At 36.4% G+C, this 59423-nt stretch overlaps 8 protein-coding genes and 1 pseudogene across 8 annotated transcripts; 2 read left to right on the forward strand and 7 right to left on the reverse strand.

Moving 5' to 3' along the window:
- Window positions 1-3106: 3106 nt before the first annotated feature.
- LOC110718750 (polyadenylate-binding protein 2-like) lies at window positions 3107-9773 on the reverse strand. Its single transcript, XM_021897650.1, has 9 exons — window positions 9077-9773; window positions 7229-7347; window positions 6464-7120; window positions 6237-6314; window positions 6073-6162; window positions 5189-5326; window positions 4105-4275; window positions 3738-3944; window positions 3107-3590 (listed from the first exon to the last, which is right to left on the reverse strand). Exons 1-9 carry the CDS (start codon window positions 9360-9362, stop codon window positions 3351-3353), a joined length of 1986 nt encoding a protein of 661 aa, XP_021753342.1. The 5' UTR covers window positions 9363-9773; the 3' UTR covers window positions 3107-3350.
- Window positions 9774-13074: 3301 nt separating this feature from the next.
- On the forward strand, window positions 13075-19177 carry LOC110718752 (phenylalanine--tRNA ligase, chloroplastic/mitochondrial-like). The gene is made up of 10 exons (XM_021897652.1): window positions 13075-13403; window positions 13858-14048; window positions 14625-14831; window positions 14936-15053; window positions 15443-15519; window positions 16432-16611; window positions 16730-16774; window positions 17249-17353; window positions 18252-18365; window positions 18829-19177. The coding sequence occupies exons 1-10, from the start codon at window positions 13142-13144 to the stop codon at window positions 18877-18879; spliced, it is 1350 nt and encodes a 449-aa protein (XP_021753344.1). The 5' UTR covers window positions 13075-13141; the 3' UTR covers window positions 18880-19177.
- Window positions 19178-20752: 1575 nt separating this feature from the next.
- Window positions 20753-22463, reverse strand: LOC110718751 (scopoletin glucosyltransferase-like). The gene has a single exon (XM_021897651.1). It carries the CDS (start codon window positions 22326-22328, stop codon window positions 20862-20864), a length of 1467 nt encoding a protein of 488 aa, XP_021753343.1. The 5' UTR covers window positions 22329-22463; the 3' UTR covers window positions 20753-20861.
- A 1428-nt stretch (window positions 22464-23891) lies between these two features.
- LOC110718754 (scopoletin glucosyltransferase-like) lies at window positions 23892-25600 on the reverse strand. The gene has a single exon (XM_021897653.1). It carries the CDS (start codon window positions 25455-25457, stop codon window positions 23991-23993), a length of 1467 nt encoding a protein of 488 aa, XP_021753345.1. The 5' UTR covers window positions 25458-25600; the 3' UTR covers window positions 23892-23990.
- Window positions 25601-26205: 605 nt separating this feature from the next.
- LOC110718755 (scopoletin glucosyltransferase-like) lies at window positions 26206-27926 on the reverse strand. Its single transcript, XM_021897654.1, has one exon. The coding sequence runs from the start codon at window positions 27853-27855 to the stop codon at window positions 26425-26427; it is 1431 nt and encodes a 476-aa protein (XP_021753346.1). The 5' UTR covers window positions 27856-27926; the 3' UTR covers window positions 26206-26424.
- A 1471-nt stretch (window positions 27927-29397) lies between these two features.
- On the reverse strand, window positions 29398-31134 carry LOC110718757 (scopoletin glucosyltransferase-like). The gene has a single exon (XM_021897656.1). The coding sequence runs from the start codon at window positions 30970-30972 to the stop codon at window positions 29521-29523; it is 1452 nt and encodes a 483-aa protein (XP_021753348.1). The 5' UTR covers window positions 30973-31134; the 3' UTR covers window positions 29398-29520.
- Window positions 31135-31280: 146 nt separating this feature from the next.
- Window positions 31281-33561, reverse strand: LOC110718756 (annotated as a pseudogene).
- Window positions 33562-36068: 2507 nt separating this feature from the next.
- On the reverse strand, window positions 36069-38005 carry LOC110718758. The gene is made up of 3 exons (XM_021897657.1): window positions 37843-38005; window positions 37401-37511; window positions 36069-36676 (listed from the first exon to the last, which is right to left on the reverse strand). Exons 1-3 carry the CDS (start codon window positions 37949-37951, stop codon window positions 36519-36521), a joined length of 378 nt encoding a protein of 125 aa, XP_021753349.1. The 5' UTR covers window positions 37952-38005; the 3' UTR covers window positions 36069-36518.
- A 17288-nt stretch (window positions 38006-55293) lies between these two features.
- Window positions 55294-58904, forward strand: LOC110718759 (protein IRX15-LIKE-like). The gene has a single exon (XM_021897658.1). The coding sequence runs from the start codon at window positions 57093-57095 to the stop codon at window positions 58035-58037; it is 945 nt and encodes a 314-aa protein (XP_021753350.1). The 5' UTR covers window positions 55294-57092; the 3' UTR covers window positions 58038-58904.
- The last annotated feature ends 519 nt before the right edge of the window (window positions 58905-59423 follow it).

Raw genomic sequence — 59423 nt, forward strand, 5'->3', positions numbered from 1 at the left:
CAATTTTAACCATTACGCCACATCGCCCAAACAACTAACATTACTCCGTATAAAAACATAAGGATAAGGAGATTCGAACCCCCAACTTTTTGTAACAAAGATGACTATTTAACCATCTAAGTCAATTATCAACTATGTTATTACTTTGTAATACGTGAAAAAAAAAAATTATATACTCCCTCCGTTCCACAATGATGTTCTTGTTTGAAATCTTTGACTTTTAAAATATAAGAGAGAATCTTCTAAATTTCTCTCAATTTATAAAAACAAATATAGCCATGTGGGATCTTGTTTGATTTATCTTGGTGAGTACATTATTAATATCTAATTTTTATAATTTTTGCTAGTGTGAGATTAAAGATATTTGCGGTCAAAGATGGTAAAAAATTTGCATTGATTTACGTAAACAAGAACATCATTTTGAAACGGATGGAGTAAATGCAAACCACAAGGTTCAATTTTAAGAAAATAAAAAAATAAAAAAAATACTCAAAAAAAATAACTCAATTTTGATTTAATAGTGACAATATCAGTTTTAAAAAATTAAAATAATTTATTGGTTACATATCTACAACAGTAGCAACATGAGGCAACGCCCAGGGCTACTCACTAGTAATATATTAAAAGACGTTTCTAAGAGCGTCGTCTACGTGTCAACGTAAACCCCCCGTCACTACGCCACGTCACCCACTCAACTACTCATTACGCCACATGGCCCTCTCTTCCATTAGTTTTTCATTGCATGTCATGCACTTATAATTAAAAAAAATGCTCTCCACAAGATTTGAACGCGCAACTTCTAATTCTACAAGTAAGTGTCTTAACACTAAGCTATGTGATTTTTTATGTTTTTCTTTGAATACAAAATATTAATATGCAACAAATGACAATATGAACAAAAAAATTAATTTACAAGAAAATTGAATCATAAATTACAACGTGTATTAATGATCAGTTCCATGTAATATTGGGCATCGCCTGAGCCTAAAAACTAGTTCAATAATTAAATTTAATCTATAAAAAAATCACCAACCCCCAAACCACCAACCAACCACCATCGCCCTTTACCCCTCCCCTAGAAGCAGCCCCCTCCCCCGTCGGACCCGTCGCCCAGATTCTACCTCCACCACCGGCCGACCCTCCTGTTCCCCCTTATCCCCACTAGCGACCACCCACCTTCCTAATCTAGAGATGTTCTTCAATTCGATTCGAATGTTGTGGTGCTTTGGCGGCGAATTTTGTTGAGATCTTGGGAAAGGGTGGGAGTTGAGGTGGGAGAAGAGAGAGATTTGATGGTGGTGGAAAAGAAGAGTTTGGAGGTTTGGTAATGGTGGATTTTGAGGTTGAGGAATTTGGTGGAGGGGAGATGGAGGTGGAAGGGAGGAGAAAGAAAGTGGCGGACGAGGGTAAAGCTAGATGGGTCGCCTGTCGCTGGTGAAGGTGGGTCGCCGGGGTGGCTGGTATGGGTTCCCAGTGTTGGCTCAGTTGGGGGTTGTCGCCTGCAAGGTGAATGGGAAAGGGAAAAGGGTGGTTGGATGGTGGTAGGGTGGTGGTTTTTGTTTTTTGTTTTTAATTTATAAATTAAGTTAATAATTAAATGATTATATAAGAGTTAGAAGTTAATTAAAGAAAATTAGAGATTAATTAAGTGTATTAGGGGCACTAGGTTTCCTTTAACAAAAAAATTTCACAATCGTGTTTTCTTTTGCCAAAATGCTAAAAATCGGATTTTTTTAACCAAAAGACGTTTAATTTGTTTTTTTTTGCAAAATAGTGCTTTTAACATACTTTTTTGTTACAAATTTTCTTAGAGAGTAATCTCTCCTGAAGCATCGCCAGTTAGCTACCATCTCCTCTTCACTCTTTACAAACCCTAATTTTTGTTTGATAACCTTTTTTTTTTTTTTTTTTTTTTTTTTTTTTTTTGTGATTAGTTACTGGCTTTATTTTTATATTCACGTAAGCTTTTTTCTGTTATTATTTTGGGGTTTTTCTACAAAGTACGTTGGACGAGTACCCCTACATGTGATACTTCAAGTCATATCCACTATTTTCCATATTACTTATGGTACCCCTCAGGTACGGTTATTAATGCGTCGTCGTCATCATGTCCATGCCAACTTGACATTAAGTGATTTGGTATTTTCATTTTTTAATTTTTTTTTTTATGTCTTGTAAAATTTTTTTTTGCGCCTCTGCCTCTCTTTGGTGGGAAAGTTTTCCTCCAAGACTGCTAGGGTTTCCTCTCCTTTCCTTTACCTTTGCGGTCTTAAAATTTTGGGATCCTTCATTGTTGTGGTCTCCAAAGCTCTAAAGCAAGTCTTATTCTCGCAATTTTTCTTCTAATTCATCTTGTGACTTGAAGTTTCTTAGCCCACAATGATGTTGCAAAAGGACTGAACTTGCTAAATTGAAGATTAACAAAAGGAACATAAAACTAAGAGGACTACTAAATGTCAAGTTAACAACAATGTACTTGTACTATTGATTGTACCTTCTTGAGGGGCACCATATATAATATGGATAAACAGTGGACACAACTTTGATAATACACTGAGGCACAATGTTAAAATACTCAAAAGGAAAAATTAAAAACTTTAAAATTGACAGAAGTACTTAACATTAGGTTAATAGCAAAGACATGGTACATTGACAGGAGTAGGCACCATGTAAAAAAGTTGAAAAAAAACCCCTGGTGACTTGTGAAGTTTTAGGGTTACGTTCTTTTTCGTACAAATTAATTTGTTAATAGTAATGATATGTGGTCATGATGTCTTTCGTGTGTAGTAATTTAACTCCCGCAAAATTTGCCATCCTCAACCTCTAGTATCCATTCGAAATGACCAAGCAATCTTTAATCCAGTATCTATTTTCATAATGTATATACACACCAAATTTTTTTTAGGGGTCAATTGGATAGATCATTTGAAATGGGTTAGAATAGAGTTAGAATCCATTCCTTCTATTTTTTGTTTGGTTGAGTTTTTTTGGTAAAGGAATCTCATTCCCAAGGGATTCCAACTCCAACCCATACCTATGAAATCCCATACCCACCTCTCCCCCTAAGATTCACAATCCATCTATTAATGAAGTATAAAATCCATTCTAACAATAAAACCAGAGTTAAAAGAGTAGATACTTTCAAGAGTCAAAAACAGAGCATAAAGAGCAATATTTTAGGACAAACAGCTCAAGAGTTGAAGCAAACTTTGTCTAGAAACCTTAACAGGTTATCAAGATGTCAACCACCACAAATCTCAGTTCAACAGCACACCAGCAGGTTTCACAAATCCCAAAACATGAAATCGACTCAGTTCTAGTTTATGAATCAGTAATTTGGCTCATTGCCCTTAAGAGAGGTTGTCATTCAGTGACATAGCAGCAAGCTGATCAGCAGGGTTGCTAGGCTGCTGCTGAGTAACATTCCTTAAGACTTCCATTGCTTCGGCAACCTTGGCCTTCAGCGCATCTGGAGACTCCAACAAATGCAGGACTTCAGTCTGATCCATCTCCAGCAGCATCCCTGTCACTTTAGCAGCCATATCTGGCTCCAGCTGCTCCACCAATGGATACAGATTCTCTCCCAAGAGCTTAGATTGAACAAAAACAAAGATTAATCAGAAAGTACAATAAATAAATTTTTCAAATTTAAAAAGTACTGAAGCTTTGAAACAAAATTAGAGTTACAGGTCCAAAATCATAAGAAACGGAGGTATAAGCTGTAGCAGAAGACTTACAAGCCTCTGATGCTCAGGAGTAGCATTAGCAAGCAAAGTAGCCAATGTGCCGACAGGAACAGTTGGAGACATAGCAGATTCACGCATTTGCATGCCACCCATATCAAATTGACCACCAGGAAGCACTCCTCCAGTGACACCAGGGATAGGAGCATCTGGCAGAGGACGAGCAGGAGGATAACGATGATAACGTCCCCTTGGCATCATCTAGTATAGAAGAAAATACAAGATCATAATAAGACTTAAGATTGAAGCATCCTTAATATGAACAGTTAAAAGGCGGTAGACAAGTACGCAAGTCAAAATTAATATCAAGTAGGTAGAAAGTACAAATACAAATAGACTACACATCAAATGCAAGTTAGACCTGCTGCTGCATCATAATAGGCTGCTGAGATTGCTGGACTGGACCACCGCCTCCGCGTCTGCCACTAGGGCGTGGACCCTGCTGCCCTTGCTGAACCATTGGCATAAAGAAATTTGGCACTGGAGCACCTCTCAAACCAGGCATCATTTGATGCTGGTATCCAAATGCAGGCTGATGGAGCAACAGGAATTAAAAACAAAATTCATTAGAAAATAATTACTAGTACAGTGATAAGTAGACTGGAAAAGATAATTGAGTTACAGCAATAAGAGTAACTAAACTAAAATATCAAATAAGAAGAAAAGGAAGAGCTTCAACATTTAAGTGACCTATGGTAAATGTAGAAAATGCACACAAATTCACAATTCCAAAATCAACCAACTAGACAACATTAGAGATCATCCCCGTACCCAAATTTAGAACCTGCTGGGGCATAAAGCAGAACTGAATACGTTTTACTCGTAATCATGCATCCCCATCAGGATAAGAATGTAACAAATACACAGCAAAGCTTATCAAGCTAATTTATTATGGGAAGGCACACTAAAACCAAGCTACAGTTCCAACTTTGGTCCAGAGGAGTCCCCTCCATTAAATAACCAGACATGAACACCCCCTCTTCCACATATCACAGCCAAAGAAAGTCCTCATTTCGCAAGAAAATACAAAATTTGCTCATATGAGCATAAATTTGTTACACTTGAAATAAGTAAAAATCCATGTATACCTGGGATGCTCGGACTCGGCCGTCCACCCCTCCATACCAGTGGGAGCGGATATAGAATCCAAGTTGGACCCCATATACGAAGTAATAATTTTAATAAAAGAAAACAAACAATGATGGTAAAACAATGTGCAGTTGCAACCATGAAACTACTGTAGGGCATTCTTACAAATTATGTCAAAAAAGATGAATATACCCAACTCCAAGGGATGTTGTTAATAATAGTTAATAATGTTTCAAATCTATCAAAAATTACTAAATGATTAATGCGATGATATTGGATAGAAATCTTACTACAAGCCCAAAGAAAGAAAAAACAAAGGTATGTAAGACTGCAAAGAGGATAAATTAGCAGATCACCTGATGTGGAAGCATAGCAGGAGGTCCTTGCCCATAATACATCTGCTGCCCAAGCCCAGGACCACCAGGAGGATAGACTGATATCCTGGGACCAACAGATGGTGGCATAGCAACAGGGCGCATTTGAGAGAATTGGGCCTGTACAAAAATCAATGTTGATATTGGAAGTAAGATGAATAAAACTTCCACAGAATCAAAACTAAACTCTCTTCTGTCTCTCTCTCTCACAAAGATAGCAAGATACTCTTAAACTTAATGCAAGCTTAAGCACAGCTTGCCTAGTCACTCACACTGTCACAGAAATACATTAAGCCAAATGAATGGATAACAACGAAAAAACATAGAATCAGACAAAAAGAGGGAAGAGGTGACCTTCCCAACCATTCCAATGTTAAGAGGCATGGGTTAGCTATTTTCCTTAACCTTCTTAAAAGCAAATACTTGCAATTCCCTCCTATCTAGTCTGAGGAGATAGAAAATGGATCACTCCAATTCTCTTCCCTTCCACTTTCCCATTATATATCATCCCTTTCTTTTCTTTCCAACTTCGACAGAAAAAAAAAAAAAAAACTTCAGTCTGTGCCTCTGCAGGGAGTCTGAAGACCAGCAATACACATAAGATGGTATATATCTTGCATAATCTGGGTCCTTTGAAAAGTTGATTACCCGATTAACACATAAAAACAGAAAAGGGAGGTGGGTCTCAAGGTGTCAACCCCCCCCCCCCCAATAATAAAAGTTTTTATAAAAACATCAAGAAATTTGAAAATAAGTTAAAAGTCTTTACTAGTTTACTTGGTAGCCCTATGAAGTAAAATGAAAATTTTGTCCCCCATAAAATAATTTTCAGTTCCGCCCCAACATACAAACACCGAGATCCATACCTGCAACCTTGCTCTTCTGTCTTCCTTACGTTGTGCAAGGGCAACATAAAGAGGCTTGCTAACAAGCATCTTTCCATTCATCTCCAACAACTGACAAAAAAAATCACAGGTGATAAATAGACCATTAAAACAATATTTACATCAAATAACCCACATCGACTTACAGCTCGAGATGCCTCTTCAGCAGTCGAAAATGCAACAAAGCCTGATCCCTTGCTTACACCAGTAGGATCTCGCATTATCTGCAAAAATATAGACCATAGAAATAAGAGCAAGTTCAACTAGACCTACTTAAGCTTCTATACATGATTTTCACAAATATATAAATGTTAACAAGGTATCTGAAGACTAAAGTGATGAAGTATACAAGTCACATATGCACATGACTCACCTTGCATGAAGTAATCGTGCCATATGGAGCAAATGCTTCTTTGAGTTTGTCATCGTCAATGGTATCATCCAAATTTTTAATGTACAGGTTTTTTCCCTGATATTGGTCTACCACCTCTTTCATACTCTGCTCAAATTGATTCTTCAGCTCAGCTTCCCTTTCTGACTTTTTCTGGGCTTTACCAACATACCAGTCCTTACCATCAACTGTCTGCCCATTTAGAGCCTCCACAGCAATAGCAGCATCATCTGCATTTTCAAAGTTGACAAACCCAAAGCATTTTGACTTTCCATCTGCATCACGCATCACAACAGCACTCGTAATTTTCCCATATTGACTAAAAATCTTATTCATATCATCATCTGATGTTGCCTCTGCAAGATTTTTCACAAAAACATTTGTGAATTTGGTCTTGTCAACGGAATTTTCTCTTTCTTGCCTTCGCTGAAAAGGGCCCACATAGACTTGCTTGTCATTCAACAGCATGCCATTCAGCTTCTCTATGGCTTTTTGAGCAGACTCCTCAGTCTCGTACTGCACAAAACCATGTCCTTTTGAATGCCCAGATAAATCAGTAGCAATCTTGCAAGACAGGATGGTCCCAAAAGCAGAAAAGGTGTCATACAGTGCTTTGTTGTCAATGGCCTTATCCAAATTCTGTGTAGGAAGAAAAACAAAGATAAGACAAAACCGTAATGAAAAGAGCTGGAAAGGTGAACAAATGAAAATAGAAAGACCCCTTGTATAATATAGAGGAACCATTACCTTGATAAAAATGTTTCCAGCCCCACTTTTACGGACACTAGGATCACGGTGAGAATACATTATCCTGATAGGCCTGTTGTTGAGAGGAGTGAAGTTCAGGACATCTATCGCTCTTGCAGCTGTGAAGAATATGCAACAACAGGAAGTTAAACACATTTTAAAGACCAGTACAAAATCTCCAATCAATCTGGAAGTTCAAAAAAATAAAAATGCTCATTCTAACAAAGTAACAATCCAAACCAATAAACGTTTAAACTGTTTCAAGGTTAAAAGTAAAACTTACCTAAAATATTGGCTAAACCTATCTACAAAGACTGAAAGAGTGAATTTCACAAGGCCACTAGATTATATTACACCATGACACAATTCTGAGTAATTAATACCAAACCTCAAGCATATTAACTCAACTCTAAACAAGACATTTTAAATAAAACTAGCAGAATTCGACAAATCCTGAAAAACAACAGTAAACACAAAAATAAAAAATAAAAAAGATTTAACGTTTAAAACAATAGCATCTAAACGTTTACAATCAGAAAATTCATCAAGCTATCCTCAAAATATAAGTGAACCTTCTTAGCCTATATTCATAGGTCCAATAACATAGCCTTATAGTGGGAGTATACTTATTTCTTCCCATTGCTGAAATTTTAATAGATAAGAAATTTAAATAATTACAAAAATAAACCATTCCTCACATCAATAGAGCTACACCTAATATTTGAACCTCTGACAAAGCAAACTGCATTGAATGCCACCATATGTTATCTGCACTATAAATAAAGTCTTGTTCTCCAAAACGCCTAAGAGAAACCTTTCAAAGACTTCTTTCAGTACTAGATAATGTTGACAGAAAGTCAAACTATATTAGACTTGGGCCAATCTAGATCTATACTATGAACCACGATGCTACACTTCAACACTGCACCTAACGTTCGCTCCTTTCCTCCTGAAGTTCTGATTGCCACAAGCAAGGAAAATCCATGGTCACTGTCAATTTGTATGGACAACAGATACTAATCCATTCTATCGACCATCATCAGCACCAAGGTTACACACCCTACCACAATCCAGCCTTCTAAAGTGTAAAAATATCTTTGCCAGCCAATTCCACACCATTTACATGAATGTTCATTCAATAGATTGACAAACTTTCAAAAATTCTCGTGTAAATACAACAAATTCGTCCCTGGAAAGAATCCTCAAGGCTACATGTAGAAGATCATCCTAGCCCCCCTTTCACTTACGATAATCCCCCGTGTATAGCCTCTGATTCGCATCAAACATTCCTTGAAAAAAAAAAAACCACAACCGTACTCCACTAAAAGATAAAATTCACTTTTTTAAATTCAGGTCACCCAATTATTGAACTAATTAGTGTCACTTTATATTCAAATCAGCTCACACAATTCTGCCTCTAAAAAAGAAAACTTCAGTCAGCAAGTTGCAGATCATTCACAGTCAATGCCAGACGATTTTCCATCAAACTGACAGAACGAAAACCATATTCAACCCAATATAACTTATTCACAGTCAATGTGACCGAGCAATTCCGATCCAATTCACAGCTTAAAATACAATGCTTTCCTTGACATTAACCCCAACTAAGAACATCTCTAAAACGACATGCACTAATTCAAAAAGTCAAAACAACAACCCAACTCATCAAGTATCCAAACACCAATCAATCAAAATTTCTCTACAAAACTAACAACCCCATCAAAATCAAACAATATTACAGTCTAATTACACAAAATTCAATAAAAATTAACAAAATCATCATCAAATAAATTACAAAAAAAAAAAAAAAAAAAAAAAAGACCATAAAAAATTAAGAAATCAACTGACCATCTTGTGGGTTAGCATAATTGACATAACCATAACCAAGTGATCGACGAGTAGCCAAATCCCTGCAAACCCTAACCGAAACCACCTGACCCAGTTGATTGAACACATCATACAGCTGTGAATCACTCACATTCACATCCAAATCACCCACATACAACGACGTCGTAACGAACTGTCCCGCAGCCGCCGCCGCAGCCCCACCAGCAGGAGCCGCCGCACCACCGCCTACTGCGGCCGCAGTAGCCGCCGGAGCCCCGCCATTCGCTTGCACCTGAGGTTGAGCCATTTTTTCTCACTCCTAAAAACCCTAAAACCTAAAATTTAGGAGAGAAGGACAAAAAATAAATTAAGGGTTTTTTTCGTTTTTCAAAATTTTCAATTTTTTTCGGTTTTTTATATAAACCACTTCCCTCTCCTCTGATTATTCGGCAACAAATCAAACACAACTTTTGTAAAAATAAACACGAAAATTTTTTAGGTTTTTTTTTTCTGGGTATTTTCTAATAACTTTTTTTTCGATTTTTTAAGATTAAGAGAGAGATAAAGAGAGGAGAGGGAAGGGTGGAATGAGGGTAATTAGGGCGGAATTCGCCGGAGATAGAGGATCGCGCCGCCGGAAACGACGGCGGCGACGACGGAAGAGAGAGATTGAGAAACTTTTAGAGAGAGAAAGTAAGCAACTGGTTTTAGAGAGAGAAAACTAAGGGTTTGTTTTGTTGTTTGAATATATAAGAAGAAGAAGATGTTTTTGGCCGTTGGATTTTTTTTGTGAGATGAGATTTGAGCCGTAGATTTGAGAGTACGTGGGGTCCGATGTTTTGCTGACGTGGTCGATATTTTACTTAGCCAAATTGGATGTAGCTGACTTCCAAGAAATTTTAAGGGTTCTTTTTAAAAAAAAAAAAAAATGGGTTCTTTTTGTTTAATTAGTTTTTGGTAATGAGCTTTTGGAGTTTTTTGAGTTTTTGACAGTTGAAAATTGGGAATGTTGCCCATTGCTGACAAGCCATGGTGGCATGGAAAACTTTATTGTTAAAGGTCGGCAAGGTGGCTTGACCATTCTTCTACTCAATTTTAAAACAAATTAGGCGATGCTTTGGATTGTTACATTGTGCGAAGTAAAAAATAAGGATATATATGAATAAGGTAGATTAACAAACAAGTTTTGAGCGTAAGGATGTAAAACGTAATTTTGTTTGCGTGAAATGCTTGATTAGCTGATATTATAGTTTTACGGACCTTTTAAGTCATGCTTTAAATCGGCATAGTTGCTTTCAAATATTGGTTTAGACAATGTACTATATATGTGACAGTTGGCGATTTTATATGTGTCAGTGGCAGAAATTTGTATGATGAAGGAGTTCACAAGTAACTAAAGGAAATAAAATTTGAAAGCAATGTATTAAGGACTACTTTAATTGCATGGGTGTCACCGAGGTAGATTAACAGACAAGTTTGAGTGTAAGTATGTAAGTTTGTTTGTGTGAAATGTTTGATCAGTTGAAATTAAGGAGTTACAAACCTTTCTAGTCAAGCTTTGAATCAATATAGTTGCTTTCAAATATCAACCTATATGATGCACCAAGTATGTGACAATTGGCGATTTTATATGAGTCGGTGGCAAAATTTTGTTTGATGAAGGGATTCACAAGTAACAAGAGGAAATAAATCCCGAAAAAACGTGTTTAAGGACTACTTTAATTGCATGGGTGTCACATGTAATTTTGCTTATGTGAAATGTTAATTTTCAATTGATAATAACACCAGAAGTTTCGTGTTGTGCTGAAATTTTCAAAAGGTTGGCTCGTACACGGCCCAAGCCCACGTGCCATCATGTCGGACTTGCGTGTGTAAGCCAAATTTCATTGATTTTAGTGTGCTTTGTCATGTCGGGTTAGGCCGTGGCGTGCCTTATCGTGCTTCTCCCAAGCAAAGGCGTTCCACGGCCCTGCACGCACTGTAACGTGTCGTGCCTACATCGTGCCTGTTTCGTGCTGGGCTTAGCTTTTTCCAGGCACAAAGACAAATGATCCTACTTGAAACTAGCAGCATGCTAAATCACCCTTACTATAATAAAATAAAGGGACAATGCCTTGAGTTATCGACAATGTTATGTTACTTTTTGTTGTTTACACCTTTAAAATGCACAAGCAATAGGTGTTAATGAGTTGAGTCTGCTCACAAATTATTCGATACTCGGCTCGATCAAAACTTAGCCCAAGCTCGACTCGAATTCAAATTTGGCTTCAAATCCAATGAGCAAACAAAACAATGCTTAATAAAACTAAGTTTCAATCATCTATGAAAGATCTAAATGTACATGATGCGTGCTTTAAATTTTAAAATGTCATAATTAACATTTCAATTTCAAAAACGCACATGAAAAAGTACTTAGCATTTAAAGTATTTCACATGTAAGCACAATCCCGAGTTGATAATGTAATACTCTGTAGTCCTGAACAAATTAAGTTTTAATTTGTAAAAATTGGTGTCAACCCGTAAAAATAACAAAACGAAGGGGGTAGATTAGTGCAGTACTAGATGAAAGCCTGTGCGATGCTCGATTTTTCATACATAAATCTCAAGAAAAGATATTTTCCAATATACTCTAAGTTTTTTTTTACAATTATTTGATTTGTTTTACTATTTAATAATTTCAAAAAAATAAACACATAATAATTTAATTAATATGTTATTGCCTATTAAAAAAGTATAATTTTTTTAATGTAATTTTTGATACAAATATATTTATTGTTGTTTTGTATTTTATTCGTTGTTGTTAATCATATGACAATAATATGATATATTTCAAAAAAAAATAAATTGTAAATATGATATTTTATTGATTATATATTAGGATGGAATCTTTATTGTGAAAAGATAATTTTTTTTATAAAAGTAATTTAAATTCTAAATTATTATTCGTCATTTAGATAAATTTATTCTTAATATAGATAAACATATGAACAAAACATGTATACTATTATCTTTCATTTCGATAGAATCACCAACTTTGTTCACACTCATATCTCTTCCATCTAATAAAGGTGGATAAATAGAACAGGTAAGCAAAAATAAAATTTATACAAAAGTAATCTTTATAGTCTTATAAAATAAATCAATATATTTAATCATTAAATTAATTAATAAAAACTAAAAAGGTTTATTGAAAATTTTAATAAATGTAAACGATTTATAAAGATATAATACTTCCTCATCCAATAGGACATCAGGAAAGAAACTCGTACTTTGATTTTATTTTCAATCATTTTGCTCGAATTTAATTCTATGATTAAATTAGATCTGCATGTAAAAACAAAATTCAGTAAACAAACATAAACATATAATCATTAATTATCCCAAATAAACACAATGTAAACAATAATCACAAATATACACTTAAACATGGATATGGAAAATTAAGCTAAGAATTACCTAATAAAACCGACACAAAATTCGATTGATTTGGTTTTATAGATACGAAATTTTATTGGTGTCGAATGATGCGTCAATTCATAATGGTAATTCAATTATAATAATGAATGATTTTTATTTTTTATCACAAATACTATAAAAATTTATCTTACAACGGTAGATATATAAATCCTATATCTAAAGATGATTATAGTGATACGAAATTTATTGGTGTCGAATGATGCGTCAATTCATAATGGTAATTCAATTATAATAATGAATGATTTTTATTTTTTTATCATAAATACTATTAAAATTTATCTTACAATGGTAGATATATAAATCCTATATTTATAGATGATTTTTTCTAAAAGATAATTTTTAGTTTTTTAAATAAATTAAATCCTAATAAATCACTATTCGTTGTTTTTACTTACGTGGTAAAATTTTTAAGTCCCATTTATCACTTTTGTTTAGGTGGCAAGTTAATTTTTTAATTCTAAAATAAAATAGAAATCTAAATTTTAATTAGTCGAAAATATACATTTGCTTATGTGGTGTGTCGAATGCTTTTTAAACCCAAAAAACCCAAACGCAATCAGTTTGACAAATTTCACCATCAACCTTTCACCATAAACCCTTCTGATAAAAATGCTTATCCAGTCAATATGCCTGAAAAAACTGTGTGCTGCTACTCATACTACTGCAGCAATGGCTGCTGCAATCTCCCTTGCTCATACCCCTATCTTCCTCTCTAAACCTTCACTCTTCATCTCCAAAAATCGTGTCGCCGCCTTCGCTTTCTCCACCTTCTCCGCCGTTTCCTCCGACAATCTCCGCACCAAGAAATGGCGGCAACCTGTAATGGCGGCATCTGCTGTTGAGCTCGGCGGTGTTAAGATTTCCAAAGAAGGTTAATTACCCACTTCCCAAAATCACTTCTTTTTTAGTTCAATTGTTCTTTTCTAATTTTGGGATTTTCTGTTTTTAATCTTTTTTGGTGGGCAATTGCTGGAATTTTGTGTCATTCATGACACGAGTATAAATTAAAACTTGGGTAATTGGAAATCTGCTTCTTTGGTGTGTAATTTGGTCTTTTTGTTTTAAATGGTGATTTATTTTGTTAATTCTTCATGGGGTTTTAGTCTTTTAGAGGGAAGTAAAATCGCTGAACAAATTATATGCAAATGAATTACGGAGTACTGTATTGAAGAATTTGGTTGCTTTACATGTGATTGGGAATGTAGTAGAGAATGGAATTACATGTTAATATACGAAAGAATGAAAGTGTTTCCATGTCATATGATTGAAGATTCAATTTTTTGCCTTTTCGGTGGTCTTACTGTTCTATCTGACGGGGGATTCAGATGTGGTGCGCGATGATCCCACAAACAATGTCCCTGATACAATCTTCACAAAACTTGGGATGCAATTACATAGGAGGGATCAACATCCACTTGGCATATTGAAGAATGCAATATATGATTATTTCGATACGAATTATTCCAACAAATTTGAAAAGTTCGAAGATCTTTGTCCAATTGTTCCGGTGAAAGCGGTATGCCCTTAACTTTAATACGTTCATTGGCAAGTTTTTTTTGCATGATTTGCCTTATTATACGCTTGTCTGTGTCATTCATTACGTAGTCATGATTTAGTGTTTTGGTTCATGTGAAAGAGCTATTGTTACACTCCATGCAAGGTTAAGCAGGGCTGTTTGCTGTAAAAGGCGGGTTATCTATATCCCTGTTCAAAGGTGTTTATGTGTTGATTTGAGCTCCCTTCCCCCCTAACCCCCCACCCCCTAAAAAATTTACTTCATATTTGGATTAATTGCATGCAACGGAGCTTTGGCAGACTTAAACATGGGGAGGCTATGTTGTTATGAGGGCCAAGCTAGGCAGTATACTGGAAAGTTAGGCTGTCAGTACCGGATCATTCTAAATGATTATGCACATTAAGGTTAAAGATGAAATAGCTATGAGCAAGATTACTAATGCTGAGTTTTTGCTGTGGTGATTCATTGTTGTGCTGGTTTCTTTGCTTTATTCTGTTTTCCCCATTTATTTATTTCCGTCTATATCTTCGAGCTGCACACTATGCTTCTTTATAATGTTAGAATCTGTCCTTGCAGAATTTTGATGATGTCTTGGTTCCTGCTGATCATGTTAGCAGGAGTTATAATGATACATACTATGTTGACTCCCAAACTGTTTTGAGGTGTCATACAAGTGCTCATCAAGCTGAAATATTGAGGAGTGGACACACTCATTTCCTTGTAACCGGAGATGTCTATCGCAGAGACTCTATTGACTCTACCCACTATCCAGTGTTCCATCAGGTTTTTTTTTTTTTTTTTTTTTTTTTTTTCTGTGGTCTTAAACTAACGGTTTTTCTATTGGCTTATTGAGTTACTTCACATATTTTTATGTACTATGGTAACAGATGGAAGGTGTTCGTGTATTTTCCCCAGAAGATTGGGAGTCATCTGGCCTGGATGCTACAACGTATACAGCTCAGGATTTAAAGAAATGTCTGGAGGGGTTGGCACGCCACTTATTTGGTAAATATACGCAAATTGTTATTTCATCATGAGTGTTATATTAAATCCAGTGAGATACATGCATGATGGGAGTAATGCTCATAGAAGGATATAGATAAACTACATGCTATTTAAAAACAGCTTTTGTGAAAAATTGGAATGTTATGTTAATGATGGACTTTTGAGCGTCATTTAACCCTCTGAAGCTGCTAGGTGAATGATCTACAATTCTTTGTTATAATGTTCATTAATTTCTTCTTCCATCTTTGTCCCCCCTAGATTATACAGGTTGCAGTTTATCATCACATTCATTTTTCTAAAATTCTCTATTCTCCTTAGTTTCTTTAGGGTTTGATGTCTCAGAGGAAGTACTTCTAGCTGTTCTGCTGATTCATCTCCTTTTTGTGCAGGTGCTGTTGAGATGCGGTGGGTTGATACCTATTTTCCATTCACCAGTCCATCATTTGAACTTGAGATATTTTTCCAGGTATAGATGGTTGTCCTTTTCATATATCATTGATTATTAAATACTTGCTCTTTAAGCCTGCAATTTAGTTCTGGAAACACTGCAATAGAGAACCTTTTGCTGTAGATGCTGCTGCAAAGCCTGCAATGGTTGTATGCATAGCTCTTGTTAATAACTGTCTCTACTTAGGGTTCAACTGAGTAGTGTTTGCATTCTGTACAATATAAAGCCAAGCAGTAAAGTGACGTGATGAAGTAATTATAATTGCAAGACATTAAAACTAAATCTGATCTTCTTTTCTATACCCTTCTTAGTGATAATTAGTTGAATTTGACCCATGAATTATTGTCTTTGATATGTTTTCTGTTGAATGCATTTGCAGAAGAGATATGATTAATATCAACATCACTATGAAAAGTCCAGAATTGCAACTGTATGTATTAAATAACACCAACATAATAGCAGCAGATCAAGCAAGTAGCCAATCTTGAAAAAAAACTGTTCCAAATTACGTAATACTAGAAAAATCATAATAGTAAGGCACCCCTTGCAAGCGGGATTTAAGTATCAGGAAAATACCAATACGATGTAATATTGGAGATAGTAGGGTGATTGAAAACTCAGTTATATGCTTGTCAGGGATAGCTATTTGGAGTTTTCTTTTTTTTGGTATGCTCTTTCTATGGATCAATAGTCCTAGATGCAATAGGATGTGATCCAAACCCTAGAACGTCTTACATTTTAAGATTTGCAACCGCTTTCTCCTATACCCTCCACCATGGATACAAATTTCAAATGCATGACCTGCTGTAGGATGAGATGCATTACTTATTACTTTTCTTCTTCGTGTTTGACCGGTGGTATTTTGCTCTAATGAGTTTATGGATTCTATGTTATTGAATTTGCATCTGTTTTCATGATTATTTTGGACAGGAAAAGTGGCTGGAAGTGTTGGGCTGTGGAGTAATGGAGCGAGAGATTCTAAAGAGAAGTGGTAAAACAGAAAACTATGCTTGGGCTTTTGGATTGGGATTAGAGAGGCTAGCAATGGTCTTATTTGACATACCTGATATTCGACTTTTCTGGTCAAATGATGAGCGTTTTACTTCTCAGGTGTCACCAGATCCCCAGTGAATATTTTTTTCTCACTGTGAATTTCACTGTCAATGTTACAACTCTATCCTTTGTTTGTTTGTAATTTTGTTGTTCTGACTGGGCATAAATTGTACAGTTCACTAAAGGCCAGCTTGGTGTCAAGTTTAAGCCATTTTCAAAGGTAAGTAGCTAGAAAATTTGAAATATATGTGTTTTTTTAGTCAAAATATACAAGATGTGGCATATGCTGATGTAAATTTCATTTTTCTCAGTGAAAGAATTGTCATGGAAAAGTGATGTGCATTTTAAAGCTGGTTCCTCTCTGTTAAAGGGAAAGCTGAATAAATGTGTGAAAATGAAAAAATTGGCATATGTTTCAAAGCAGCTGTTAAGCCTTTGGAAATTAAACTCCTTGAATAAACAATTAAAGGGGAAAAAACCTTTGAGGATTCTACATATGAGTCATTTCTGTAAAAATTAGGATTCATTATGGTTTTTATGAGGCTTTAAAGAATGCTATGCTTTTTTTTTTTTTTTTTTGGTGTTTTCATTTTATTTTCCTGAATATTAAGCAGTAAAATGGTGTTTACTATTATTATTGTTTCAAGGAACTGCTTTTTCTGCTGCCTGAACAGTAATGATTTTGTATCTGTAGTTCCCTCCTTGCTACAAAGACATGAGTTTTTGGATAAATGAGTCATTTACCGAGAACAACTTATGTGAAGTGGTCCGAGGCATTGCAGGAGATCTTGTGGAAGAGGTATACATCCATCTCATATTTTCAAGATTTATTACCCCTTTCATTTTAGTTACTACTTACTTACTAGACCATTTTCACCCTTCTGCTGTAAAGATGGCTGGTTAACCCAATGTTTTATTGGCTATTTCATATAGTGGAGTCATAATTTGGTAATTTCCGGGAAATATTCTTGTTAGTTGACGTTTTTCTTTAGTCATGGTTGCCAACGCATACCTTTGGCCATTGATATCTTTAATTATAAACCATTAAGAATTTTATCTATTTGATAGTCTAAAATTATGCATCAAGACGAATTTAACAAGATCCTATATGTATGTTTCTTTTTGTGTGTAACAAAAGACAGTCAAAAGTGAGTGTGTGAAACTGTGAATAACGCAAAAGTCAAAACTTCTCAACTAAAAAGAAATGGTGGAAGTAATTTATTGCTTTTTTGGTACAAGGTTATATATTGTGTTAATGAATGAATTTGTGTATTATATTCATGGATATTCCATTTGGATGACCATGGTTATGAATCTTCGTCAACAGGTTTTTTTTCTTCCTAAGTTTTCATAACCACTCGTTATTAGTTATTACCTCTGAAAATGGTAATAAGTGATAATGAAAATTTAGGAATAAGTACACATGCTTGTGGTGAAGATACAATGTCATTAGTCAAAACATTTACAGAGGACATGCATGATTTGTCATTATTCTCATTAAAATGTTTTCAACTACATATTAATCTTCCATTGCAACAACCAGATCACCTCAGAGGCCCAGTCTCTCTCTCTCTCTCTCTCTTTTATTTTATTTTTTTTGTTTTTGTTTTTTGTGGGAAGGGGTAAAGCTCTTTTTGCTTATGAAATTAGGTTATGGTAATGTAATATTGATATGTTAAATTACCTTTTCTTTTCAGGTACAATTGATTGATAATTTTACCAATAAGAAAGGCATGACTAGTCACTGTTATCGAATTGCTTATCGATCTATGGAGCGTTCTCTTACAGATGAGGAGATAAATGACTTACAGGTATATCTTATATCTGGTTGTATCTTTGACACTGTCTTTATTTATTAAATGGAATGACTTCCTAGATTTTCCTTTTTCCTCGTGTTATTTGGTTGTTGGGAAATTATAGTATGATTGTTGCACTTCTGAATCAAAGCCTTCAGGACCATGCTCAAACATTAAGCTGTAGACAGAGGAGTTTAGATGTGCTACTAGTTGAAATCCCTCTCAAAGAGTGAATATCTCCTTTGTCACATGATCAGCTTTCTTTGATGACAAAATCCTTAGATCTCAATTCCCTCTTAATTCATGAAGTTGTATTACAAAGAGACCTAAGGGATGTTACTCATATACAACGGGAGGGTTAAGGACAAAAAACTTATGCTGTCAAGCTAATGTAACAATTTATCTAAAAAATAGAACTCTGAATTGGATAGTTCGCTTCCACTTGCTAATCAAGTACGCTCATATTTTATCTATGCAGTCAAAAGTGAGAGAGGTGGTGCAAGATAAGTTGAAGGTTGTTTTAAGATAAGAATGTGGCGCCAAGATCTATGGCTTTTGATTTCTGCCTTGTAAATTTCTTCATTTGGTATAATTTATATATGATGAAATCATTTCCTTTTTGCTTATGAGAATTCATTGGTAGTTTTCAGCTTATTAATTCTTGTGGTTTTACACATGCATGATAACCCTTAGGAATGACTCTAATTTGAGTAGTAGATAATGTTGTACCAGTATTCTACATGGTAATGAATAATGATTGTGGAATTCTGCTGCTTTTGAACCTATCAGTATTCTACATGACTACAGTAATAATGTTTCCTTTGCTATTTGTAGATGTCTGCTGTTTTCGAACCTGAATATCATGCATTGTAAGTTATTCATGTAGTGGCTAACCTTTTCCTTTTTTTGTTTAATGTCATAAATGGTGCAAAGACTACAGAGTGAATTTGCTTCTTTCGTTCTTTAGGTTTCTGCTGAGTAGCTTACTGATCCTTATTTGAAATTCATACATTATGTTACTATGCCAGTGGTTTGAGTAGGCACTAGGCAGGCATCACTCTGGGTAATATATGACAGCTGTTAAATCAGTTGAATCGGAAACAAAAAGATAATCTAGGCATTGAGTTTTACTCCACGCCCCGGGGAGGGGGGGCGGTATTGTCGAGATAGAAACCCCTAGTACTTCCTTTTTTATTTATTTTTTTCCTGCTTTTAGGCGTAGTTTTTGTCACATGGCCTTATTCACTATCTATCTTACAGCCACCACTAGGCAAATAAAAAGTGGTCGGTGGGAATCCAAAGTGATGGAGCGTGCAAGTTCTGGGGAAGAATTGCTTGCTTCTAAACAAATGATCATCAATTCTCTTGGCCTTTAACTAATTTTAGATTTTGAACATGAATGGCAATATGATAATGTTTGACCTAGAAACCAAAGTGGAGAAACAAAGTTTAGGCAAAAAGATGACAGAGGAGATACGAAGGGAATTTGAACTCTTGGCGATAACCCTTAACTCATTTATAACTCATTTATCAATGCAGTTAAATCAGTTTTTTTTTTTTTTTTTTTTTTTTTTTTTTTTTTTTTTTTTTTTTTTTTTTGGTGTTCCACCTGGTTCACCCTTTGGGCTAATTCGGATTCGGGGATCAGTTTTGGGTGGTTAGATTCCAATCCCCTCCCAATTGTTGTTGCGGGGGATTGAACATGCGGTTCTCCCTACCAAGTGCAGTCCTAGTCCTAATCACCACTGCACACAATGCAATTGGTAGTTAAATCAGAATGTGATGAGCCACGTTCTTCTATAGCCTATTGTGCCAATTCCTTCAACTTCTTCACTCTGGTTCTCTTCTCTTTAGCCTCTTTTCCCACCCATAATACCTCTCAGTGCTTCCTCTATAGCTTCATTCTTAATGAGGTCCTCTATTGAAGGTGTCCTAGTCCTTTTTTTTAGCTCCAAAAGGCACACCAGTCTACAAAATTTGAGTCACTGATTTTTCGTTATAAAGTTGCTCAGCAAATATAGGCCACGTGACCATTGGCTCGCCAGCTGAGATCCCTTCGAGTGTTGAATTCCACCCACAGCGAGTCACAAATGCTCCTATGGCTTCATGCTCCAAGATCAATACTGTGGAGCCATTTTCTTATTATTAGGCCTTTCTCTTCCATCCTTTGTTCAAGTCCTGGTGGCAGGCTGGCAGCCACTCTTCACTATTTCCATTTCACCATTTCTCAGAATCCAGATGCATAGGGCTTTAGATAGTTGAATTTTGGCATCAAATTTTCAGTGGATGTGTTAGTTTAAGGTTGCTTAGTCTTATCAGTTGAAGTCTATAAGATTATGATAATGGCCTGTGATTGCAGAAAACTAGAAGTATGCTCATGCTCATTAAGAGTTGGAAAAGTGTAAGCATGTAAAGACTGTTATCTTGAAACTTGCATGGCCTAAAAATACAAAAAGAGTTCAGTGAAGAAGGTAAAAGAATCCAAACACAGGATGAAAATTCAAACTTTATTTATCTGTTGTCTGGAGTCTGGAGGTGATAATCTCTTAGCTCATTTATCAATGCACTTAAGTCCAAGTATGATGAGCCGCCTTCTTCAACAGACTTCTGTGCCATTTCCTTCAACTTCTTTGCTCTGGTTCTCCTCTCTTCTGCCTCTTTTCCCACCATGATTTCTGTCAATGCTTTCTCTATAGCTTCCTGCTTGATGAGATATTCTAGTGAAGGTGTCCTACTCCACTTCTTAGCTCCTACAGAGACGCCAGTCTTTAAAACATGAGTCACCAATTTTTCATTATAGAATTGCTCGGCGAAAATAGGCCAGGTAACCATTGGCACGCCAGCTGAGATCCCTTCTAGTGTTGAATTCCATCCACAGTGAGTTACAAAACCTCCAATGGCTTCATGCTCCAAAATTAACACCTGGGGAGCCCACCCCTTTATAATCAAGCCCTTCCCTGCTATCCGTTGCTCGAGTCCTGCTGGCAACCACTCTTCAAATTTTCCGCTGTAATTCCTTATGACCCATATGAATTCTTGTCCTGAGGCTTCTACGGCCATTGCAATCTTATGCAGTTGAGGAACTATGAAGCTTGCCGTGCTTCCGAAACAGATGTAAATAACCGAATCAGGCTTCTTTGAGTCAAGCCATTTCAAGCATTCATGTTCATCGATCGAAGCCTGCTTGCCTCTCTGAACCTTATCCTCTATGCTTCTATTGCTCAGTGAAACAGGGCCTATATTCCATGCCCTTCTTCCCAATTCTATTCTGAAAAAGTCTGCATAATCTGGTTCCAATTCATAAAAGCTGTTAACAATCACCCCATAACTCTCGAGCTCTGATTCCTTGAAATTAGCTGTCCTCCTTTTGTATTCTGAATCCTCACTGCTCCTTAATTCCTCTGAGATCTGTAATCTTGTCATCTGTATCTCATGGGGAAAATTGGGAAGAACAAATGTTTCTTCGTCAGAGGACACGTTGTTAAAGGGTTCATGTAGCCTAATAACTTCTTGAGCACAGAGGGAAAAGGAGGAAGTCCCGTGGAAGACTAGCCTCGGGATGTTAAACCTAGCTGCAAGGTCAGTTGTCCATGTGAAGAACATGTCAGACACAAGGCAGTTAGGTCGGAATTTCTCCAAGTACTGCTCGAGTTGCTCTCTTAGCATCTCTGTAGCTTTGAAGAAGTTGCTCATTAATTCAGAACCTAATACTTGCTCCAAGTTTTCCATCCCTTCAGGTAGGCCAGCTTCCTGAGCCGGAAACCTGAAGGCTTCAATGTTAACAGTTGGGGCTTCGATTTTCTCTCTGCTACCTATGGCCTTGGTGAAGACGGCAACATTGAGAGGGGTAGTTATAATGGTTGCCTTCACACCATCACGAGCTGCAAAGAGTCTTGCTATATCAAGGGTTGGAATCATATGGCCATGTGCCATGAATGGGAAGAGAACTACGTGAAGCTCTTCAGGTTCAGCACCCATATCGACCTCTGATTTGGTATATAATCTCCGGAATATATGACAGTTGAGAGATGATAGAATGAGAATGAACTTGATGGTTCGTTTTTAGCGGTATATGTAGATGGTTCATGTTGGCTTAAAAGAGTTAGAATTACTTTTTAATGAGGAAAGACTAGTCAAAGTTGACAGTTTAGACGTGCCAAATGCCAATGAGTTTATTGTATGCCTACATAATCCATTATGTCATTCGCGTCTATTTTTCTAATTTTATTACTAGTAGTACTTCTACTTCTAAAATCGAAAGTTAAATGGTTGGGAAAATTGACTGGTTTTCTTAACTACTGTAAAGAATGAATTTTTTGTCCCCAAAATAAGAAAGAGAAGTTTGAAGACTTTTCGCTTCTGTATTCGTTGGCTGTAGACTTTGGTTTTGAACATTGCACGTATTCTTTATTGTTTCTCTCCCTGATAATATCATGATTTGGAATAGAGTAATATATGCACCTTCTGTTTCAAAATAATTGGTAGATTTGATATCTTTTGGTCAACTTGTGAAAGAATCACTAATGTAGTTATAAATTTGTGAAACTTATCACAACTATGTTTTTTTGTGTGACCTATTTGTTTTGGGCTAACTTGTTATATTGTTGGAGGAATTATTATATATTGTAGGGTGACCTTCATTTAAAAAGAAAATGGAGTACAAAGTACTAATAAGCAAAAAAAAATTTGGTTGATTTATCATTTTGTTTAGGGGTAATCTGACGTGTTTTGCAACTGTAGCACTCAATATTTAGGGGTCGTTTGGTTCATTAGGGAAGTGTAAATTCCTATGAAATTTCAATTTGTGGGAAATAAATTCCATCATCAAAATCATAGGAATTTAACGAATTTGTTTGGTTAAGAATGGAGGAAGTAAATTCCCATGGGAATTTCAACTTACTGGGGGGTAAGGTAAGTGAATTCCCATGTTTTGTGGGAAGTAAAATTCCCATGAATTTTCATTGCCCCCATTTTCACTTTTTTGTGTCAACCAAATAAGAGGATGAAAATGAAATTCATGGGAATTTTGACGTCCCACATAATATTTAGCCAACCAAAGGTCTTAGAGTCTAGTATTAATTCCTAGGGGTTCTTTTTAGTGGTAAGAAAAAGTCACTAGGAAGCATTCCTCATGAGGAAAAATAGTTCTTAAACTATATGGTATAATCGTATATTTATGAATTTAACAACTTCTACTTTGAAAATATAGGGTTAAGATAGCAAAAGTGGATCGTCAACATTAATCGAGGTCTGTTGTCTTAAGATGGAGGTATCAATAAGTTTATTACTTCGTATAAGTACATGAGCTACACATAGACCTCCCTTTTTTTGGTGTTGAATTCGAGTTCAAGTGATGAAGGTTGTTAAAATTGTACCTACTTGAAATGAAAAAATGGAAATTACCAAAGGATGTGTTAGTTTGAGGTTGTTAAGTCTTAGCAGCTATTTGCTGAAGTCTATACTATTTTGGCCTGTGTTTGTAGAAACATGATTCGTAAGTTCAATAAGTGTGTAAGCGCGTAACTTCGTAAGACTATGAAGTGCTAGCTTTTAAGGATTTTTATCTTGAAACTCCATTGTCGTCAATGGCAAAGAGTTAGAAAAGGAGTACAGTTGAGAGGGATTTACGGTACATAGTTGCTAATTTTGCTGTCGGAGTTGATAACCTCTTAACTCAGCTAGCAATGCATGTATATCAGAATATGATGAGCCACCTTCTTCAACAGCCTGCCTTGCCATTTCCTTCAACTTCTTTGTTTTAATTCTCCTTTCTTCTGACTTGTTTCCCTCCATGATTTCTCTTAAGGCTGTCTCTATAACTTCTTGCTTTATGATGTTCTCTAATGAAGGTTTCCTATCCCACTTCTTAACTCCAACTGAGACACCGGTCTTCAAAATCTGAGTCACTAATAATTCGTTGTAGAATTGCTCAGCGAAAACAGGCCATGTAACCATTGGCACACCAGCTGCGACCCCTTCTAGTATAGAGTTCCACCCACAGTGAGTCACAAATGCTCCTATGGCTTCGTGCTCCAAGATTAACACTTGCGGAGCCCATCCCCTTATTATTAGACCTTTCCCTTCCATCCGTTGCTCGAATCCTTCTGGTAGCCACTTTTCATTTTTTCCATCACCACCATCCCTCACGACCCAGATAAAATTCTTTCCTGATGCTTCTAGAGCCATTGCGATTTCTTGCAGCTGAGGAGCTATGAAGACTGATGTGCTTCCGAAACAGAGGTAAATCACCGAATCAGGCTTCTTTGAGCTTAGCCATTTCATGCACTCGTGCTCATCTATTGACGCCTGTTTGCCTCTCTGAGCCTTAACTTCAGCGCGTCGGTTGCTCATTGAAACAGGACCTATACTCCACGCCCTCCTCCCCAATTCTTTTCTGAAATAGTCTGCATAATCAGGTTCCAACTCATAAAAGCTGTTAACAATCACTCCATAACTCCTGACCTCTGATTCCTTGATCCTGGCCATTCTCCGTTTAAATTCTGATCCCTCGCTTTTCCAAAAATCTTCCGAGATATGCAATCTTCTCATCTGTACCTTATGGGGGAGGGAAGGAAGAATGAATGGTTCATCGTCAGAGGACACGTTCTTATAGGGCTCATGTACCCTTATAATTTCTTGAGCACAAAGGGAGAAGTAGCTAATCCTATGGAAGACTAGCCTAGGGATATTGAACTTTGCTGCACTATCAGTTGCCCATGGGAAGAACATGTCAGCCACAAGGCAGTTGGGTCGGACCTTTTCCAAGTACTCCTCGAGCTGCTCGCTTAGCATCTCTGTACCTTTAAAGAACTTTTGGATCATCCCTACCCCTAATGATAGATCCGGGCTCTCGTATCCATCAGGCAAGCCAACTTCTTTTGTAGGAAACTTGAATACTTCGATTTTAATAACCGGATCTCCGATTTTTTCACTTTCTTCATTGGCCTTGGTGAAGGTGGCCTTGTTGAGAGGGGTGGTGATAATGGTTGCCTTCACATTGTCGTGAACGGAAAAGAGCCTCGCTATGTCAAGGGTCGGAATCATGTGGCCTTGACCCATGAATGGGAAGAAAACAACATGAAGCTCTTGAGCTTCATGAACATCCATGTTGATCTTTGTTTAAAATGTATGATTATTGAGGGAAATAATAGTGGGAAAGTATATTAGAATGATGTTAGATTATGTTTCATTATATGCGGTTTTGCGGTGTATATTTATGATCCATTATTTATCGGATGAATGGACGTCACACCTTTAGTCTCGGCACTTTATTAGGAAGTTTGTTACGTCATATACTATATATATATGGATGATAATTGATATAAATAAGTTGCTGTAAAAAAAATCAAATGTAATAATAGAGGTGTACATGTCTTATAGACTACTGACTGATTGATTAGAAGTTTGCCCAAGTCTTGCCTCTTCATTTATCGAGTCATTGACAGTGGAGAATTTGGTTTTGATTAATGTATATATTGTGAAATTTGGACTCGTGTAACAATCAAAATTTTATAATTGGTGCAAGACTAGTCATCTTTTTCACTCTTAAAGTTGGGTTGTGAAATCCACTAGATATCAAAAATTCGTATATCTTATCAAAAAAATATACAGGAAAGGCTTTAAAAAAAAACACAAATTGTGGTAAGTCTTTACTTTCTACGTCTTTGATAAATTAATTTTACTCTTCGTAGGCAATTATTATTATTATTATTATTATTTTTTTAATTTTTTTATTTTCTAAAGAAATACATTTTCTTGGTAGTGGGAACTATTGCATCTTACGGTGTATATATATATTTGTTTTCAATAAAAAAATCCCTAAAGGTTCAATTTAAAGGAATTGACCGAAAAAGTATATATAGGGGAAGGAAATGAATTGTAAAATGTAGCTTTAAGAGTTATATATAAAAAATTTGTAAGAGCTGAATAAGAAATTGAAATACGGAACATTATGTGATCTTGTTACCAGTTCAAAAATAATTGACGGTAAGAATTATATCTAATGCTTATACATAAAACATAATCGCACTATTTATTATAAGCTATTAAGATGAAAATGCAGCCTCCCTCGATTTTAGGTGGATAAACCTCTCAACTCATCTATTAATGCACTTAAGTCTGAATATGAAGATCCACCTTCCTGTAAAGCCTTCCATGCCATTTTCTTGTACTCTTTTGCTCTGCATCTCCTTTCCTCAGCTGCATCACCCACCATGATTTCTCTCAAAGCTTTCGCTATGGCATTTTGAGGTATGACATCTTCTATAGAAGGCGTTGTAGTCCACTTCTTAGCTCCGACAGGGACCCCAATCTTCAAAATCCGAGTTATCAACTTTTCATTGTAGAATTGCTCGGCAAACATAGGCCATGTAACCATTGGCAGACCTGCAGAGATCCCTTCAAGTGTCGAGTTCCACCCACAATGTGTTACAAAGGCTCCTATGGCTTCATGCTCCAATATCAGCACCTGAGGAGCCCAGCCTCTTATGATCAGACCTTTACCTGACATTTTCTGTTCGAATCCTCCAAGATCATCCTCGTTCCTAACAACCCAAATGAATTCCTGTCCCGAGGCTTCTAGAGCCATTGCAACCTCGTGCAGCTGAGGAGGAATAAGGTGTATTGTGCTTCCAAAACAGATGTAAATCACGGAATCAGGCTTCCTCGAGTCAAGCCATTTCAGACATTCGTGTTCACCTATTGAAGCTTGTTTACCTCTATTCGACTTTTGCTCAATGCTTCTGTTGTACAACGAAACAGGACCAATATGCCATGCCCTCCTTCCCAAATCTTTCCTGAAATAATCTGCATAATCCGGTTCCAACTCATAAAAGCTGTTGACAATCACCCCGAAACTCTTAAGTTCTGATTCCTTGACTGCATTGTTCCGCTTTTTGTATTCTGTTTTGCCACCATTTTTCCATAAATCTTCTGAAAGCTGCAATCTTGTCATATGTATTTCATGGGGGAGGTAAGGAAGAAGAAATGGTTCGTCGTCAGATGTGACTTTCGTATAGGGTTCGTAAAGCCTAACAACTTCTAAAGCACAAAGGGAAAAGTAGCTAGTCCCATGAAAGATAAGCCTAGGGATGTTGAACTTGGCTGCAGAATCAGTAGCCCAAGTGAAGAACATATCGGCCACAAGGCAGTTGGGTCGAATCTTTTCCAAGAACTGCTCGAGCTGCTCTCTTAGCATCGCGGCAGCCTTAAAGAATTTTTCCATTTCTCCAGGACCTAGAGCTTGCTCCAGATTTTCACATCCTTCAGGTAGGCCTGCTTCTTGAGCCGGGAACCTGAACACCTCAATATCGATCAATGGGGCTCCGGACTTGTTTCCCTTTTCTACGGCTGTAGTAAAGGTGTGCGCGTTGAGAGGGGTGGTGATGATGGTTGTCTTGACACCTCGCGCAGCAAAGAGCCTAGCGATGTCGAGGGTTGGGATCATGTGGCCATGGGCTAAGAATGGGAAGAAAACTGCATGGAGCTGTTGAGGTTCAGCACCCATATTGATGATATAATAATTGAGAGAAAAATCTAGCGTAGTTAGAAGAAGTTGTATTAGATTGATATACAATAATATATTGCGTTACTATATATATATACTACGAAGTTTATGAAATGTGATCTAGAATTGCTTGGAGCACCCTCGAAATAAGGGAAGCAAAATTGAAGTTGGCTGGTTATCTATGACGTCAATTCTTCAAGTTAAGAAAGTTATTTGTAATAAGTATTGGTGCATAGGCCCTATATATTTCGGTTGCAAATAAGATGACATTTTTGTAAATAATGGGAGGTGGCAGAAAATATGATGACAAAATGTACCACTTCATGCATAATAGTACACAAAAATGTACCACTGTATCATTAAAAGAGAGAAAATGTACCACTAAATCCCCAATTACCCTCCTACATGCATGCAAAATACATAGGTCCTATACACCTATATACACTCAGTTATTCGATAAAAATAATTGTTACGACTTACGAGTATTAGATTGATATATGTTGTTTGCGTAATTTGAAACTGGCTGGTCATCCATTACGTCAGTTTAGGAAGGCGTAGGATGTATCCGCTTATTCCGCTGTAAGAGAAAAGTCATATATTCAATAGCTTTACAATATTATTTACGGAGTAATTAGGTACTTTAGGTTATGTTCTCTTCTAAGTTAAAAAAAAGTATATTCTGTAAAAATAAGCACTCATAAATTTAAAGAATAAATTTAATAATAAACTATTATAATTAATCTTTTATAATAAAATATAGTCTAAGTTCAACAAAAATCTTTTTAAGTTCAGTAATATAGAGAATAAATCCCGTCTAAAAAATGTAGAAAATTGAAGCCTAAAACCATTATAAGTATTTATTTATTTATTTATATTTTTCCCCCTATTTTTAGTGGTGATTTCGTCAAGAAAGAACTTCGAATATTTCAAAATTTGTGTAAAACGATCTCATGTTATGACGTTAGACATTTTCTCTGGGCTTAGGGAACTGAAGAAATATCAGTGACGGTGGAAGTTACTAGGAGAAGATGTTCTGGTGGAGGTTTGTGTTAAGCACATGCACAGTATAACATATGTCCAAGAACATGACAAAATGGGAGCAATGTTATGCACTGTGTATTTTATTTGAGAGGTAACATATGTACTTATATAAACATAAGCACGTATGGTTTTACCGTTAGCTAGAGCCAACTCAATCTAGTGTTTTCGCTAATTTTATATGAGTATATTTTTTAATCCGGTATAGAGAGATATTAATGGCCTTATCATCTTCTTACAACAAATTCATAAGCTTACTCGTTCCTAATATTTTAGACATCTCAAAGTAATATACGTGACTATTGTTAGGAAGCACAGGGGGTACTAGCATTGTTGTCTTATTTATTAGACCAAAATTTGACGTATGTGGTATGAAGGTCCACAAGTTCCGTATCCTTTTGGAAGACCATCTTCAATCTTCTTGTGGCTGAGGTTCAGGCATTTATGAGACATCTGTAGAAAGTTGGTATGAACAAGATAGTAGAATACAAGCATATATTATAAAGAGACAATTAAAAGAGTGACAATTATATATTAAAAAATTGGTCCTGATCATGTCATAGGCAAGAAGATTTAGAAGTCTGAAGATGTTAAGAACTATACTGATTGACTAAATACATCATGCATTTAAGCATGATAATGCCTTAATTCATTGATAAATGCACCTAAATTCGAATATGATGAACCGTCTTCTTCAACAGCCTTTAGTGCCAACTCCTTCAGCTCCTTTGCCCTGTTTCTCCTCTGCCGCGCCTCATCTCCCTCCATTATGTCTCTCAATGCCTTCTCTATTGCGTCCCAATTCACCAAATCGTCGATGTAAGGATCCCAACGACATTTCTTAGCTCCAATAGGGACCCCGGTCTTTAATACCTTGGTCACTAATTTTTCGTTGTAGAATTGCTCGGCGAAACCAGGCCATGTAATCATAGGTACACCGGCAGTGATGCCTTCTAGGATCGAGTTCCACCCACAATGAGTCACGAATGCTCCTACGGCTTCATGCTCTAAGATGAGCAGCTGCGGAGCCCAACCTTTTAGTATTAGGCCTTTGCCTTCCATCCTTTGTTTATATCCTGGTGGCAGCCACTCTTCACTCTTTAAGTCCTCATCATTCTTTACAAACCAAAGGAAATCTTGTTCGGAAGCTTCTAAAGCTACTGCAATTTCACGCAGCTGAGTAACTGAAAATTGAGTCATGCTTCCGAAACACATGTAAATGACTGAATCCTCTTGCTTAGAGTTCAGCCATTGTAAGCACTCGTGTTCATCTGCCGAAACTTGATTCCCTCTTCGCGCTTTGTCCTCAATGCTCCTATGGCAGAGCGAAGCAGGGCCGATATGCCATGCCCTCCTTCCTAATTCTTTACTGAAATAGTCTGCATAATCAGGTTCCAACTCATAGAAGCTGTTAACAATTACACCAAAACTCTTGAGTTCGGATTCTTTGATCAAATCAAATTCTGTTTTGGCATCACTTTGCTCTTCTTTCCTTAAATCCTCTTGAATTTGCAATTTTGTAATCTTTATCTCATGGGGTAGAGAAGGAAGGATGAATGGCTCTTCATCAGACGAAACATTTAAATAAGGCTTATGTAGCCTAACAACTTCCTGAACACAAAGAGCAAAGTAGCAAGTTCCATGGAATACCACCCTAGGGACATCGAACTTTGCTGCACATTCAGTAGTCCATGGTAAGAACATATCAGACACCAGACAGTTTGGTCGAATATTTTCCAAGTATTGTTCGAGCTGCACCTCTAGCATCTTGACTGCCTTCATGAAGTTCGAGACCATGCCAATCGGTATGGCTTGAGTTACGTTCTCACACCCATCAGGCAAACCACATTGTGTTGATGGGAATTCGAAGAGCTCAACATGAATCATAGGGGATCCGACTTGTCTGCTCTTTTCAATGGCCTTGGTGAAGATCGATAAGTTATGAGGTGTGGTGATGATGGTTGCCTTGACACCTCGAGCTGCAAAGAGCTTCGCGATATCTATGGTGGGGTTCATGTGGCCATATGCCATGAATGGGAAGAAAACTACATGGAGTTGTTGAGGTTCATCATTAGCCATTTTTTATGAGGAAAACAAAAAATAGATCAGGTAAACTATATTGTTAAATTGCTAGATAGCCTAGATTTCTGTAATGGTTGCAAATCTTGCAATAGTATAGGTAAGAAGCATAATCTCATATATAACATATCATGTTCTTGTATTACTTTTAGTCTAGAATAAATTAATAAGTGGTCAGCAATTAATGGAGTATTCTTATTGGGAAAGCTACACATGGCATGTATTGAGATATTTATAACATATTTAAATAATATTAATGTCTTCTAATTGGTTCTGTGATAAAAAGAATACAAGAAACTTTTTATGTGGGTTTTGGCAAGGGAAAGGGACATTGTCTTAGTGAAGTATTGGTGTAGACAACCACTACGACGACACTTGCAGTTTGTTTATGTTAATATTCGAGATTAATCAATTTTACACACATGAAACAAGCTAGGATATTGACATAGGCTTTTTTCCGTGTACAATATTCTATGATTCTATCCCAATAACAACACAATCAAATATGACTAAAGCTCACTGCTAGGCAGCACTTGAACAAATGAAACAAGCAAGGAAGCAAATTTAAAACTGAGGGCGGCAGAGTAGAAAACTTCACTATAAAACAGAGCTCAGATATGCAGCCATAATATCTCACTAGCCAGTAGCCAAAGCAGCAAAACTCGATCACACCGTTGATTGAAGCCTAATGTATACTGGAACAGCTGACGAAAACTCAGCCAAAATCAGACCATAAAAATTTCTGTTTGAACTCTATACTCAGGGTCTGACAGTTGCAGATTTTCCTTGGAAACTAGATGAGCTACTTCCAAAATCAACAAAAGGAAGCTAATGATTTTGCTCAGCAAAACCCTAAGTACCTCATAATCAGTCATTAAGGTTTCCATAAATGGGCTTAATAATACCAAACAATAATGGATTTGTCCATATAGGAAGAGACCCATAAGCCCAAAAACCATAATATTTGTCATTAGCATTTTTTTACATTTTGAGCATTCCATAAAATTTTCGTTATTATTGTCTAATTACTTTTAGACATTAAGTACCATATACTAATCATGTTTTTGAGAATGGTAATCTCTCAACTCATTTATCAATGAAGTTAAATCACAATATGATGAACCATTTTCTTCTATAGCCTTTCTTGCCATTTCCTTCAACTTCCTTGCCTTGTTTCTCCTTTCTAGAGCCTTATCGCCGCCCATTATCTTTCTGACCGCATTCACTATGTTTTCCTGCTTCACAAGATCTTCTATAGAATGCACCACTTTCCACTTCTTAGCTCCAACAGGAGTCCCAATCTTTAAGACATGGTTCACCAATTTTTCGTTGTAGAATTGCTCAGCAAAAAGAGGCCATGTAACCATCGGTACACCAGCTGAGATTGCCTCTAGTGTCGAGTTCCATCCACAATGAGTCACAAATGCTCCTACGGCTTCATGCTGTAAGATTAGCACTTGTGGAACCAATCCTCCTATAATTAGACCTTTTCCTTGAGTCCTTTCGTTGAACCCTTGAGGCAACCATTCTTCACTCATTCGATATTTATCTTCCCTCACAACCCAAATAAATTCGTAGTCCAGATCTTCTAGAGCCATTGCAATCTCTTGTAATTGAGGTGCTATCAAGTGAGCCAAGCTTCCAAAACATATATAAATCACTGAATTCGGCCTCTTTGAATTGAGCCATTTCAACCACTTATGTTCATCCAAGGAAGATTCATCAATCTCTCTTTGCACCTCATCCTTAAGGCTCTTGTTACATAAGGATACCGGGCCAATATGCCATGCTCTCCTTCCTAAAGAAGTCGGCGTAATCAGTTTCCAACTCGTAGAAGCTATTGACAATCACTCCAAAGCATTGGACCTCCGATTCTTGAATCTTTTTGTGCCTTCTCTTGAGTTCAGATTGCTCTCCTTCCACCAAGTACTCTCGAGGGATTTGTGACCTTGTTAGCATAATCTCGTGGGGAAGGAAAGGAACAACAAATGACTCCTCATCGTTAGAGACGTTGTTGTAAGGCTTGTACATCATAATCATCTCTTTAGTACAATGTGCAAAGAGGCTAATCCCATGGAAAACAAGCCTAGGAATGTTGAACCTAGCTGCACACTCTGTTGCCTATGGGAAGAACATGTCGGCCACAAGGCAATGCGGCCGCGTCTTCTCCAAGTACTGCTTGAGCTGCTCTCTTAGCATTGCAGCAGCCTTAATGAACTTCTCTGCCATACCTAAAGACATCATGGCTTGCTCCAAATTCTCACATCCTTCGGACAAACCATTTTCTACTGACGGAAACCTAAACACCTCGATTCCTATCATTGAACGTTCATTTTTCTTACTCTTTATAATGGCTTTTGTGAAGAATGGGGAGTTCAAAGTGGTAGTGATGATGGTACACTTGACACCGCGAGCTGCAAAGAGCCTCGCGGTGTCAAGTGTTGGGATCATATGGCCATGAGCCATAAATGGGAAGAACACTACATGAAGCAAATTACCTTGATAATATTCATTGCCCATGTTTCTTTTAACATGTAACAAGATGTAAAACAGGTTATTGTTTACTATTGAAATGCAACAAAAGAACAAATTATTATAGAGATTGTATTGATGTTATACAAATTAATAAATTTAATTTGATCAGTAACATTGTAAAGCTAATATGAAGTAGCAAAGTTGCCACGTGATAGATTGAACAACATTTTTGGAATCAAAGGCCAGTTGCTGCGTGCATAATCTTTGTGAATGATTTTTTTAATTTTATATTATCTTAAATCTGATGATTGGTCTGCAATTATGCAAAACTTCTTAGTAGAAACAAAAAATCCAGCTAGATTGGTGCATTATCAGTAGAAAGAGGACAAGATTTTCACTAATAAAATAATATATTCGTGAAAACTCAGATATTGCATTTCTATCATATGTGATTGATGTTATTGTAGGATAATATTTGTCGCAGAGTTAATTAGGATATATTTTGTATTTTTATCATATTAGGTTTTTTAACGAGATTAGGACTAGTATTTTGTATATATTTTGAAATAATTTTATTGTCTTTTGTGCTATAGACCTTTAAAATATGTGAAAACAAGAGTTGTGTATCACTGAGAGTTACTTTACTAACTAAGCGGGTTCTCCTCATTTTATTGTTATGGCATGTTTGGACGAGTTTGGATTGATTGATCTGATCCAATCTCGGGTCTAGAAATCATTCCTCCCAACTCCCAAGAAACGTTGTTGTACTTTCATATAGATGCATGAGAAATTGTAAGTTGATCTGACATGAATTACCTTGAGTAATTTGTTGCTAGGTTGTATTTATCTTGATTAAATAAATAAGAAAAATTGATAAAAATAATCCCAATTTTTACGAAGTCGCTTTAAATAATCCCAACTTTGAATTATTATTAAATAATTTCAATTTTGGGGGTCATTCGTTCAAAATAGTCCCATATGACTGGTAACCTGTTAAATAAATAATTTTTTTTTCAAAAAAGTTAATTAACACGTGTCATCGCGTTAATGGTTGAAAATATATTAAAAAATTAAAAATAAAAATTAAAAAAAATAACAACAAAAAAGCCAACCCCCAAGCCCCAACCCACGACAACCACCGACGTCGGGTCTGCCACCGACCTAGCCCAAGTCCCCGACCTCAGCCTGCTGCGCCCAGACCACCTCCCCCACGTCGGCACCGCCCTAACCGGAGCCCCTTTCCCTCAAACAACCATTTCCGCAGCCCTAAACCCGCCACGTGGGTGGGGAAGGGGAGCTACTGGCGCGGGGGAGGAGGTTGTGGCCGGCACGTGGGTGGGGAAGGGGGTTTTGGCCGCCGCAGCTGTTGTGGGGAAGGTGGTTTGTGGGTGGTGGGGAAGGTGGTTCGTGGGTGGTGGTTTGGCAATTTTTTTTTTTTTTTTTTGTCTTTCAATTTTTGTAAGATTTTTTTATTTTTTTATTTTTTTTTTCAACCAATCACATGGAAACACGTATCACCTTAACCTATTATAATAGGTTAGTAATCGGTTAGGGACCAAAGAAAGCGAATACACCCTAAAGTTGGGATTATTTAATATTAATCCAAAATTGGGATTATTTAAAGCGAATACGTGAAAATTGAGATTACTTTTACCAATTTTTCCAAATAAATATTCCATTTGTAGAGTTTTTTAGTTAAATCACTGGAATGTATCATCATTCAATGTGAGTATCAGAGGCTAAAATCAATAGATTTTGATGTCTAAAAACAAATATGTGACCTTTTATCTAGAAGTGGAAAGAGTTTAAAAATTAGATTTTAATGTCTAAAAACAAATATGTTACCTTGTATCTAGAAACGGAAAGAGTAAAGAAAAACACATGAATAATAATGTCATTGTTTTAAAAGGAAAGGTGGATAATTAATCAATATCAAATCAACCATTGTCTCCCACTAAGATTTTATTCACCATTCTGTAAATTGGTTAAAGTTGCTCAAATTAAAGCATATCTTTTTGGACTAAAGAGTAATTGATATCAAGTCAATAATAATCGTGCTTGTCTGACCTTGCTACTTGCGTAGTTGCATGTGTGGAGTCTTTTATAGTGGGTTGTTTTTCTTTTCCTTTTTTTTTAACCGATTTTTTAAAATTTCTTGTCTTTTAACAATTGGTCGATTTTATTCATCAACTCTAAAATAAGTTATTCTTTTCACCTAATCAATCAAAGGATGAAAATCAATTCACGGAATAAATCACCCACGTTTTTTTTAATAATTTGTACAAGCTTCTAACCTCGTACTCGTATTCTATATAAAGTTCTAATGTTATACAAAGTATTTATCATACATAGTACGGTTGCACCCCTATTTTACCGACCACCTACTTTCTTGACAAGCTACTAGCGATTGAATGAAATCTCTAATGTCTAGAATTCTAGATTTAGCGGTCAAGAACTCTTATACACCTGCCTCACACAAAAATCTCATTTTAGAAAAAATAGATGCTCGTACAACCAACTAAGCTGAAGATGTAGATCGAGACGTCTACCAATAAGAAATTTCATCCTTATTTAACCAAAGTGGGCAAATTGTAAAAGAACACAAATTGGACCACTACATATGAATTTTAAAACTATAACCAATTTGTTATTCATATTCATTGAGAATATATAGCCTATTATACATACATTGGTACATACAATATTAGCCAATTAAATAGCTTGCACTTAGCTAGAAAGCAAGTGCAGTGATTTTATTTTATTATTACTAATATTTATAGATAGGTAATGAAATAGGGCTTGGGATAGGAAGTAATAAGCCCTAAACAAGGAATGCGATAAAAATATTACAATAATACATCAAAGATAGCAACCTTATGATACATACATATATAATTCAAATATATGGAGGAAGCAAAAGTGTACGTAGCTTAGGTATGGTATAATAACACCCCAGGCCAGCCCCCGGAATCACCCAGGGCTCGAATGAAACGTCGAATAAACCTCACCCAGTCCTACACCCATATATACTCCCGTAATATATAGTGAATCTGCATGACTGCGTCACTTATTTATATAGTAGTCATAATATATGCTGAGGCTAAGACGGATAATTGATCAGCCCTTGAAGATGTTACATCGCGGTGTGGTGGTGCTGGCTTTGGATATGAAGGTGGTGGATGTTTAGGCCTCTCTAAATTATCATCATTTTCTTTGTTGTTAAGATAACCTGCATATCATTCATGTATAATAACATCGTTATGTTAGTACTATTATTTTTTTATATTTTTTTTTACTATTATATGTCTAAGTAACTAGTAAGATTTTAAATAAATCATATGATGCATGTTTACAATCATAGTACAAAATTTCTTTCTAAAAATAAAAATAGAAATTAAATGAAGTAAAAGGGCTTGGGCCCCTTTGGGCCTCAACAAAGTATGTCCTTGGAATCAAGTTAGTTTTTTTTTTTTTTTTTTTTTTTTTTTTTTTGAGAAATAGGAATCAAATTAGCTAGGTTGAGGATGAATTTAGGAGCCACATATAAATAATTACCCAATAAATGATTATTTATTAGCGTTAGATGTATAATTAATTTATCGAATCACCAACCATATAAATTTAATAATTTTAGGATAGCATGGGTGAGTAGTCAAGCATGATTAACTTGCTGCTTGGTTTGGCTTGACGTTGATAAGATATGACCAGGATGACTAAACACATTTATTGTGTAAACTCGTCGATCGATCCTATAATCTGCAAAATGATAATGATGATTATACCTATTTTCCCCTACTAATTTTTCATATCAATGAAGTATAATACATAGTACATGAAAGAATTGCGCAAAATAATTGGTCATGATATTTGAAAATAAATTATCTTATTATTCTGGTAGGTGTAGCTACTATATGTATATATATATAGTGAACTATGAGTGCATAGAAAATTACTTGCGACCATGACATCACGCTCCGGAGGGGCTGGCTTTGGATATGGTGGCGGCGAATGTCCTGGCCTCCTTACAACTCTCAAAGTGTTAGCATACCAGTCGTCAGTACCCCCTGTAACATGCATACAAATATGAAGAGTCATAAGGTTAAAAGGGCAAACATTATATGATCGTCCATAGCATATTACAATATATGACTACGTACGTAGTTACCTTTCATATGTTAATTATTATTCGAGAGTAACTTCATTCGTTTTACTAATTTTTTGAGCCAAAAACTTCAATGTCTTGTAACAATTCTCGTATTATACTACTATAATAATTTCTTTCTAAAACAGGTGGGTTGAGCAGGAAAAAAAGAGCAGTAGACATCATATATTACGAAGAATATGATAATAACATACGTCGTACTTCATACTTTGTACATAATCTATAATAATTACCTGGAAGCCTAGCGGCTTCAGCAACTGATGACGTTGTTGAAAGGAAGGAAAAAAAGGACATGATAATGAAAATGGTGAGTAGCAAAGTTTTCATGATGAAGGTCGACATTATATTATATGAAGGACTAGCACTAAGCTAAGACTCTTGTGAAGTAAAGAATGAGGCCTAAGGAGGTGTATTTATAGGTCAATTTTCACCGCATGTAAAAATGCAATAATGCGCGCAAAGTAGGTGAATACATGCACATCAAATCCTGGTTGCATGATTTTCCCTAAAAAAAAAAATAAGAAAAAATTAAAAATAAAAAAATAAAAATAACTGCTGGTTGCATGATTGAACTTTTCTTTTCCTGTACGAAAGCAATTTAATTAATCATGCAATTCTCATTACTATATTACTCCCTCAATTAATATTACTTGACCTTGATATAAGTTTTGTTTATTTTATTTATATATTATATTGAAAGTTAATCATATAGTAATGTGTCCAATCACTCCAATGTAATATGTTGTATGTGGTGCAATTTTATTCTAACATAGTAACATGATGGAAAAATCATAGACAACTACGTACATGTCCATGACTTTAATAAGATCATTAAGTGATGATGTTGTTGAGCCATAAAAGGTCATTAACTCATTACTACTCTGTAATAATGATATACATAACCTTAACTTTAGGTTACAAGAGATTGAAATGAGACATGTCACATGTGCATTAATTAAACATTAGTGACATAAAAAAAACATGTGATTTTGTCATTTGTTCTTAAATTATTATAGACAATATATTTAATACAAAGTACTTATATTTATTCTCTGACTGGACACGTCACTAGCCAGAAATTTCATATAGGGGTGTGCACGGAGTTATAGGGGTGTGCATAGAGTAAAATAATATAAAGTCTATAAGTATGAATAAGAATAAAAAATTTGGAAAAGTAAGAGATGGAAATATGAATAAGGAATGCTAGATATATTGTGAGAGGGAGAAATATTATAAAATAATAGTGAGAGCAAAAGAAAGAGAGAGAAATAATATATAAATGTGAGTAGGGTTTCTAAATTTAGAAATGGGTTGGGCATTTAAATAAAAACGGCCATTTTTGAGAAGTGAGACACTTAAAAAAAAACGGAGGGAGTATTATGTCTTATTATTATTTTCATAAGAATCTTGCTAATGAGCGCCCCCAGGTCATTAGATTACCATTTAAAATATTTTCTAAAATGGTATTAATTTGGTAATGCATGCCAAAATCACGTCTCGATCATACTTAATCTTTACTTTCATTCAATATTACAGCTTTTAATCATCTTATCCATGTCCCGGGGGCGTTTGTTAGCTTTTGCCTTTTCATACATATCATCATCATCATCATCTATTATATTTCTTTCGTTTCATATTAGTTGACACATTTCATTTAGGTGTGTTTGCCAATGCATAACTACTTCAAATAATAATACCTTTAATTACTTGCAACAAGTAAAAAATTGATATTTGAGAAATTAAAATTGACGTTGAGAATTTGAAATGATTAAAACAAGACCCTAGTCGACTACTATGTTTTTCTTTAATTTAAATTACAAATTAAAGTCAAAGTAACTTATATATGTAAATAGTGGCGAAAGTCGTCAAAAAGTGTCAACTAAAATCAAACAGAAGAAGTATATGTTAAAAAATTATTTCAAAGGTATTGTAATTGTTGTCTATCCAAGTTTTAAACATGCAACCTTAATTTCTAACACAATAACACTAGATAAGCTACCCCTAAGGACTAAGGTACATCATGTTGGGGTTGTTCATCTCAAGTTCCAAAATGGATTAATTAATGATGTTGATGCATGAACGATGTATCATTATATACAACTAGCGTGTCCAACGTACCAAAGATTATTATATAGATTAATTATGAAAGTGCTTATTAAAATTTTACCAAAGTAGTCATGTAAACAGGCAATTAAGAGTAATTATAAGACGATGACTAAACATGTATGAAGATTGAGAAGGTTCAAGCATGCTTCATAAATCATAATAGATATGTAGTACACATTGTAGACTTTTTATATCTTCTCTTTTTTTTATGTGGTTCGTCTTTATCCTTGCTTTTTTTAGAAATTTGTATCCCCTTCTCTTTTCTTCTTTTACGATTTCATTTTGATTGCTTTCTTTTTTACACATTCGTGCTTTCATTTTCTAGTAAATTTAGTGTTATTGTTGACATAGATTATTAATTTTCAATTCAAGATTATTATTAATATTATTATTTTGGTCGTTGGATAAAATAAATTAGTTTAAAGTTTGTAATGCTACGTATGAAATATAGATCAACTACAATGACAATTTTGACATATTTCAATTCGTATTAACTTATATATTTTGTGAAACATACATTGAGGTATCATTAGTGATGCGTCGTCTTTAGTTATCAGTATATATAAAGTTAATTTTTTTTTTTACTTTATAAGCGAGAATGTGTCACACCATAACATTTACACTATCATACAGCAGAAAAGGAGATGTCTATTCCACCATTAAGTGCACTAAGCCACTAATATAACTACATACTTTTTTTTTTTGGTTGGTTATACAACTACATACTTATCTATTAATTATTACTAAAATAAAATATGTTGATGTCATCAATTCCTTAAAGTGTCTTACGTGTCAAGTTCTCATTAAAAAATTTCCCTCCAAATTAATATATGATGTTATCAGTTTTTTTTTTTTTTTTTTTTTTTTTTTTTTTTTTTTAATTAGAAACTAGGACCAAGTAAGTTTGAAACTAAAAATTCGAAATTTGACTTTGGCATCAATATTGTTAATATTTCTTTAGCTTCTACTCTAAAAATATAAGCTCAATAGATAATGCAACATTAATTATATTTGTTTAACCATCATTTTAGTATAATTTACATAACATAGTAAATATTATGATGCAGCATTAAAAAATAACCATTTAATAAAAGGACTACATACATATACTTTTAAAAATTATATAAAAAATTTTAAACAGAAAAAGCAAGCCGAGTTATTTTAAAAAGTTTTCAACAACAAAATATATAAAAGTAATATGAAAAAAATTATTTATCACCACCGTACAACGCGCGGGTAACTAATCTAGTAAAAGTCTTAATTTTTAAAGTTTAATTTAATTGTACTTTAATATGAATCACCTTGGCATTTAAAGGATACTAAAAGGAAATATATCTTTCAAAATTTCAATAGACGTAGACATACTTAATTATAGAATGGCTCGAACAACTGAAAGATGGCAAGGGATTAAAAGAAAATCTCTTAATGCAATACCCTTAAGGCGATTTTTAAAATATACAATGGATTTATCAAGGCAAGGCCTTTGAAACACTCTATACTACATTACTACCACTTCAATTCCTCCGTTTGATTTTAGTACATATATAATTTAGCCGTTTTTGTCAACACGTACTTTCAGATATAGATATCTACATTTATGTATAAGTAAAAAATGTTGTATGAAATTTTGATTAAAAAAATGATATTTGAAAATATATGCTAAGTTGAATCTAACAAGATTACATAAGTACATAACTATGTTTTTTCTTAACACTAAAAAGTCAAAGTAACTTTATGTAAGTGCCCCAAGTATATAACTAAAAAAAAACTGAAAAAGTACATATTGATAATCGAGGAGTAGGTAAAGGAGATGAGAGAGAGTGTAAATAAACTTTCAAAGATCGATAGATCATTGATGTATACTTATCATAAAGATGCACTACGTTATAACTCTTATAAAGTGTCTAAAGCATTACATGTTGATTGAATAACTTAGTGTAGATACCTGAAAATATCTCCCCAAAACTTAACCCGATGATGAACAACCTTTCACCGTTATTATTGGTCGGGTCGAGTATTTAATCTCGGGAGTGCTTAAAATCCATGTTCAATCAAACATATTAAGTCAATAAATCAGTCAACACTACTAGAAAATAGGCAAATTCTGACGGACTGGTTCCGACGGACCCGAAAATCCGTCGGAAAAAGCGAATTTCCGACGGATTCATGTTCCGTCGGATATTTCCGACAAACTCAACCATTCCGTCGGAAATTTCCGACGGAAATAAAATCCGTCGGAATATATGTGCTTTCCGACGGATTTTTCCGTCATAATTTACAATTTCCGACGGATTTATAGTCCGGAATAATATTGTTTTAAAAAATAAAATAAACTCCTTTAACCCTATTGATCCCCTTTCCCCTCCTTATTCTTTCCGCCTCTTTCCCCTTATTTTTTCGTCCTCTCTTTCTCTCTCCTCTTCTCTTCTCCTTCCCTTTCTCTTTCTCAGTTTATCTGAATCTCTTTCTTTCTCCTCTTCTCCTCTCTTTTCTCTTTCCCCTTCTCTTTCCTCTTATCTCTCGTCTTTCTCGCCTCCTTCTCCTTCTCGTTGTTCTCTTTTCCTCTTCTCCTTCCTCTCTTCCATGAACAAAGTAAGGTTTTAATTTTTTGAGAGAATCAGCCTCATCATCAGTATAATCAACATATATGATTGTGGGTTTTAATTTTTTGAACAAAGTAAGGTTTTTCATGTTAAACTCGACCATTAAAACTCTAGATCTAGAGTTTTCATGGTCGAATTTGACCTTTAAAGCCCAAATTCGACGTTTTTCCGGTAAAATTGAAGGTATGTCTTCCTTTTTTTTTCTATTAATTTGGTTTGAATTTTTTCTGTTTTTAAATCTAGTTTGCAAATATATTCAATTTTGTACTAAGAGGGGCACGCCTACTAACAAACAGTCGGCTACTCTCCATACTCAGTTTTCATTTTTACTTAAGAGGGGCATGCCTACTGACAAACAGTCGGCTACTCTCCATGTTTAATTTTTATTCTTACTTAAGAGGGGCACGCCGCTTGTTTCACTCAACCGGCTACACTCCCATAATACAGTTCACCAATAACTATCAAAGGCTCATGGCTAAAATGATCAGACCAGGCGCCAAGCCAACTGATCAAAATATAAAAATTCAATTCGACCTGTCCCAACGTTATAGCAGGCGTCCGACGGCATCCATCCGGATGAAATTCGTCGCAGAGAGCAGCTCCCTTTTTGGGTGGAACATTGTTCTATAAAATCATTACACGACACCTATACGACTGTCTAACCAAGGCAACCACGTAGCCGTTTCCCGGACAAGGATATCTCTCACTTAACTGACTAATCACGTCAAGCAAGTGTTCGCAGTAACCATCCGGGTCAACCGACCGACTGAACTACTTGGGATAAGAACAGTTGGTATTTTATGAGTTAATAGCCAACAAACATTGGCGAATAAAGGGGAACAACCGGTACCCACCGCTTGATACCTCTACTACTCAGTTACTTGGCGACTAGGTAACAATAATGTTTACTTGGTCACTCCTTAAAAATTTAGTATGAAACTAAAAAGGTGTTCATACAGCACCTATTCACACTAGATTAAATATGGCAGGGAACAGTCGGCCTAGACGACCTAAAGTCTCTAGCCTAAAAACATGACAAGTAGGAAACCACTTTCCTACTTGGTTAATTTTACAAATGACAGGACCGCCTGCCTAAAGGGGATCCAGTCTTTAAAATGGTTCGAATACCGATTGGATAAATGGCCGACTGATCGTCTAGCCTGGAAACAGACAACCAGTCGTCCAGGGGCATAGGCGGCGTGACTAACTATCCGTACCTGTCTGCAACTATCGGCCATGTAAAACAGTCGGTATAGTGTACAATTGGATATCAGAATATTCAATACTTAAACAAATTTGAAGCAAAACAAAAATATTCATTAAAAGGAAGCCGGTCATTAAAGACCGGCAAAATATTCAGAGCCCCGGCCCCCTGGCCGGGTAAATACAAACAAACGGCACGCAGGCCGGGGAAAGAAGACATAAAGCTTATGAAGGGGGCAGATCTTCAATATTAGCAGCTGCCGCCTGGTCAGCACTCTTTTTGCTGGAATCGGCTTCAGCTGCATCCTTCTTCGATGCATTACCCCCAAGCGGCTCAAGCGCCACTACCGGCTGCTCCTCCTCCTCCAACGCCTCTTCCTCAGCAGCCGCCAGGATCTCTTGATTATATCTATCAGAACACTGGCGGTACGTTTTTTCCCAGGAGGCAAAGTCGGCATTGGGGAAGAGGCGGCCCCAAGTCATGCGCTGGATTTGAGCAGAGTCTTCCATCATCTCCTGGACCAGCTCTTTCTTTTCTTTCTCGGCCTTTTCCGAGAGCTCCTGAGTAAGACTCTTCTCCTGGGTCACCAGGCGTTCCTTTACGCTTCTAAGGATTTCTCCAAGGTTTCGTATGAGGACATCTTTTGGCGAAGAGGTCTCAGCTCGGTCTTGAGGTTGTTGATGGTCGCCTCCAGCTCGCTATTCCTCTTCTGGGCCGCCTCTAACTGAGCCCGGATAGCGGCGGTAGCCTGCGCCTGATAATAAAGAATATCAATTGTCAGAACTTCATTCTGGGCAATTTGAAACATTGCCTTATCACAGTCAGAGGCGGCCATAGCTTTTGCAGCCTTTACCTCTTTGTTCTTCCGGTCAAGCGGCTTGCGAAGGCCGTTCACTCGGAGCAGGGCCTAAGTAAAAAGGGGAACAGGCGTCAGTTTCCAAACAAAAAAGAAAACAGGCGTCCTGGAATTCAAATACTCAAAAATATGCTAAGTATACCTCAGCAAGGACCCCTGCAATCCCGTCTAGGTCAAGGGTGCCGACACCCCTGACCGCCTCCCTTTCAGCTGGAGGTACGGCCTTGATCATAGACTTGGCCACTTCGACCAAGTCAGGCTCCTGAGGGCCGGCTGCATCAAGCATAAACAAACGGATTAGACCTAGTAAAGAAGGGAGCAACTCTAAAATTTACAAGGACAATTTCATACTTCTAGGTGGCCCAGCTGGAGTTTTAGAAGAAGTGGCCGGCTGTTTCTCAGCCGCCGCATGTTTCCTGGCAGAACCAGGAGAGCTCGCAACAGTCGTCCTCCGGGCCTTGGGGTCCGGCTGTTGGGAAGAAGAAGCTCTTGGAGCGCCCGTCTAAAAAAGAAGAAAAGAGTCAGTATATGCATAAACACAACTCCAAAAAGAGGGTGAAAGGTTCGAAGCCCACCAAGGGTGCCCCCTTGTTGGGGGAGTCGGTTGAAGACTGTTGCATGATGGAGGCCCGCAACATGGCCGCCGCAGTCTTGGAGGCGGTAATTTTGCTCATGGCGTCCGCTGCAAAAACAAATAGCAAAGTTAATAAAAGTCATAACAAGAAATGCACGGAACAACAGAGTATTCGACAGGCCGGCTACCTCTTGAGCACCGACTGCTGAGGCCACAGGCGGCCAAAAAGTACTCGTCGTAGAGCCATTTGAAGCTCGGGACGCTGTGCAGGGGTACTTGCTCTCGTACCCCTGAAGTAGAGTTCACCTTCGACTCTACTTTGAAGAGTCCTTTATCTAGGATCTCTTTCTTAGCCTTGGGGGGAACAGGCGGCATGCTGCGGCCGCCTGCAAGAAGGGGCGGATTCCTGTTCCACCTGTTGAAGCGCTTGTTCAGCTCTGTGTCTGAACTCTCAATGATAAGGAAGGTGCTCCGCCAGTCCTTCCATTTGTTTGCTTTACCTCTTGTCATGAGGTAGCCCCTGTGGCTCGTCAATTGATACCAGCCGGTACCGCCTGCCTTAGGGGTCCGGCTGAGGTAGTTCATGTGGGCGAAAGCCTCGAAGTTCGGCTCCACCCCGTGCAGTTCGCACCCGGCCACATAGCCGAGTACGTTGACCCAGGAGTTCGGGGCTAACTGCCATAACCCCAACTCATACCCATCCAAGATCCGCTGAACAGCCGGATGTAGTGGGAAGCGCAGCCCAGCCTTGATGGCCGCCTCGTAGCAGCCAAAGCAGGCGCCATCATAACTGGTACCAGCCGGCCAGACGACTGTGTATTCTGGATCCGGCACGAACACTAAAAAGCCGGGGCCCATTGTGTGGTTTGCGATAAAGCTCCCCACTTTCTCTTGCATGGCCGTGATCCGGCCCCGAGGTACCGTGCAGTAGTAGGGGGTATTTTGCTCTCGGTGAGAGGCGGATGGCTCCGCCCAATCGTCCCCCTTCTCAACTGCGTGAGAAAGCCTCGCCTCTTGTAGGCGACTGTTTTTCTCTTCTGTGTCCAGAGAAGCATGGCCAGAAGAGCTAGACTCGGATTCGTCCTCTGACGAGTCCGAAGAGGACGACTCCTCCCCTCTCCCGGAAGGGCCCGCCTCCTCTCCTTTAAAAGGAGCAGGAGAGAATGTAGAATTGTCAACTGTAAAATGGGAAGGGGTCACTTTGACTCCTCCCTCAGAACTGCCGGCTTTCAAGCCGCTTTGTTTCACTTCCACATCTGGCGCCTGGTCAGATGTTTCACTAATCGGCACCCTGTGGGAGGAGCCGTCTGAGTTTGAGATCCTGGCAGTCTTTTTTGTTCTGGCCATCATGCTCTGCATAGACACAGATACAGTCGGACTTTGTATAAAGGGCAAAGATGGGTCCAGAAAAGGGCAGGCGGCACTCCTACTCCTAGATTCAGCCGTCCCCGGTGACCGGCTGATCACTAACCTAGGTCGTGTCGTGTGCTTCCGTGGTGCCATTTCAAAAAAGAATAAAGTAAAGAGAAAATTAAGAGTAAGAGAACCGACGGTTACCTGAACGAGTGACGATTGATGAAGTTCTGAAAATCCTTTGCAGTCGGCTTGTCAGAGCAGGCGGTAGGCAGAAAGGGTCCAAAATGTCAGAGCAAGTTCAGGGGTCCGAATGTTCTCTCACAAAGTTTTCAAGTGTGAAAATGACCGAAGTCAACACTCCTTTATATAGGCGAAGTGAGAAGGCGAAGGGTCACTTCCAGAATTCAAAATTTTGGCGGGAGAATCTCTCGGCCTCTCGCCGAGTGACACCTGTAGCAGGCCGTCGCCTGTTACAGGGCGACACCTGTCACAGGTAACACGTGACCAGTCACGTGCCACCTGTGAGGGGCAAATGATTAGGGGATTTTGCTCCCACCAATCGGAATGCGCCACGTGGGCCAATCAGGTCCTGCCAAGTGTCCCCCAGTTGGACCTCTCAGGGCTTTCCACGTGGCACACACTTATTTGTCCACCCTGGACTTATTATGTCATGACACGTGGCATACTCCATGCCTAATGGAGAAGCCGTCCACCTAGGCCCAACTTCCGAGGGAAGCCCAATCAGCCCAAGGTTAACCTAAACCTAGATTGTCACGTTTCCCGAGGTTATAAATACCTCCCTTAATCCTCATTAAGGGAGATTACGCAGATTACCCACATTAAACACTCTCACCTAGAGAAACCCAATCACTTTAATTTCCGCATTAATTACTCCTTAATCAAGTACTAACTTGACCGTCGGAGGCGGATCTCCAATCATCCGGAGCATCCGTTTGTTTTGCAGGTACAGGCGTCCGGTTCCAGTCTCGGAATTGTAACTCTCCCGCAGGACATCAGAAAACCCCGAAACAGGTTTAGCCAGTTTAAAGTGGATTTCGTTTCAAAATAGTTTGGGTCTTAATCGGGTCAGGTTGTAATCAGTTCGGGTCATAATCAGTTTGGGTTAAACTGGGTCGGTTTGAAAATGGGTTTCAGTTCAAACAGATTGGGTGAATCGGGTCCGGTCATTATCGGTTCAGGTTATAATCGGTTTGGATTGAACTTGGTTGGTTTGAAAACGAGTTTACCCAATTTGAAGCGGGTTTCAGTTCAAATCATATTGGGTTAAAATCGAGTCGGATCATTCTTGAGTCGAGTTAGCCAGATAATGGGTAGGAACGAGTCATGTTATAATCAAGTCAAGTCATAAATAAGTTAGGTTTATCGAGTAGTGGGTTGAAACAAATCAGATCATAAACATATTGGGTTACGAGTTGTAAATGACTCGGTCATAACGGGTTACGGGTCGTAAACGATTCGGGCTCAACGGGTTACGGGTCGTAAACGGTTCGGTCTCAACGGGTTACGGGTTGAAAACGGTTCGGTCACAATGGGTTACGGGTTATAAATGGTTCGGTCACAACGGGTTACGGGTTGGAACAGTTTAGGTTTATCGGATTTTTGCCGGGTTTAAACGGTTTTCGGTTTAAAATGAGTTGGGTTACTATCATGTTCAGACGTAATCGGCTCGGGTTGTTTTCAGTTTTGGGTTGTAACGGTTTGGCTTGATAATGGGTCGGGTTAGTAACGGTACGCACAAATTCGGTTCAGTTCAGTTTCGGGTTGGAAAAAATTGGGTCGGGTCGGTTTTCGGTTCCCAAAAAACGGGTTTTTAACAGTTCAGTTTCATTTCGAATCGGTTTGAAACAACCGAGTTTGACGATTCGGGTCAGAAACTGACAGCTCTACTTTTCACAGTTTAGTTAGTCAGCTAACTACATAAGTCTGGCTCTTGAGAATAACGGGGAATAATGGGGAAAGGATATGGAAAATTTCACCACCAATAATCATACTCCGATCCGTAGTTGGTAAAGATTGAAGTAGCGCCATAATTTCAAAGTCATAAGGTGAAACCTTAATCTTAGCTGGAAAACAAGTATGAATTTCTCAAATAAGAACAACGCATAGTGTACACATTATATTGGAAATTATAAGCAAGCATTAAGTTATAATAAATTAATAATTGTATTAGTTGTATATGTTATGCATGCATAGTATAGGTATATATACAAGGTGTAATTTATACTAAATATATAAAATCAAAATGTATAAAGGCAAACTTGGATAATTAATTACCACTTAGCAACATAATTAATAGCTCTGGATAATAGTGGTATTAAGTGAGGAGGCTAAGGACATCTTGGTCTATTTTATATATTATTCTCCAGCTCTCAATATTATTGAAGTAACAGCTTTGATAAAATGATAATACGTCTGGACAATCATACTCCGAATTCCAATTTACAAGATTTTTATTTTTTAAATATGTTTGTGTTTGACATGATTTAATTTTATTAAAGATTATACGAATGTGGTGTTGTATGTTGCAACTAATCCAAAATTTTAGTTTTTTCATCATAAAAGTATTGCTACTAAAAACAAAGGAAGTACGACTAAGAAAAATATTTTTAGCTTTCTCATTGTCATATCTTGGTGCGTCTAAAGAAAGGTACATTGAAATAAGCACATAAGTGTATAATAGAAACATTATCTATTTAATGACAAGTGATTGATTTAAGACTTAGATTAAACAATGGTCTTTTTTTGGGAAAAAACAAAAAAAAATGTTTATTTAGTTGTTGGCTTTTTTTGCGTTCAGCTAGATAACAATTTTGTTTGGTAAATGACTTTTTATTTAGCTCATAAGCCAATATATGTATGATTTAGTTTCAGTTGACACATTGACTAAAATAACATATAAACATTTTTCTCATTGGTTTTAGGACCCAAATAGTATTCGATAAATAATTAAATACGAAGTAGTTGACATGGAAGGTTGATTAATTAAACATCTTTTTGAATGGTTGATTTACTACATATCTTTTCAAATGGTTGATTCAATGATTTCAAACAATCAATATAAACACACAAAACCTACTGATACGATAAGTGGTCAAACAAAGTAAAAGTCTAATTTAGTCAAAAAAACCAACATGTTATGTCTAATTAAACAATTCAAATGTTTTTTTAAACAAACCCACTGCAACATGTGTACTTTTAAACGTGACATACTTTTGTTTGTTGGTGAAAATTGACGAATATTGAGATGCTAACTATTTCAAGTTCATTTTCTTTATAAATTTAAAAAAAAAAAAAAAAAAAAAATGGTAGTATGGTCCAAAAATCCAAAATACTACAGTAGCTAAAAAGAGACTATATCTAATTCAATTTTAAATTTACATGGAGTGAGGAGTATGATACTTATATATTACGTATTTATGTGTAGTTTTATAAGTTGATTTGAGTGAAATATAAGGTTTTGGCCTTTAATTTTATGGATTATTATTTTATAGGCCAAAGATTATATGATTTATATCAATTACTATACGTAATTATTTATTACCTGATTACAAATTAGTAATGACTATATATATGTTACTCAAAAATTTCTTAAGTTTAGGAGCTTAGGACCAAAAAATACTTGTATATAGTTGTGAGTTGTGACCAATAATGGCTTTTCTTCCCAAGCTGTGGAATTGTGAAGTTTTGTGAGTCGTTATATTTGAGATTCAATTTGTTTGACAACGAAGGTCTTGTATATATTGTGCAACAATCTAGATTAGATATGCTTATTGTATTCACATATGTAGTATATAATTAACATAAACCAAATAGGTGTGTTGCATATTACATGTACGTAAATTAAGTCTTCACCTTACAATATAATTTGTTATTAGTGATGGACCACTTTAAAGTCCATTTCGCGTGCAATAAAAATATAATTATAGATTTATCATATTTAGAGCATGTTTGGATTAGGGGTAATATATTAAGGAGATAATAAAAGTCAAATTTGAAAAAACAAAAGTAATTAGAGGTATTGTTGTAGGAGGTGTGGTGTTTAAAAATGAAATTGTTAAATTTGAGAGTTCAAGGTGGAAGAAATGAGAAGAGAGAAAGGGAAGCCATTAATGGAGCTTAAACAATGGAAGAGAAGAAGAGAGGAAGAGAGAGAAAGTCAGTATATTATTTTGGTAGAATGAAAAGTTGCATACAAAAATATTACGGTATTACATTATTTATATTCTACTAAACCTATACTAGTATACTACTATACTTATGCTACTAAAACTATACAAGTATACAAAACTAATTATACAAGTATTTCGTATATTTCAACAGAAATATGGTAGTTGTTCCATGAGGAAAAGAAAGAGATGGAGGAATTATTACCCTCATAATGAGAGGGTAATAATTACACACCCTCCCCCTAGTGTAACTATTACCCTCAAAATGAACCTCTTTCTTCACCTCATATCTCATCATCACCACATAATTTGTCTTACAATCACACCATCACAATCTCCTCCTTCCCTATTCACTTTCATTTTGCTTAGTTTGACTTTATTACCCTAGTAATACATTTCCCTCAATCCAAGCATGCCCTTAGAGGCGGATTTAAGGGATACATTTACAAAGGATTTTGTTGGAGATTCAAGATAGATATGTTAATAATACTTAATTTATTTTCAAGAATATGTAAAGCTTCTAATTTTGATTTTAAAAAACTTACAGCGAAATGAACCAAAAAATTTGAACAAGAGTACACGACTATACCTTCTCTTGTAGATTAATGAATATTCATAGTCACAAATCCTCACAATATAAATCTTTAACCAAAAAATGCAAGTATGCAATCTTCAGAGAACAAAGGGAAGTGCAAAATATCTAAATTATTTCCTCCGCCAACAATTATGTACAACAAAGGAATATTTTATATCTCACAAGTAATACCCCTTTGTTGCACATAAGTGTAAGCTGAAGAAGTACTAAATTTAAAATACACGAATACATATTGTTGTCCTGATACGCATTTTGGCCCACATGAGATAGTCTCAATCTTGATTGGGCTAATCTAATCCTGGACTAGGCTAAAATCATCTAACACATATTTGATGGCTACAATGGGTTGATGTACAATTTCTCGTTACTCTTATTATGAGTATTGAGTTTTATGCCATTACTGCTTTTTAAGCTGATCCCGGTTATCATCATCATGTTGAGCATTCCGTCTGAGTTTAATTTTATTTATTTTTCCTTCTTCTTAGTGCATTATACTGTACATTGAACTTTTTACTAATACACATTCCGTATCAAGTAAATAATAAATATAACTTCGTAATGTATATATATAAATATATAGTTGGATTAGTGATCCAGTAAATTTTCATAATATCATTATTTTGTAATTATTCTGATGAAAGATTATGGATATTTATAGTGAAAGTTGTGTATAGCCAAACGTGCCGCTCAATTTGTTGCACTTAAAACTGAGGGGATCATCAACCAATCCTATACACCCAAAATTTCAAACAAATTAGGCTATTATTCGGCCAGGCTAACCTAAAATTAAAGCCCACTCTAGAGAGAGCAAAAAGGGAGAGAGCTATTATCGCTTCTCCCTTGATTAAAAAGCTTAATTAAGCCATTTTTAAACTACCATGCATTTGTTTTTAGGAAGGTATGCAATATTGGTGGTATAATCCGCACTATCTATATTGCCTCATTGTAAAGCATAGTATTGTTTACAAAAAACATAGTACTTGGTATTATAGTGAACGATAATCAGGGTAATCATAATCCCAATAATTGATACGCCTTGTGCTAACTTAACCAAATTCAAATGCATATATGATGACTACCTTTAGGAATTATTTTAGGGTTGATTATTACATTGTGTTTCCAAAAAGCTTTGTTTTAGTGCTTAATTGACCCAACAACAGATAAAGATAAAGTTTTTTGATCTAAATTACATTACACTTTTGGTAAAGTGCTCTCTCCTAGTTTTAATTTTTGATGTTACTTTATTTGTGAAGACATTATTATGTTTGTCTGCTCATAAACTAATTACCGATAGTACCGAAACTATAATTGGTTAATAAATAAATTTGCTTAAATTATATGGCTTCATTGGACCGTTTTCATATAAAAGTATATGACTTGTCCATTATGATCTCTAGTGGTACGGCCCATATTCGGCAACTCTCTCGCTCTCTTTCTTTTGCTTCTTTTTTCCTCTATTAAATATTTAAATTGATCAACTTTTTATTAATCTCTAATGCATCTCATAACTCATATCAGTACTTTGTTAATATTTTGTTTTTTTTTTTTTTTGGTTAGTAAGGAGAAGGGTCCTACCTCTCACAGGTCCTCCCGGCCCTGGTTAATGGGTTAGGCACCTTGGAAGCGGGGGGAAGGGTAAGGGAATTTCCACCCCAAAATGCCTCTAGTGGGGTTTAATCCCCAACCTCTTGGTTGTGATATGCAAACTTTCTCACTACGCCAAGCTTTGCTTGGTAGTACTTTGTTAATACTATCTCTGTTTCATATTATTTGCAACGATTAGACATTTTCCTCTCTACTTTATGTCAAATCGTTGCAAATAATATGAAACGAAGATAGTATAATTAGATAAAATTTAATCTTAGTTAATGAGTACATACTAGTATACTACATACCACCCATGGGCAGACCTATAAATCCCGCATAGGAAGCATCTGCATCCCCATTTTGAAAAAAGTAAATCAAGTTTATACACACATGTAAGCTAAAAAAATAAAAAGCCCATAAATTTGCACTCCCATTATTATATGATATTATAAGATAAAAGCCCAAATATTTCCATAAACCCATAGCACCTAGCTTCTTCGGTTCACATGAAGACGATTAGTTATTTTTTTTATTTTTTTTTTGGATTAAAATTCTTGGTTATCACGTGAGGTGGGGGAACAATTAAGTAGTCAGTGAAAAAAATAATTCTTCCATTTTCACAAAACTCCTTATTCTAATTTTCTCTCTTAAACTCAAGAAATAAAACTGGCCTATTGTGATTTAGGATTCTGTCCGCTGATTTTGCTGCCGCCGGCCGGTGCCTCTTTGCCACCGATAAAGGTGTTCGGAATACTCCGGTGAAACAATTGTAATTTTTTTTATTTTAGTTTGTTTTCCCTAATTATTATATGTGGTTTTTATTTATGAAAACGATTAGTAATTTTCGACGACGTATTTTTTGACATTTATTGTTTTGTACGGTGGTATGATCGTTGGAAGTTTATTTTGGACCCCTCATTTATAAATTTCTGGATCCGCCACTGATATCGCCTTTCAATATCTTTGTCAATTAGGCTAGTCGCCATAGGGAGTATATATATAGCATCATATTAAATTTATTACCATATTCTAAATCGTAATCATAGAGTCTATAGTATGTTAATGTATACACCAACCAACCTAGTGATGAGGAGTAACTCTTCTATCAATGAAGTTCATACTTTTTAGTTTTCAGTTTTTCACATTATGTGCATGATTTTTAAAACATTTTTCTCTTCACTTCAAAGTTTTAATTCAATAGAAAAAAGTGTAAATTTAAAGATTAATTAAATGTATTGATGAGAAGAGAATGAAGGGAAAATATTTTGTATTGAATTAATTACAAGGAGTACACAAAAGTACTGTATTTACATACAAGAGTATCATATCCTTGATATGATTTTATCTAATAAAAGTAACAAAGTATTGCCTAAGAGTATTAACTGTTGGAAGTTCTTGATATAAAAACAAAGAGTGTTGAGTGAAAGAAAGAAAAGAAGAAAGAGTAAGAGTCACAATTTAAAGGGAAAAATCCCACATGGGTAGAAGGAAAAGTTTTCTCCTTATTTATATATAGTACTATGTTAGTACTTCTTAGTTGAGTGACTTGGAGGTGGGTGTTGTGCCACACACACGCGTGCACCGAGCCAGGTCGGCCTCGGGACTTGGGAATGCGATGCGCGGGCGTGGGTCCTTCTTAATTTTTTGGAGAAATTTTATTTAGGTTGATATTCCCATTTAATATGTCCGTTTTTTTTTTCTGTTGGGATTCTCTTGATTAACACTCTTAATTGCGAGTTAATCTAGACACTATTTTGGCTAAGTTATTTTCGAACTAATCTGGACAGTTTATGAGCCACGTTCTTCTTTGATTGCGGAATGTAACGGCCAGCCGTTACTTCCTTGATTTTGGCTGCCGTTTCTCCTTGTTTCTTGCTGGCCGTTGCTGACTACCTTCCTCCTTGCTGCCTATATAAACCCAGTCTCTCCTCAAGCAAGATACACAGGAAAAATATTTCTCCCTCTTCTCTCTTCAAACCTCTAAACACTGTTCTTTATTTTTCTGGGCAAATATTCTGAGTTCCAGTCGGGTTTGTGAGTGCACATAAACTCCGGCGTCGTGCTTATCCAGGGCGACCGCTTATTGTCTACTGCACCGGGAGGTAGCGCGGAATCGTCTTTTAGGTCAGTGGGTCACTACGACACGGCAACTGTTTGTTGGTTCACGCTTCAAGAGATAAGTTCATTGTTTTATTAACTTTAGTATCATATCAGTTTTAACATTAACGTTATCACCTAAGAATATTAACATGATAAATTAAGAAGATACAAGAGTATTTACATCGATATTACTTTTATCATGTATAACATTATGGATCAGTAAAATTAAAATGTATTAATTGAATAAAAAATTTATGTACCGGTGCTCAATTATCTTAAGGTAATACCAGACATACCAGTGCTCAATTATCGCACACAATCAGTAATCATGGATGATTAGATAAGATATTAAGATTTGATTAGAGATGCACTAATTATGTAGTGACTTTACTGAACATAAACCAGTGATTTTAGTAAGATTGAAATTTTGAAATAAGTTGATAATGAAATAACGCTCCAAACAAAACGCATGCCAACAGAAAATATAAGACTGTTGTAACTAACTTAAAATAGGAGTCATAATTACTCATAAAGTCTAATTATAATGTTACTGTTGCAAATTACAAAAAAGTATACTTTAATTTGGTAAGCACGAGATAATTTTGCAGTGATTTGAGTAGTAACAGTCCTAACAAGACTATGAAGTCATGCTAAGTGCGGCTAAATAGTGAAAATATGCAGAAGACCAAATAAATAGGGCCAACCCCAAACTAAAGGGTCCATGCCGATTATTACGGAGTAAATGCAAGCTTGTCATTCCCCTAACAGACAGTCCAAGTCAAGCGTATGTATCTTGTGCCCATTCTTTGTTTTCATGTCCTTTTCAGGCACCCATTGTTTACTCTGGTCTTCATGATCAATGCTTGGGGTTGGGGTGGTTCTAGCCATAGTTAGGCCCTGTTCTCTGCTGAGCTGAACCCTGCTCTGCGGACACATGCTTCGCTATGCTGATATCTATTCCACTATGGTGAAATCTGCTTTGCATGCCCAAAAGCTCCAAAGAACAGGGTCTTAGTCGGTTTAGCTATCAAATCGTGCTCGATTTGGTGTAATCTTGATGGTCCTTTTGATTAGTGATTATATGAGTATCACTATTCACTAGTATGGGTCAAGTACCATGTAGGATGGTGACATGGTGTACCTCGAGGCATGTTGACGGTTGAGTGTGCTATTTATCAATTAAGTGTTTTGATAGTGGGCATGATAACTATCTTGAAAATTTGGTTATTCTAAAAATACGTTATTGAGAACTCTTAGTAATGTGTATCATTGTATCTTTCTAAAACACCGGTGATTGTGGGAAAGTTGAGATGAATGTCCATAACTTTGTTGAAATATGTGTACATATGGGAACATATCTTTTCAATCTAGGAAAATGATAAATTTGCTGACATATAAAAAGTACAATACAAAAATTGGCATATATTTTTGTCATAAATTCTCTATCTTTAGTAAGGAGTGGGATATCATTTTAAAAAATGCATCTACTCTTTATATTGTTCATATGCATATAAAATCACCCTTCTATTTAAAGGAAAAATATATATTTGTCAATAATGAATACGGAGTATGTATCTAGTTATCTCGTATGATTCTCATACGAACTGTTTTCTACTCATAAATACACGAAAACAATACTAACCATAAAACCAATAAATTGGTTAGATGAAGCGATTTGACCAAAAATTTCAAACATTGCTTTAAGAAAGCACAATTCACTATTGTTACATGATTGATGCTTGTAGAGTTCTATATTACTCTATCTTTACACCAAAAACAAAAAAAAAAAAATAACACATTTCAACTATACTTTGCAATTATAAAAGCATATTCAATTTTTCAAATTCCAATTAATTTTAAAACTCCTGCTTATCATTATAAAAACCAATTTACGTAGCAATAACGACAAGGTAATCTAGAAACCCCTATATACTATGGAGTTCTCCGCATTAACCTACCGAAACACCACAGGCTTCCGCGGCCCGAACCTCATAAATCACAAACAATCCGCATTCAAGTCGGGGGATTTAAACCCACATCCCCCATTTCTCCCCCACCCTCCAACACCAAGGATTCATTCCGACCCCCCAAAATCTTCTCCGTAATTCCTCTCTTTCTCCCTCATTTCTTCAAACCCACAGTCCCAAAAAAGCAATTAATATAAACAAACCCAAGAATAATAAAAATTAAATATACCCTTCAAATTTCACCCCTTTATATACCACTCTACTAGTACAACGGATCCAAAAAATTAAAAAAATCTTCCAATTCAACTTCCCACCTTATTTTCTCTCTCCTCTTTCCATTCAATCAAAATGAAAACCACCCCTAAACTCATCGTCTTCCACCCTTCCCTCTACAAACAATCCTCCTCAACCACCTCGTCGCTATCATTATCGTCATCGTTATCACACCGTATATGGTTGCTTGTATTCTTCACTCTCTTCACCTTCACATTTCTCCTCACCGTCTTAAAAAACACGACCCCACCACCCCCTACACCACCCACAACCCCATCAACCACCGCCGACCATCACTCCGCCGCCGTCTCCGCCGCCCTCCTCCACTACGCCGCCATCTCAAACACCACCGACCGCATGACCTCCGGCGAACTCTCCGCCGTCGCAACCGCCCTCCGCCGCTGCACTCCGCCGTGCAACTTCCTCATCTTCGGCTTAACCCACGAAACCCTCCTCTGGCGTGCACTTAACTCCGCCGGTCGCACCGTCTTTCTCGACGAAAACGAGTATTTAATCTCGAAATTCGAGCAAAACTTCACCGATTTCGAAGGTTACGACGTTCAATACACCACCAAAGTCGGAAAATCAGCCGAACTCATCGAACATTCTAGAGCCCATCGCAAGGGTGAATGTAGACCAGTACAGAATCTACTCTTCTCCGAATGTAAATTAGCAATCAATGATCTTCCGAACCATTTGTACGAGATCTCGTGGGATGTAATCCTGATCGATGGTCCAAGGGGATACTCGGCGAAGATGCCGGGAAGAATGGCGGCGATATTTAGCGCCGCCGTGATGGGGCGGAGCAGGGGAGGAGAGAGAAAGTCCGGTAAAAGAAAAGGGACTGAGATTTTTGTTCATGATTATGGGAGAGAAGTTGAAAGGGTTTTTAGTGAGGAGTTTTTGTGTAAGGAGAATTTGGTGGAAGTTAGAGATTCTTTGGCTCATTTTGTGGTGAAAGAGATGAAGAAGGGTGAGAATTTTGAATTTTGTTTAGGAACATCAAGCAATTCTTCTTGATGATGATTACATAAATTATAAATATATGAATTGATTAAGAGTTATAGTGGTAATGGTAAATATGTTACAATTTCCGATATTGTTATTGTGCATACACCCGGGTGTACGGTATGTTTATATCTAAGACGTAGTTTATGTTGTTTCTTCTCGTTTTTATTTCCCAGATGAGTGATAGTATGGCTCATTTGAGGTTCATTGTATGGGGATTAGAGGTAAGTACAGTCGGGTGTATATAGTTATCGACTTGAAGAGAGGTTGATTATTAATAATGATGTAAACTGTAAAGTAATTAAAGTACGTTTTAATTTTAGTGATGAATGAAAGTTTGAAAAAATTGAAAATGGGAGGAATGTGTAATGCATGATATGAAGTGGGGTCAAAAGATGTGGACTAGCAGTATGAAAATGTACTAGTTTTTGGCATGGTGGTGACAGTAGAAAATGAGACTTTGATAATTAGAATCATGTGTGGTACTCGAACACATGGGTAAGGGATTGGAGCCGGAATAATTGGGGTTCAGGTTATTACTTCAATGAATGTGATAAGGTTGAACTTAGAAATGAAATCTTGCCTTTAAGAAGAGGGAATATATTATTTCAATTCAGAGATATTTTTCTTGTCCTGGTTATGATTATCGTTATGAACAGGTGAACAATGTAATTTGGACTTATACATACTTACAGAGTAATAGACTAAGCAGAGTACTCCGTAATTGTTTGGGTTTGTACCTCGAGATAATGGTTTAATCTATATTCGTAATAGACATATATGATGCATTACAATTTTAACAAATTTGTATTTTCTTTGTCCCACTTTGAAATTCATTTTAAAATCTATGCAGACGTTTACACTATTTTCAAGCACTTTCATATTTTTATATGCAGTCGGGATATATTATATGTTTGTGTTTAGTATACTTTTTCTTGTCTTTAAAATGTATCTTTCTTTGTTTTGGTCTAATCCCAACAGTTTTAAGTTCATACATCTCTGTCACCGAAGTGTAGTCAGTAAACCTTAACATTAATAAATTAATACTTCGTAAGTTATTAATGCATAGAATAACATATAGATTACGTAGCAGTTTGTTGTGTGGGTCTTCGATGTATAGTGTGACAAAAAGCCTCATGAAATATGTTGCTAAATTCTTCCAGATCCTTGAAGATCGTGAGCTGATAAGGTGCCTAATATAATACGGATCAAATATGTAGACAATCAAAATTAAATTAATATAAATACGTTTGTATGTAATTTTACATTATATAATTGCTCATGCTAGAATCTTGTGTGGCGCATGAAACACCCCTCGTGAAGTGGCCTGGGCTATAACTCATTTATTTCTGTATGTGCTGCGTTTGGTGGTGTGGAACACTACTTACATAGCTCAGG

The sequence above is a fragment of the Chenopodium quinoa genome, unplaced genomic scaffold, assembly GCF_001683475.1.
Source record: "Chenopodium quinoa cultivar QQ74 unplaced genomic scaffold, ASM168347v1, whole genome shotgun sequence".
Lineage (NCBI taxonomy): Eukaryota > Viridiplantae > Streptophyta > Magnoliopsida > Caryophyllales > Amaranthaceae > Chenopodium > Chenopodium quinoa.

Coding starts and splice junctions, on each gene's coding strand:
- LOC110718750 (XM_021897650.1), bottom strand. CDS start 9,362: ATGGCTCAACCTCAGGTGCAAGCGAATGGCGGGGCTCCGGCGGCTACT. Junction 6,315..6,463: donor GCACGATTACTTCATGCAAG/GTGAGTCATGTG, acceptor ATATTTTTGCAG/ATAATGCGAGATCCTACTGG. Junction 3,591..3,737: donor CTCCTGAGCATCAGAGGCTT/GTAAGTCTTCTG, acceptor GTTCAATCTAAG/CTCTTGGGAGAGAATCTGTA.
- LOC110718752 (XM_021897652.1), top strand. CDS start 13,142: ATGCTTATCCAGTCAATATGCCTGAAAAAACTGTGTGCTGCTACTCAT. Junction 14,049..14,624: donor CAATTGTTCCGGTGAAAGCG/GTATGCCCTTAA, acceptor CTGTCCTTGCAG/AATTTTGATGATGTCTTGGT. Junction 17,354..18,251: donor CAGGAGATCTTGTGGAAGAG/GTATACATCCAT, acceptor TTTTCTTTTCAG/GTACAATTGATTGATAATTT.
- LOC110718751 (XM_021897651.1), bottom strand. CDS start 22,328: ATGGGTGCTGAACCTGAAGAGCTTCACGTAGTTCTCTTCCCATTCATG.
- LOC110718754 (XM_021897653.1), bottom strand. CDS start 25,457: ATGGATGTTCATGAAGCTCAAGAGCTTCATGTTGTTTTCTTCCCATTC.
- LOC110718755 (XM_021897654.1), bottom strand. CDS start 27,855: ATGGGTGCTGAACCTCAACAGCTCCATGCAGTTTTCTTCCCATTCTTA.
- LOC110718757 (XM_021897656.1), bottom strand. CDS start 30,972: ATGGCTAATGATGAACCTCAACAACTCCATGTAGTTTTCTTCCCATTC.
- LOC110718758 (XM_021897657.1), bottom strand. CDS start 37,951: ATGTCGACCTTCATCATGAAAACTTTGCTACTCACCATTTTCATTATC. Junction 37,512..37,842: donor TGAAGCCGCTAGGCTTCCAG/GTAATTATTATA, acceptor TGCATGTTACAG/GGGGTACTGACGACTGGTAT. Junction 36,677..37,400: donor GCGTGATGTCATGGTCGCAA/GTAATTTTCTAT, acceptor AATGATATGCAG/GTTATCTTAACAACAAAGAA.
- LOC110718759 (XM_021897658.1), top strand. CDS start 57,093: ATGAAAACCACCCCTAAACTCATCGTCTTCCACCCTTCCCTCTACAAA.